The sequence below is a fragment of the Schistocerca gregaria genome, unplaced genomic scaffold (assembly GCF_023897955.1).
Source record: "Schistocerca gregaria isolate iqSchGreg1 unplaced genomic scaffold, iqSchGreg1.2 ptg000256l, whole genome shotgun sequence".
NCBI lineage: Eukaryota > Metazoa > Arthropoda > Insecta > Orthoptera > Acrididae > Schistocerca > Schistocerca gregaria.
In genome coordinates, this window is record NW_026061762.1 from 4545333 (window position 1) to 4617421 (window position 72089).

Consider the following 72089-nt stretch of genomic DNA (forward strand, 5'->3'; position numbering starts at 1 on the left):
GATCATGTGGTGTTATTGACAGAGAGCGAAAGAAGTATGACTGAAATGTTAAAAGAATTGAACAAGAGTCGTGAGTAAATTGGAATGAGAAATAATAAGAAAAACGCAAAATGTCCGGTGATAGGTGCAAGAAAATCAAGAACAACTATAATGTTAGGCAGGAAGACACACAACAATTTAGTATTTTTAGATAACTGCGACGTGCTATTATGGACGACATTGGAAGTAATAAGGAGGTGAAAATACGTATAGCAATTGCCAACGAGACGTTTCATAACAGGAGGCTTTTATGTGGGTGCGTTGATAGGTGATAAAATAGGCAAGCACAGTGAGAAATGAGGTGGTGTTGAGTGGGAGAACAGAGAGAAATTTTAAAGGTAGCAGGATGAGCAAACACAATTGGCATGGACACTGAATGAGAAGAGATTGTTTATTGATGGTATGGAGGAAATGGTGAATGCAATAAGAAGAAGAAGAAGAAGAAGAAGAAGAAGAAGACTCAGAACATACCAGGTGGTGGACAGCGTAAGAACAGAAAATAGTTGTGAGAAAATAAGAGGGTAACAAATGATGGGACTGCATGGAGAGCTACATGTGAAGACCTGCCCTAGGGCAGAACACTCATGGTGGTGGTGTTGATGAAGAGGAGACTTATGTAGGATATTTTGCAAAACGCCCATTTTCTTGTAATCCAAATTTAAACAAAACATAGGCAGCTTATAATTTGTAGTCTATAAACGACCGTGAATTGCGTGACAGATGGAACTTGCCAGTATACCAGTTATTAGGACTTATTCCCACTCCACTGACGTATGGAGCGTGCGTACTGTGGCTGCTTAAAAGCCTCTGTGCGTGCTGTGCTTAGTCTCTTCTGGTCATCACGCTTCCTACAGTTACAATACGTAGGCGGTTTCAGTATATTCCATTCCTACATTCATCATGTAACGTCAGTTCTAGAAACTTTCTAATTAGGTCTCCTCGCGATACTTTGCTCTTCCACGGAATAGTCTGTGTCTACCATGAACTGTCCGTTAGTCAGTAAGTGGAATAACTGGTTTTCCGACACATGTCGCCATGTAACTGTCGCTCTGTCTCCACGTCAGAGAGACGGAAATTCTGTGTGCCACATTTGAAGATGAGTCTGTAAAGGTTACAAAACTAGTTAATGGAATTACAAATAGTTCAAAAAGTGAGTTTTTGCAGTTTTCCGTATTTAAATTCAATGCACTAGTCACAGGCTCTAGGCGATCCTTAGGGGATATGCTTCATCGGTTGGGAGCGTGATGTGTCCCTCCGAGATTAATTTCACCTGGGCTTTAAGCGACTCACCGGTCAGCATTTACAGAGCTGCCAACTACATCTCACACCGGGAATATTACCAGGATTAGTTTGCATCGCAGCCTACGGAAGAGAACGCAAATCGAACGAGCATTCACAGTCATTCCCTCCATTGACTACCATTCGCCTATATTCAACAGTTAAGGATTCCTCCGGAAATATTCCAAGTAGACTTACTCTGGATATTGTACGTTTGTTTCCAAGCGCCTGCCTGTTCAATTTGAGCAGAAACTGCGTGACATTCTCCAACGGGTCAAAAAACCTGTGACCATTCGTGCCGCCCTTCTCTGTATACATTCAGTTTCGCCTGGCAGTTGTATCTGATTAGGATCCAAGAATCTCGACCAATATTGGGGGATAAGTCGCAAGCGTGATTTGTAAGCAATTTCTTTTGTACACTGATTGTATTTTCCTAGAATTCTACCAACGAATTGCAGCCAGCCACCGTATTTCCCTAAGACTGCGACTATGTGACGGTTCCATTTCAAATCTCTAGAAATTTTTACACCCAGGTATTCATGTGGGTTGAGCGATTGCGAATTTGACTCGCTGCACTATACTCGTAGGATAAGGTTATATCGTTTTGTGAACCGAACAATTCTACATTTCGGGAACATTTAAACTAAGTTGTCATGCTTTGCACTACACTGAAATCTTATGAGGGCGTGGCTTCTTTCAAACAGAACTTTATTACAGGCAACTGCATCATTTACGGAAACACTGAAGTTTCAAATAGACCGCGTAAGCACCCCCCCTTCTCCCCTCCAAATTGCTGTCTGAAAACTGGAAGTCCCATATGTAAACCACCTTCAGAAGTTCGTTCACTTTCCGTATCAGTTAATGTGTTAAAAACTTGACCTGAAGAAACATGACCCTTTGCAGTTGAAGACGCTCTGTTGTAAGAGAAGCTAGTTTTTTGACAAGTCTCAATATTTATGTACTGAACTAGGTGTTGTACAATTCTATAATTTTCAGGTACATTCGGCGACGTATGTGGATACTGTCTGACAAATGTGTTGCGAATAAAGTGAGTAGTAAAGAAGTAATAAAGTGAAACATCAAGCCTGATGCTGACACCTTACTACACGAACAGCGAAAATGTAGAAGTGATAAAAGTCTTTTTCCTTTCATCATTCTGCCAGGGATGTCAGAGGGAAAAAAAGTTTCGAAATTATGTGTGAAGTTTGTTGGAAGTCGCCACGTGCTGCCTTTCACAAATGCTCGGTGAATATAGTCTCGATAATTTGCGCGCCATGAAATTATGCTGCCTTAGACGAGTACGCAGTTTTTAACTTTTAACGCCCGACTTATTGCGTAAACCTATGCCTTTAAATGAAGGACGGAAGGAGGATTGCATTTAATGTGCTATCGATGTTGAGGTCATTAGAAACGGAGCAGGAGTTGGCACTGCGTCAGGGAAGGGTAAAAGTAGTCCGCCGTTCCCTTTCAAAGGAACCATCCCAGCATTTGCTTGGAGCGATTCAGAAAAGTTACGGAATACGTATCAGGATGGCCGGATGCGGATTTAAACGTCATCCTCCCGAATGCGAGTCTAGTGTACTAGTTGACAGCTCGTCGTGTAGCAAGCGTTGCTGGTGATGGGATTCCGGGTTCGATTCACGGCTGGGTTGCTTTCTCCGCCCGGGAAGTAGGTGTCTGTGGTGTCATCATTTCTTCATCATTCGTGATGGTGGCGAAACTGGACTGTGTAAAGGTTGGGGCTTTGTACAGGCGCTGATAACCGTGCAGTTGAGCGCCCCACAAACCAAACATCATCATCATCATCATCATCATCATCATCATCATCATCATCATACCATGTACTAACCACTGCGGCAGCTCGCTTGGTATACATTTAAATGAGCAGATTAAGTCAGCATTTTTAGTATTTACATTGACTTCGTTCTTCATAAATGAAAGCAGGAACTACGACAAGACCAAGGAATTGGGATAACGAATGAGAAATACCTGATTGTGCTTCTGTTTGTAGATGACATGATTCAAGTTCACGAAATGACCTCCAAAGATCTATATACCACCTGAACGAAATATGCAATGAATACAACTTTAAAATTTCTAGTAATAAAACGAAAATAAGTGCACTCCGAGGAAAATACTCAGTCAGTTTAAAACTAGTTTTGGATAATCCTGCTTTAGAACTGGTCTCTTAATCTTTCATTTAGGCTACGCTGTAAGATCTGATTTTTACTCTGATACTTAAAATAAATTACACAAATTCTAAGCTGTCTGTGACACTATTATCTGAACATTGGGCAATAAAGTACAAAAAGGTTGTCCCGAAATTCTATAACGTGGTCGCGGTTCCTGTATTATGCTATGAAAGCGAAAACATGGTTAAAAAAAACGAAAAATAAATCACACGGCAGAGATGAGGTTCCTAAGAAATTCGAAGAGCTGCACAACAAGAAATGATTAGGAATGAAGATACTAGAGAAAAATTAAGTATTTTCAACAGAAACTAAAAAATTCAAAAATATCGTGAAGACTGGTGAGAATGCTACGTCCCAGACTTCCCCAAAATATTCTGAACTACAAGCGGAATGGAAGACGTGATATTGAAAGGCCTCGGACGTGGGAGCTATTTCGTTTGTAGAGACTATCCCGCGCGGCGACTACTGAAGTACTTATACATTATAGAATTCTTAAGTTGTACAAGCAAAATAAGTAAGTTTTAATGTAGTTTACGTTCACTGATGCAAAAAAATTTTTCTTGCTTTTTAAAGTGGGCTATGTTCTTTCTCAGGGTTCAAACTGTCTCCATGCCAAATTTGAACAATATATGTTAAGCGGTTTGCACTCGAAAACGAAACAGACTGTGTTACAAAGTAGAAAAGCAACTGAGAGAAAGAAGCGGCGTCGGTTTCTGCAGAAGGCGGCCATCATTTTGTAGGACAATGTTCGGGCACGCTCGGTTCAAGTCGTGACTGATTTGATCGGTATATGGGGATGGGGAGCGCCGCATCACGCACCACGCCTAAAGGATTTCTTGCTAACCATCTCTTCCGACACCATTAATGAATTAACCCTCTTGTCTGCCCCACTTCTGTTGAAGGTTACACATCAGACAAATACCTTGTTGTTGTTGTTGTTGTTGTTGCTCTTGTCTTCAGTCCACAGACTGGTTTGATGCAGCTCTCCATGCTACTGTATCGTGTGGAAGCTTCATCTCCCAGTACCCATTGCAAACCTATATCCTTGTGAATCTGCTTAGTGTATTCATCTCCTGGTCTCCCACCTCGATTTTTACCCTCCACGCTGCCCTCCAATATTAAATTGGTGATCCCTTAATGCCTCAGAACGTGTCCTACCATCCGACCCCATCTTCTAGTCAAGTTTTGCCACAAAGTTCTCTTCTCCAGTATCCTATTCAATACCTCCACATTAGTTATGTAATCTACCCACTTAATCTTCAGCATTCTTCCGTAGCACCACATTTCGAAAGCTTCTATTCTATTCTTGTTCAAACTATATATTGTCCATTATTCACTTCCATACGTGGCTACACTCCATACAAATACTCGGAGAAAGGACTTCCTGATACCTAAAGCTATACTCGATGTTAACAAATTTTTCTTCTTTAGAAACACTTTTCTTACCATTGACAGTCGACATTTTATATCCTCTCTACTTCGACCGTCATCAGTTATTTTGCTCCCTAAATAGCGAAACTCCTTTACTACTTTAAATGTCTCATTTCCTAATCTAATTCCCTCAGCATCACCCACCTTAATTCGACTACATTCCATTATCCTCGTTTTGCTTTTATTGATGCTGATCTTATATCATCCTTTCAGGACACTTCATTCTGTTCAGCTACTCTTCTAGGTTCTTTGCTGTCTCTGAATTAGAACGTCATCGGCAAACCTCAAGGTTTTAGTTTCTTATCCATGGATTTTAATTTCTACTCAGAATTTTTCTTTTGTATCCTTTACTACTTGCTCAATAAACAGATTGAATAACATTGGGGATAGTCTACAACCCTGTCTCATTCCCTTCCCAACCACTGCTTCCGTTTCATATCCCTCGACTCTTATAACTACCACCTGCTTTCTGTACAAATTGTAAATTGCCTTTCGCTCCCTGTAATTTACCCCTGCCACCTTCAGAATTTGAAAGAGAGTATTCCAGTCAACATTGTCAAAGGATTTCTCTAAGTCTACAAATGTTAGAAACGTAGGTTTGCCTTTTCTTAATCTACTTTATAAGGTAAGTCGTAGGGTCAGTATTGCCTCACATGTCCCAGTATTTCCACGGAATCCAAACTGGTCTTCCCTGAGGTCGGCTTCTACCATTTTTTCCATTCGTCTGTAAAGAATTTGCGTTAGTATTTTGCAGCTGTGACTTATTAAACTGATAGTTAGCTAATTTTCACACCTGTCAACACCTGATTTCTTTGAAATTGGAATTATTTCATTCTTCTTGAAGTCTGACGGTATTTCGGCTGTCTCATGCATCTTGCTCATCAGACGGTCACGTTCTGTCAGAGCTGGGTCTCCCAAGCCTGTCAGTAGTTCTAATGGAATGTTGCCTACTCCCGGAACCTTATTTCCACTAAGGTCTTTCAGTGCCCTGTCAAACTCTTCACGCAGTATGTCATCTCCCATTTCATCTTCATCTACATCCTCTTCCGTTTCCATTATATTGTCCTCAAGTACATTGCCCTTGTATAGATCCTCTATATACACCTTCCACCTTTCTGCAATATCTTCTTTGCTGATAACAGGGTTTCCATCTGAGCTCTTGATATGCATACAAGTGAATCTCTTTTCTCTAAAAGTCTCTTTAGTTTTTCTTTAGGCACTATCTATCATGCCCCTAGTGATAAGCGCATCTATATACTTACGTTTGTCCTCTAGATATCCCTGCTTAGCCATTTTGCACTTCCTGTCGATCTCATTTTTGAGACGTTTGTATTTCTTTTTGTCGGGTTAATTTACTGCATTTTTGTATTTTCTCCTTTCATAAATTAAATTCAATATATCTTCTGTTACCCTCTTTCTTTGCGCATGTCAAGTTCCGTAGGCCCAAATTGAGGAGCAAATCTTCTAGGTCATGGAACGTGCCAGTATCTACATCTACATCCGTACTCCGCAAGCCACCTGACGGTGTGTGGCGGAGGGTACCCTGAGTACCTCTATCGGTTCTCCCTTCTATTCCAGTCTCGTATTGTACGTGGAAAGAAGGATTCTCGGTATGCTTCTGTGTGGGCTCTAATCTCTCTAATTTTATCCTCGTGGTCTCTTCGCGAAATATAAGTAGGAGGGAGCAATACACTGTTTGACTCTTCGGTGAAGGTATGTTCTCGAAACTTCAACAAAAGCCCATACAGAGCTACGGAGCGTCTCTCCTGCAGAGTCTTCCACTGGAGGTTATCTATCATCTCCGTAACGCTTTCGCGATTACTAAATGATCCTGCAACGAAGCGCGCTGCTCTTTGTTGGATCTTCTCTATCTCTTCTATCAACCCTATCTGGTGCGGATCCCACACTGCTGAGCAGTATTCAAGCAGTGGGCGAACAAGCGTACTGTAACCTACTTCCTTCGTTGTCGGATTGCATTTCCTTAGGATTCTTCCAATGAATCTCAGTCTGGCATCTGCTTTACCAACGATCAACTTTATACGATCATTCCATTTTAAATCACTCCTAACGCGTACTCCCAGATAATTTATGGATTTAACTGCTTCCATTTGCTGACCTGCTATTTTGTAGCTAAATGATAAGGACCTATGAGTCTATGTATTCGCATCCCATTACACTTGTCTACATTGAGATTCTATTGCCATTCCGTGCACCATGCGTCAATTCGCTGCAGATCCTCCTGCATTTCAGTACAATTTTCCATTGTTGCAACCTCTCGATACACCACAGCATCATCTGCAAAAAGCCTCAGAGACTTTCCGATGTCACCCACCAGGTCATTTATGAATACTGTGAATAGCAACGGTCCTATGACACTCCCTTGCGGCACACCTGAAATCACTCTTACTTCGGAAGACTTCTCTCCATTGAGAATGACATGCTGCGTTCTGTTATCTAGGAACTCCTCGATCCAAGCACACAACTGATCTGATAGTCCGTATGCTCTTACTTTGATCATTAAACGACTGTGGGGAACTGTGTCAAACGCCTTGCGGAAGTCAAGAAACACGGCTTCTACCTGTGAACCCGTGTCTAAGGCCCTCTGAGTCTCGTGGACGAATAGCGCGAGCTGGGTTTCACACGGCCGTCTTTTTCGAAACCCATGCTGATTCCTACAGAGTAGATTTCTAGTCTCCAGAAAATTCATTATACTCGAACATAATACGTGTTCCAAAACTCTACAACTGATTGACGTTAGAGATATAGGTCTATAGTTCTGCACATCTGTTCGACGTCCCTTCTTGAAAACGGGGATGACCTGTGCCCTTTTCCAATCCTTTGGAACGCTTCGCTCTTCTAGAGACCTACGGTACACCGCTGCAAGAAGGGGGGCAAGTTCCTTCGCGTACTCTGTGTAAAATCGAACTGGTATCCCATCAGTACCAGAGGCCTTTCCTCTATTGAGCGATTTTAATTGTTTCTCTATCCCTCTGTCGTCTATTTCGATATCTACCATTTTGTCAACTGTGCGACTTCAAGAGAAGGAAGCACAGTGCAGTCTTACTCTGTGAAACAGCTTTGGAAGAAGACATTTAGTATTTCGGCCTTTAGTCTGTCATACTCTGTTTCAGTACCATTTTGGTCACAGAGTGTCTGGACATTTTGTTTTGATCCACCTACCGCTTTGACATAGGACCAAAATTTCTTACGATTTTCTGCCAAGTCAGTACATAGAACTTTACTTTCGAATTCATTGAAAGCCTCTCGCATAGACCACCTCACACTACATTTCGCTTCGCGTAATTTTTGTTTGTCTGCAAGGCTTTGGTTATGTTTATGTTGGCTGTGAAGTTCCCTTTGCTTCCGCAGCAGTTTTCTAACTCGGTTGTTGTACCACGGTGGCTCTTTTCCATTTCTTACGATCTTGCTTGGCACATACTCATCTAACGCATATTGTACGATGGTTTTGAAATTTGTCCACTGATTCTCAACACTATCTGTACTTGAGACATAACTTTTGTGTTGAGCCGTCAGGTACTCTGTAATCTGCTTTTTGTCACTTTTGCTAAACAGAAAAATCTTATTACCTCTATTAATATTTCTATTTACGGCTGAAATCGTAGATGCAGTAACCGCTTTATGATCGCTGATTCCCTGTTCTGCATTAACTGATTCTAATAGTTCGGGTCTGTTTGTCACCAGAAGGTCTAATATATTATCGCCACGAGTCGGTTCTCTGTTTAACTGCTCAAGGTAGTTTTCAGATAAAGCACTTAAAAATATTTCACTGGATTCTTTGTCCCTGCCACCCGTTATGAACGTTTGAGTCTCCCAGTCTATATCCAGCAAATTAAAATCTCCACCCAGAACTATAACATGGTGGGGAAATCTACTCGAAATATTTTCCAAATTATTCTTCTGGTGCAGAGCCACAACCGCTGCTGAGCCTGGGGGCCTATAGAGACATCCAATTACCATGTCTGAGCCTGCTTTAACCGTGACCTTCACCCAAATCATTTCACAATTAGAATCTCCGTCAATTTCCTTCGATACTATTGCACTTATTATCGCTATAAACACGCCTCCCCCTTTACTGTCCAGCCTTTGTCTGCGAACTATATGGGCGTTGTGACCGTTTATTAATGAGAGCAGTTCTGGGACCTTTCTATAGACGCTCCTGCAGTTTACTATTAGCACATTAATATTGTTATTCCCTGTTGCATTTTGCCTACTCCTGCCTTGCCGCGTCTCAGGAGGCGTCTTGTCGGGTCTAGGGAGGGAATTCTCTAACCTAAAAAAAAAAAAAAGAACCATGTGCACTCCACACGTACTCCGCTACCCTCGTAGCCGCTTCCGGCGTGTAGTGCACGACTGACATATTCAGGGGACCCTACATTTCTCCACCCCATTGCGGAGGTCGAGAAATTTGCACCCCAGCTCTCCGCAGAATCGTCTGAGCCTCTGGTTTAAGCCTTCCACTCGGATCCAAACCAGAGGACCGCGATCGGTTCTGGGAACGATACTACAAATAGTTAGGTCTGATTCCACCCCGCGAGCGAGGCTTTCCGCCTTCACCAACTCCGACAACCGCTTAACGAACTGAGGATGACCTCTGAATCCACACGGCAGGAGTCATTGGTGCCGACATCAGCAACAATTTGCAGTCGGGTGCACCCAGTGCTCTCTATCACCGCCGGTAGGGCCGCCTCCACATCTCGGATGAGACCCCCCGGCAAGCAGACAGAGTGAACACTGGCCTTCTTCCCCGACCTTTCCACTATTTCCCTAAGGGGCTCCATCACCAGCTTAACGTTGGAGCTCCCAATAACTAATAAACCCCTCCCCCCGTGTGCCTGCTCGGACCTTGCTGAATGAGCAGCCACATGTCCATTCACAGGCAGAGCGGACGATGCCACACGGCCAGCCTCCACATTGACCCTCTGCCTCGTGCGCCGCGAACGCCGCTGAACCCGCCACTCCCCTTGGGGAGAGGGTGGCCCGACCGCGCCCGGTACCCGCGAAAATGTCTCGACAGCAGGGACAGTGGGTGAAGCATCTAACACCTGGGGTGCACCATGCGACGCACCAGACTCCACACTGCCGCTACCCTCCGAGGCAGCAGCCTGAAGACGGCTGACCGCGGCCATCAACACGCTCAGCTGTTCGCGAAGAGTGGCCAGCGTCCGTACACAGCAGTCACACATCCTATCCATCCTAAGGAATCAATATACTGAAGAGACTTAATCAACTTTTAAGTAGACTGCTAATTCACTAAAGGCGGCTGATTACTGACTAAACTGTGATTGCTAACCACTTCTTGTAGAAAACAATGAAAATAGCACTACCTGTCTCTGGACTGTATTGAAAACAAACACTAGCACTACTAGCACTATGGCTGACTAAAAGGACTCTATCTGACTGTATTCAAAACAAACATGAAATCTATTTAACTCTATTACTAGCACTCGACAATTAAAGCTTCCTAAAAGCAAAAACACACGGAAGAAGTAGTGACAAGTAAGAAAACTACAGTTAATACTTCAATCAAGGTAGCTCGCTGCACAGCAGACGTGAAGCAGACGGCGGTTTGGGCGACACATGAACTTACAACATAAAAGTAATAACAGATAAAAATACATGTTCATGAACCAGAGAGAAAATCAGTCCATAAGTTTAAGCAAACGCTATCAGCAGTACAATGAGAATCAGCTTAATTTTTCAATTAACTCCTCGACAGAATAGAAGGAGTGACCCATGAGGAAACACTCCAGTTTCGATTTGAAAGCGCGTGGATTACTGCTAAGATTTTTGAATTCGAGTAGCAGCTTATTGAAAATGGATGTAGCAGTATACTGCACACATTTTTGCACAAGAGTTAAGGAAGTCCGATCCAAATGGAGGTTTGATTTCTCCCGAGTATTAACCGAGTGAAAGCTGCTTATTGTTGGAAATAAACTAATATTGGTAACAAGAAACGACTATAAGGAATATACATATTGAGAGGCCAATGTCAAAATACCCAGACTCCCTGAACAGAGGTCGACAAGAGGTCCGTGAACTCACACCACTTTTTGCCCGAACCTCCCGTTTCTGAGCCAAAAATATCCTTCTAGAATGGGAAGAGTTATCCAAAAACATAATACCATACGACATAAGTGAATGGAAATAAGCAAAGTAGACTAATTTACTTGGCGAAGTATCACTCACTTTCGGTACCGTTCGAATAGTGAAAATGGCAGTATTAAGTCTTTGAACAAGATCCTGAATGTGGGCTTTCCATGACACCTTACTATTTATTTGAACACCTAGGAATTTGAGCCACTCAGCTTCACCAATCATTTGCCCATGCTGTGAGATTAAAACGTCAGGTTTTGTTGAATTGTGTGTTAGAAACTGTAAAAACTGAATCTTACTGTGATTTAACGTTAGTTTATTTTCTACAAGCCATTGACTGAGGTCATGTACTGCACTACTTGAAACGGAGTCAATGTTGCACACAACATCCTTTACTACCAAGCTAGTGTCATCAGCAATCAGAAATATTTTAGAGTTACCCATAATACTTGAGGGCATATCATTTATATAAATAAGGAACTAGAGCGGCCACAACACTGATCCCTGAGGAACCCCCTCCCCCTTGACAGTATACCACTCAGATCCCCCATCACACTGTATTACTTTGCCCCATTCCTGTAGATCGTTCCCTAATGCACTTCCTGAAACACTCTACAACTTCTGATTCTGTCAGTTCTTTCAGGTCCCATATCCTTAAATTCCCACGTTTTTCCAGTTTCTTCAGTTTTTATCTACAGTTCATAATCAATATATTGTTATCAGAGACCACATTTGCCCCTGGAAATGTCATACAATTTAAAATCTGGTTCCTAAATCTCTGTCTTACCATTATATAATCTATATGAAATATTGCAGTATCTCCAGGTCTCTTCCACGTATACAACCTTCTTTCATGATTTTTGAACCAAGTGTTAGCTATGATTAAATTATGCTCTGGGCAAAAACCTACCAGGCGGCTTCCTCTTTCATTTTTTACCCACATTCCATATTCACCTACTGCGTTTCCTTTTATTCCATTTCCTACCGTCGAATTCCAGTCACCCACTAATATTAAATTTTCATCTCCCATCACTATCTGAATGATTTCTTTTATCTCATCACACATTCCATCAATTTCTTCATCATCTGCGGACTACTTTTACGACTGTGGTAGGCGTGGGATTCGTGGCTATATTGGCCACAACAATGCTTTCACTATGCTGTTTGTAGTGGCTTACCCGCATTCCTATTTTTATTAATTATTAGACCTACTCATGCATTAGCTTCATATTAGCCTTCCTAATACTTAAATCTATATTCGATGTTAACAATGACGCCGGTGGATGGACTATCACGAAATTACTGACCGTCGAGAAAGTCACAAATATAACCGACAAGCTAATGGGCCCTTCACAGGAAAAGGTTTTTCGCCGGAAAACGGGGAAAACTGAAACCCAGTCAATGAGTAAAAAAATGTATATTCACTGACAAAAAAAAGTGTACGCACACAACTTACACAACAATAGTCTGGGATTACTCTATTACGTAACAGTTTTTGTGATTGTATCTTGCAGCTTTAGTTATTTTTAATTAAAAGAGGCTTTAAAAGGACAGAAAGAACGTGTTGGACTACGCTACAGATCGTTCTGTTAGCAAAGTCCTCACTTTGTAATCACTTTCGTTGACTTCGGCAACTCTCAACAGAAATCTCCAACCTAACCGAGACAATGTGCTACGATACAGCCGAGATCATGACAAGAGAATGGGCTACATCACACTCGAAGTAAATTTATATAGGTAAGGATCCCCATGACCTGTGTACGTCTATTATAAAAAATCTCCAAGCCACTCTCCTCAAATAGATCGCCATCTTCTCTTGACCTTCAACTGTTACTATTTCAGAATTAAAAACCAGATTCAAAGAAAATTTGGCTACCAGCCAAAAACTAGAAAAATAAAAATAATAAAAGTGAGAACGTGAAACATGTTAGAATTAACCATAAACAGGAGATTTTACAGAAAATAAAATTGAGAAAGGAAATCATTAATATTATCGACCGTTTAGGAACTCTAGGCTACGAAAGGGATGAAACAACATATCGAATAACTGGTGGAAGAGTTAGTGTGTTTTAAGATTATATCCAAACAAGAATTAGAGAAAAACATATCGAAGCAAGGCCTCTATTACGAAAAATAGCTAAATCTCGAGACAAATTGTGTCCTTTTGTATTAGATTAAATGTTTTGGCCCCTAGTACGGATGAAACAGTATCTGCAGTATCAACAGGAACTTCGGACATGTGTTTCATATTTCATCCAAGCCTGCAGTCTATAAATATTTAAACAAAATACTGAAACAAAATACCACTACCGGGGAATTACTTACGAAGCAGTTCTTGGTAAAGAAACACAGGACACAATTACGTATGTAGGCTTAATACGAACTACAACTGTGTTCATAAATCGCTATAGTTGCCTTGGACTAACGACGAGCGAATATCAATATAACCTGTACGCTTTTCAAAGCTGTTATCCATGAAAAAGCTAAACGACGTATCGTGAACAAAATACAATTTAACACCGAAACAATGACATTAGTTGACAATGGGCACAGACTTTAGTCAATGGGCACTGTTGAAAATTTGTGCCAGACCAGGATTAGCACCCGAGTCCCCTGGTTACTAGGGAGAGGCAATGATCACTGTGTCCGAATTACACAGTGGTCAACAGAATAGCACGAACTGCCCGAGCATGCCGTTCGTTAGATCGAAATTCTCAATTTCTCCATAGACTGCTAATACACTGCTCCTTGAACATAATCCTCCTCCCCTTAATTATACAGTACATGGCCAAAAAAACAGACACCGAATATATGCAAACTTGGCCTTACGAACATTGCAGACGTCGTCTATGTAACACACGTCAAACTTCAAAGAATTTACCAATTCGTTGCATTGTTTACTATAGACCACAAATCAAGTAACGTAAAAAAAGCACTGCGTCTATTGAGATCATGATTCAGAGCTTAAAAAAAAAAAAAAACTAATAAGTCGCCTACATATTACAGTTGCTGCCGAAAGAGGAGAACCATTATTTTCCCACAAAAGGAAATATAGTTAAAATTACGCTTCTATTTCGGTTAGTTTCGGCGGTTACTAAAATTTGCAGTGAAAGTTACATAGTGGACTCTACCCTCCCCCCACCAGAAACGTAGTTATCGTGGCTGTTGTGAGACTTTTGTACACAGTTAGAGAAAGTGTGTTAAATGTGGCGCGGACGGAAACACTAGGCTACGCTACAGGGCAATCTGCTCGCACAACGTTTAGTCGGCATTCATAATCGTTGGCGTAAACAACTCTCAATCAAATTACCACCTTCCAACCTAACTTAGATCTCGGGCTACACTACCAATCGGCCTGTCATCACAACCAAAAATTCATTGAGGGGGGTGGGGGGATTTCCTGTATCTCTCTCTAATGTATCTCTAGGCCCAACTGCCAGTTTTGTCAGACTCAGCAGCAAGATTTACCAATGGTAAACACTTTTGAGACGGCTAGTAATTTTAGAATAGTCTTCTTCGTCTTACTTGGCATAAATTGTTCGCTTGCGTCCCAGCAGCTAGCTCCCTCAGTGTCTGCTTCTGCCATCGCACCACGCCAGTCTGCTGTTGTCCTAGCATACCGAACGCACCGCACATCCGACACCTTCGGAACCACTCACTGGCCAGTTAGCAATTGAGCGGAACACTGTTTACATCGTGAAAGGAAAACTATGCAAAGATGTACACTTAAATGGCACGACTGAGTAGCACACACACAGTAATATCTGAGGAATGTCCTTCGACACGCGCAGAACGAAAGTCTTCTCGCGATCGTACAGCGTCTCTGAAAAAAAAAATCTCGTGACTATATTCCGGCGTTACGGCCAGGTTCTCATACAAATGAGCAACAAAGGGTACATTTGAAATTTTTTTTTTTTGAGACAATGACAATACATTCGAAGGATGTGTTTGGGAATTACGAGTGATAATACTATGAGCTTAATTTTAGATTTTCAATAAAAAATGGCGCCCGTAATTATGATTTGATCAAGGGCCTGCGAGACTGGAGTACGCAGAGTGCGTGCAGTGTGGCACCACAGATGTTACCTGAATTCAAAAATGGGTAACATCAGTTGATACTACATTATTCCTCTGAAATTGAAAATGGATAACATCAGTCGATAAAACATAAAATTTATGCGAGCGCATACCTAACCGCAATGAAACAACCTTAAATTTAACGATACAGTGCTAATTCGAACTTTGAGTTCGATTTTTGGGGGTTTGTTTCACTCCTTATGCCTACACAAAAATTAGTTAATATTAACAAATGTCATATTATAGCTATAAGTTCCTAAGAAAAGTGTTTACTTTTAGGGGTCAGAGGTAGAAGTTAAGAGATCGAACCACTTTCAATTTATGCTGCATGCCGTTCTGAGAAAATAGTTACCCGAAAAAAATGTGTTCAATGTTTAGGGAAAACATTTAGTTATATTATTACTTCGATTTGCATGAACTGAGTGTTACATATATATTTTTAATGTCGCTGAAAACGAATCTGAAGTCAGATTTTCAATATTCAAAACAGCTAATCCAATACGGAGGGCAAACGATTATGTTTTGACCAATTTTTACCAAAATTGTATTTTCGTTATTTACGTTTAGTCTGCAATTCAAGGAGTATTTATCAACCCTTCCTCTACCTCTGATTGTTCCTAGACAGCAACTTCCTGTTCTTCTTGGCAGGAAAAGCCGATCTGTCTAAGCTGGATTTGCAGCACTCGGCAGCCTGCACTTGATAATCGTCCTTATTTTCGGTGAGTATGTTTGCATGCATTGTGCAGTATAAATCATTTTGAGCACGTGCGACACGGGACGAGTTATCATCTACATCTATATGGATACCCTGCAAAACACATTTAAGTGCCTGGCAAATGGTTCATCGAATCACCTTCACAACTGATAATTAATTGAAACCCTCAGCTGCCGACAGGTGTTGTTGATATACTTCGATGGGGACAGCTGAAAAGTGTGCCCCTACTGGGACTCGAACCCACGATCTCCTGCTTACATGGCAGACGCTCAATCCATCTGAGCCATCGAGGGCACAAATGAACAGCACGACTGCAGGAATTTATCCCTTGCACGCTTCCCGTGAGACACATCCCCAACCGTCCACAATCCGCATACGTAATGTACGTAATAGGTATTTGCCTATCCACTCATTACTGGCTCACACTAATGTGACGATTCCCGTAAGAGTTCGGGCAACCTGTGCGCATTCGCACAGACGAAGGTCAATGGCTGGGTAACGTTTAACCATAGATATGAAGTAACTGTTCTCGAAAGAACAGGCGCCACTGACGACCGTGCAGCACTTCTAGAATACATGATAGACCGGCCGATGTGGCCGAGCGGTTCTAGGCACTTCAGTCGGGAGCCACGCGACCGCTACGGTCGCAGGTTCAAATCCTGCCTCGAGCATGGATGTGTGTGATGTCCTTAGGTTAGTTAGGTTTAAGTCGTTCTAAGTTCTAGGAAACTGATGACCTCAGATCTTAAGTCCCAAAGTGCTCATAGCCATTTGAACCATCAGTCCGTATGTTTGCACACTACTTACAGTAACTTATGCTAAGGACAACACACACACAACCATGCCCGAAGGAGGACTCGAACCTCCAACGGGGGGAGCCGCGCGAACCCTGACAAGGCGTTGGAGACATGGCGGGTACCCCGCGCGGCTCATGGCAGCCGTGACACTGCTTCAAACACTGGGCTGTAGAAACTTTTGTAAAGCACGGATTTAAAAAAAAACCTTTCCGTTCCAGGAGTCTAGACAAGTACACCTTTAGAAAATGCAACTACAAAGAAATTAAATTTTTCGAACGGGGCAGGGCTTAAAACTATGAAGAGTTAAATTTTAATGGCCGTTCTCTTGTATGCAAATAGTTTCACAGTAGAAATTTCTCTAGTTTTATTTATTTATTTATTTTTTGCTGTAGGTAAAGAAGGATAGGATTGTGAGGAGGGGGAAAGGGGGGGGGGGGGAGGAATCTTGCATCTCCAACCTTGGAATTCTTAGTACACAATTTTTATTCATTACGAGATTCTCAGCCACTTGCAGAAGTGATTTCGCGTGATTCTGCAAAACTTTTCCTTTAGCCAATCGTAGCAACTATAGGATTCCGTTCCTGCTGCATGACATGTCTCGGAACTTAAACTGACCAACTTATTTGCATAAAGAGCTAGCTTATCATCCGCTTCTTTACTTACTTAGACCGTTCATGGTCTGCAAAGCATTTTTTTCTTTAATCGTTTTTTTATGTCTTTTATAAACTGCAACACTTTCTAAACTTTTCTAAACTTAATGCCGTTGAAGCATGGTCTTTTGCTGAATGACCAAAAAGCAATGCTGACAGCTGGAGTCCAAGGTTTTTGTTAATCAAGCCGTTTGTATTCTTGTGGTGATATCTCCGCAGAGTCTTTCATTCCCTAACGCATATTTCTTTATATCTAATTGAGAAGTGAAATACCGGTTATCGTAGATGCAGATTTAAAATATTTTAATATAACGCAATAAATATTTCATTAAAATTCTCATCCCCTTATGCTCGAAGTTAAAAACCAGTGAAACACGTAGTTTTTAAAAATTGTAACAGATTAGCCGAATACGAATTGTCAGATATGCTTTCATAATGCTTTCATAATGAACCATTTTCAGAAACGTGGAGCCAGATCTGGGGGTGAATTTCCTTCTCTCCGAGACACCCGGCTTCTTCTTCGACTTAGCCGGCAAACAGGCCGAGGACGACGGGTGGGGACCGAATAGGCAGCAGTTGGTGGATGGCGACGTCGTCACTGGCTGTTGCCTTCGTGCGGGCCTCTTGTGTAAAGGGGGAGCCAACCGTGGCCAAGTGAAGGTCTGTATTCCACAGGAACGAGTTAGCATGGCACTCAGATATTTCCACGATTTGGCGGACGGGGGTCATTTGGGGTTCTTCAAGACCTTGAACCGAGTTCGGGAATACATGTTTTGGCCCAACCTATATCGCGATGGCAGGCGATTTCTTGGCAACTGTGTCCAGTGTAAGCGCGGTAAGCCCGATGTGGGGCCGCACAGAGAACTACTACAGTCACTTAGGAACAGTGTCCTCTGGACTGCGACTCAAAGACCGAAACAACGGTCGACGGAAACTGGCACCAGAAACGCACCAGCTCACTCTATTTCATCCCCTTAGGGGTTGAACTTCCAAAAACACCGAAACACGTATTTTCTTATTTGTAGCCTTGAAGTCAAATACCAATTTTCTTAGATGTAGCCTTAAAAATACTTTCATAGTTCTTCCATAATTATTTATCTCAAAATAAAATGTTCATCCACTATTTCACTTCATAGAGGTTAAATTCCCAATGATACTGGAACACATATTTCTTTATTTCTGACCTAGAAACCAGATACAAATGTTCGTATGCCTAGCTTCAAAATTACCTTAATAGCTACATGATTCAGAAATCCTTTCATGTCCTGCGTCTCCCCCTTAGAGGTGGAATTTCGAAATATGCAGTATAAGCTGTATAAGATCAACACCCTTTCCAAATGTCAAGGTTTATTTTCCTTGGCGGTCTGGACTGTGTGAGTTTCATAGTAATAGTCCTACACACACACAAACACACACACACACACACACACACACACACACACCACTACCAATGCCACCACCACCTCCTGGGGAAATTTCTGCAGACGCCCTTGTTCCACTACAGTCATATTTTGCCGACGACCTACATTTAGCAGCGTGGGAGGGATAGTGTCGTGCAACAGACAGTATACTCAGTAGACAACGAACAGTTCGTTGTGAAATCAGTGACTTCGGTGATCTCACGTGAACCGATGCAACCTCCGCGGCAAGGCCGTTGCCGCAGATATTTCAGAGTAGTTGCTTACGTTTCATAATTATCTAGTTTACGTGGAAAATGTAAAAAAGGCGATTGTCACCGAAGCTACAACTAATCTGAATTTCTGGTTAGTTATCAAGTGGTCTTGTGTGCGAGCCTGAATTTTTCATCCTTTGCGGTGAGAATGATTCAAACCCGTCATGTTCTTCTTATGAAGAGTTCTATTTATTTTGCACACAATGATCGTTTGTAGTTGTCTTGAGTTACTACGTTGATAAATTTTTGTTTGGCGCACGTATCATAACTGAGATTTGCGCTGAATGGCTGAAGGTGAATTAGCGTAATGAGTAGTAGCGAATGTTACAGTAACATGTTTGTAAATTATTTCACGTAAATTACGTTAGTCGTGTAATATAATCCGTATACCAGTACAGTATATGGGCCAATTACGTTAGTCATGGAATACTATCCGTATAAGACTATGTCACCTTGGTGTCCCGGAATTTGCTTCAATTTTGGAATCCACGAAAGAACTGGAAATTTTCCTTTACACAGCTTTCCATATAATTTCTATTACAGTGATTCAGTCTTGTCTGTCACTCGACTTTTCTGACTGTGAAATAAATTCTATCGCTCAGGTGCTTATTACCTCTTCGTGTTTCCATTTGCCGATATTGCGCATAAACACATATCTCAAAGTTGCTATGGACATTGATGGAGCGACACACTTTTCTATGGCGACACTGCAGTTTAGAGATAGAAAAACCGATCAGTTAAAACGATATGGGTATTTTAGTTCTGAATAACCGATGTCTTTCGGTATTTGTTTGCTCTCGGTTATAACAAGTACCTTTTTATTTTTTTCTGATAACCACCTAAAAACAGATATATCAATTAGCCACAGAAGTGGTAGTAAAATTTTTTGTTTTCAAATAAACCTTTTTTAAAAAAGACGAGTTATTTTTATTCGTAAGATTTCCATAGCACTGAAACACGGCGTTATTACAGAAAAAAATGGGAAAAGTTATGTATGCCACTTTAATAACACTGCTGATAGAAACGAGCAACAAATGGATTGGTCCAACATTGCCGAGACAATATTGTCCCTGTTACACAAGCAGTGCGCGAGACTGGACACAGTTTCTCGCTGTTGTCGAACGTCAGTTGTAACATAGAATGGCACCATCTGGAAGTCTGGAAGTATTTTACGATATGCGGTACGAGTGAAGAACAAAGTTAGATTTGGTCGACTTGCGACATCATACAAGGAAAGAAGTTAAAATTTAACAAATCATTCATAGTTCGGGATAAAAGTAGAAAGTGCCTCATCTGCTGCTGTGTCTACGTAGTATGCCGTTATCTGCTTTTAGCCCTTAAAAACAGAGAAATTAAAACGAAAAAGAGAGTTCTCCTGCCGCAGTTTTCACTCTTTATCGCTGGACTATACGTAATGCCCGCATAGTGCTGTGATAACCGATTTCAATATAATTTTTGAGCAGAGTTCTAAAAACTAAAATCAGTAGGATAATACTGGCAGTTTTCTGTAGTATAGAAGCACTCGCTATATTTTGAGAGAAGCAGCGAACATCGGACAAAGTTTTATTGGACTATTTAATTGAAAGAAATTAGAATTATATTAATACCGTCAGTTGCTCGCGGGCGTTGATAAATATCAACGTGGACAAGTGAAAATGTGTGCCGCGACCGGGACTCGAACCCGGGATCTCTTGCTAAAATGACAGACGCTCTATCCATCTGAGGCACAGAGGACACAGTGTATGGTTCGACTGCAGGGACTATCTCGCGCACGCCTCCTGCGAGACTCACATTCTCACCTTGAATGTCCATACACTACAGTCGTAGAGTCCCACTCCAACACACTCATTCCTCGTGGAAGACATGTCCATATCCATATAAGTATATGGTTCTGGCAATACCAGCCATGACCTTCTTCTGTGAAGATGCACACGTATTCCGCGAACTGTTACGGGACTTGGTAAGAATGTGTTCCACGAGTAATGAGTGTGTCGGTGTGGGACACTACGAATGTAGTGTGTGGACGTGCAAGGTGAGAATGTGAGTCTCGCGGGAGGCGGGCGCGAGATAATACCTGCAGTCACACTATCGTCTGTGCCCTCGGTGGCTCAGATGGGCAGAGCACCTGCCATGTAAGCAGGAGATCCCGGGTTCGAGTCCCAGACGTGCACACATTGTCACCTGTCCCCGTTGATATATATCGACACCCGTGAGCAGCTGACGGTATTAGTATAATTCTAATTTCGTTCTGAACGGCTGCAGGTCATCATAAGGGTATTTAATTTGACATTTTGATTACATTTATCAAGAAACTGAGAAAGTAAAAATTGTTTAATATTTGTTTGATTTCTACGTTTACAAGAGGAAATAATGTAAATAAAAGACTGAAAATGGGTTATTACAAGAACTGGTATTGTGACGGGTTTTAACAATTAGCTTAAAGAAGGGTTGGGAAACTGATAAGAGCAGAAAACCAGTTGTTTCAGCGATAACCAACATTCCCACTGGTGTTCTGAGTGGTAAGATTGACGCACAAGGACATCAAGAACAGTTTCTCAGAAAGGTTACTGCAGCTCTGATGTTCTCAAAATGAACGGGCCAGCCATTGGCGTCCGCGAGGGGGAAGGGGAGGGGGAGGGGAGGGGGAGGGGGAGAGGATGGGGAGGGGAGGAGGTGGGGAGGGGAGGATAGGCAAAAGGGCACTTTCACCCATCGCCCCCAACCCTCCCTGGAATCTGGAGTAAAGAGTTTTTATTCGTTACAGTATACTCTTCCAGATAAGAATTCTCCACAATACTGATAAACCTTTGCTTTGACCAGTTGTAGCGCTCATAGAGTTAGGGTCTTGTAGCTTGATGCACCTCGTAACTGACCAGCTGATTTGTACACAGAGTGCCAGTTTCAGAATCATGCACTCCAGCCCCGACGCGCCTTCCCCCCTCCCCACCACTGGAAATATTTCTGCAGACTCCAGTCTGCCACTGTGCATATATTTTGATAACATCCTGGTTTTAATAGCATCGAAGTAACAGAATTGTGCAGTAAAGGGTAGACCTAGCACAGAACACACCATTCCCAATGAAACGCATCACTTGGTAGATGGTGAAGTACTCTGAAGCTAGCCAGATAGAAACAGAACCTCCTGGCACTGCATCTAACCCAAATTCTAATCTTACACTAATCTCTTGTATGTACCTACCACGCCCTCAAAGAGCCAACGATTTACTATTATCAGAAGTTCCGAAAAATGAGGAAGAAATTGACCCACACTTTTTTCCGTTGTTTATTATTTCGATTACCCCATAAAGGGAATGGACTTGTAGCCACAGGTTACACAAGCGATAGATGGTTTAAAATACATAAAAAGAGATGACAATAAGAAACGATTTTTAAAAACACAATGATGCACGGCTTTTACGATTTTTACAGGAAAAAAATGGATGACAAAATGAAGGTTTTTCAAAAATACGCTGGTAGACAATATTGGGGATTTTTTATCTTTATAGATGACTAGCGGAAAAGCTTGGTGTTGACCAGGCATTTATTTACAGCTGTGCGTCCACGTCCGTACTATGCAGCGTCTGGCCTTGTCCTGAGTTTTTATGACGTATCTCCTGAAACATGTGTCGTACAATGATATAATTTTATAGGTACATTCAGCGTCATAAGCGGATACTGTCTGCAAAATTTATTGCGAATATAGTAGCAAAGAAGTAACAAACTTAAATGTCACGAATGCTGTGATGCCCACACACTTGGGTGTAACTAATGTACACGGGATGCTTGGCACGATCATTATGGCTACCATCACCTGTGGTCGTAATTGGTCCAGCTGTGTCGACGTAGTGAAAATATAAATGTGCATAACATGGTAAACGTCCATTCTTTCCAGCCATCAGACCTGAACTACGATCAAAAATATCATGTAAAAGTGGTAGGGGCAATGGCCTTGCCGCAGTGTATACACCGGTTCCCGTCAGATCACTGAAGTTTAGCACTTTCGGGCGTGGTCGGCACTTGGATGGGTGACCATATGGGCCGCTATGCGCTGTTGGCATTTTTCGGGTTGCACTCAGCCTTAATGGCGGATAAATTTTTTGTTAATCGCGGCAAATTAACTTTACCCTAATGACACACAAGGTCAATGACGTACTATCACGTAAAGTATTCTCAGATCGAAATGTTTTGCATTACAAAATCTCCAATGTAGATTCATAATACCACAATTATAATTCACAAAATAATTTGGAGCTACGTTCAATGCATATTTAAATGCATCTTTCAAAACAATAACAGAATTCTCATTAGATCATCATTATCAATGGCTAGAGTATTCTACCAAAAACCGCGTCTCACTATGGCTTCTTCAGTACGCTGTTTTGTTTTCCACTGTTGATAATAGAAACGATCTGGCAGATGTGACATTGTAGATGCCCAGTATGCGTGTCTTAATGCAATTAAACCGTCTGGAACATTTACCCTTGAACGTCCCTAGAATGGGATTTCATGGAACGTTATTACTTTCCTGTGTCCATTTCCATCACACCAGCTGATCGCCACGACTGGGGAAGGGGAGGAGGGGGTGGGCTGAAAGTTGGCAGCAGTGGCAGAAAAACCAAAGAAAACCTCACGTTTTCGTCATTTGTTTTCATAATGACAATTCGTCACATCGCACGCTTTTCTCTAGGAAACGGTAAAATTCATCGTCTGGATATCAATCTCGCCTGCTGAGGTATGCAGTCGCACCACTCTGTACGAAATAGGTTCTAAGCTGATGCAGTCGACAAGTAACATCGAAATATATCGTCACCAGGAAATACATCGACACCTTGAAATAAATCCACACCTCGAAATAAATCTCCACCTCGAAATAAATCGCAACCTCGAAATAAATCGCAACCTCGAAATAAATCGACACCGTGAAATAATTCGAAACCTCGAAATAAATCACCTCCAAAAAACCGCTACATCGAAATGAGTCGATATCCCGAAATATATCGACATCTAGACGCATTTCGGCTTACCATATAGACCGAAATCTCGATGTTAGTCGACATATCGAGATAAATCGAGGTATAGAATTATATCGATATCTCGAAATATATTGGTACCACGTAATATAAAGATATCTCTAAAAATAGCGATATCTAGAAATTTATGGATTACTAGAGATATAGAGGTACCTTGAAATATATCGATATCTCGAGAAGAATCGATATCTGTAGTACACCAATACATGGAAATATATCGATACTTTGAAATATATAGACAACCTGTATTGTGTCAGTATATCAAAATAAATCGTTATCTCGATATAATCGGATACTCGAAATCAATCGATACCTCGAAATAAATAGACTCCTCAATATAGGTAGATATCTCGAAATAAATCGATATCATGATATAATGTGTGCATCTACGTATGTCGATATATCGAATTGAATCGATAATGGGAAAAGTATGGACGTCTCAAAATAAATGTGTACCCCTAAGAAAACGAATATCGAAATAAATAGATATAACGAAATATATCGCTATCTTGATAAATACCGTTATCTAGTGGTCGGATAAATGTTTCAAGATGACATGACATAACAGTATAGTCTACATACATGAAAATACTTTGGATTTTCAATATATCGATAGATTTGTAGACCTCGGGAAAAAAATCTTTGATCCGACCTCGGGGCAAAAATGCAGACCTCGGGAAAAAACGCCGAACTCGGGGAAAAACGCCGACCTCGGGGAAAAACGCCGACCTCGGGGCAAAAACACCGACCTCGGGGAAAAACGCCGATCTCGGGGAAAAACGCCGACCTGGGGGAAAAACGACGACATCGTGGAAAAACGCCGACATCGGGGAAAAACGCCGACATCGGGGAAAAACGCCGCTGTTGGGAAAAAACGCCGACCTCGGGGAAAAACGCAGACCTCGGGGAAAAACGCAGACCTCGGGGAAAAACGCAGACCTCGGGGAAAAACGCCGACCTCGGGGAAAAACGCCGACCTCGGGGAAAACGCCAACCTCGGGGAAAACGCCAACCTCGGGGAAAAACGCCGACCTCGGGGAAAAACGCCGACCTCGGGGAAAAACGCCGACCTCGGGGAAAAACGCCGACCTCGGGGAAAAACGCCGACCTTGGGAAAAACGACGACCTCGGGAAAAACGACGACCTTCGGAAAACTGCTGACCTCAGGAAAAATCCAGTTCCATTAATTTACATAGACAATCATGACAGTTACCATTAGGTTCTCAAAATGCAATCAAATTCCTGGTATTTATCACCTCACACAAAAAGTGGTCATGACAGAAAAGTCTCGTTCTTTAGAAAGTTTAGAATGAGATGTTCTAAATATTACAGATAATCCATTTACAATAATCTACAAGCACTGCACAATGAGAAGAGACTGTCAACCAGAGCACTTTGAAATAGTGCACTGCCAGGAAGACAGAGGTATCATTGCTGTTTATAATGCTCTGGTGCTTGAGATTCAGAATCCAGGATTGCCTCGAATGAGAACAGCAGGAATGAATGTCCTGCACCAGTATAGAACTTACTCTGGAACTCCACAGAAAATCACAAGTCACAATTATATCACATCATTTTCACCAAACTACAGAAGCCTCTAATGGACATAACAACGTCGTCACCTCCTTCACTAGTGAAAGATCTTAGTAGCTATTGAGTCAAGAGTAGGTGGCCAATTAATAATTTGTTGTTCAAAGCTAACTTCAGTGTATATGGGAATACTCAGTGGACATCTTTAACCATCATATTTTACTGTCTAAGATATGTCAACTTCCCAGACTATAAGTATAAGCAGAGCTTGGTCTTTACCAATCCGAGATTGTTTAGAATAGGTATCAAGGGAATCAGATCCACTGGGCATTTAGAGCAACCTGCTTTAAACAATATGAGCAGGCAATAGACACAGACACAGAGTTTGAAATATCTCTGTGAAGCGGTTACCTTCATCATCAGCAAACTTATGTTGTGTGCTGCGGTATGCGGAGGCACTAATAGCAACACAGTAAAACACAGAAGAAGCTTATAAGTTGATGTAATCATCCAGTAAGAAGCAGTAAAATTCAAGTTTTAGTAATCGATTATTGACTTATTATCCGGCTTTGGTGCCTCAGACATGTCCGACGACCTTAAGATTTGGCATGAAACGAAGTCTGGAAGACACGTTACACGAGAGAATTGGAAAAGTGTTCATGTGTTGTAAAAACCTAAGAAATCGTCCCGTTTTCGTCAATTGCCGTCGAATCGACGTAATGACAGATCGTCACATTGGATGCTTTTCTGTATAAAACAGTTACATTTATCGTCTGGAAACTTATGTCGCGGGCTGCGGCATGCGGAGGCACTAATAGCAACACCAGAGAACACAGAAGAAGCTTCTAAGTTATTGGTTCAAATGGCTCTGAGCACTATGGGACTTAACATCTGTTGTCATCAGTCCCCTAGAGCGTAGAACTCCTTAAACCTAACTAACCTAAGGACATCAAACACATCCATGCCCGAGGCAGGATTCCAACCTGCGAGCATAGCAGCCCCGCGGTTCCGGACTGAGTGCCAGAACTTCTAGACCACCGCGGCCGGCTCTAAGTTTATGTAATCGGCCAGTAAGAAGCAGTACAATTCAAGTTTTACTATCGATTATGGACTTACTAGCCGCCTTTGGCGCCAGGGATGTGACTGACGACGTTACGATTTTGCATGAAACGAGGTCTGGGAACCACGTTACACGAGAATATGTGAAAACTGATCATATGTAGTAAAAACTTAAGAAATCCGCCCGTTTTCGGCATCTGCTATCGGATCGACGAAATACCAGATCGCCACAATGGCCGCTTTTCTCTCTGAAACGATAAAATTTATCGTCTGCAAACTTACGTCGCTTGCTGCGGTATGCGGAAGCACTAATTACAACATAGCAGAACACAGAAGAAGCTTGTAAGTTGATGTAATCGACCAGTAAGGAACAGTACAATTCAAGTTTAGTTATCGATTATTGACTTTTTAGCCGGCTTTGGTGCCTTGGACATGAGCTACGACCTTACGATTTGGCATGAAGGGAGGTCTAGCAGCCACGTTGAACGGGAGAATGTGAAAAGTGTTAAAATGTAGTTAAAACCTAAGAAATCCGCCCGTTTTCGTCATTTACTATCAAATCGACTTAATGCCAGATCGTCCCATTCGCCGCTCTTCTCTCTGAAACGGTTACATTTATCGTGTGCTACGATATGCGGAGACACTAAAAGCACCATAGTAGAACACAGAAGAAGCTTTTAATTTGACATAACAGCCAGTAATAAGCAGTATAATTTAAGATTTAGTTATCGATTATTGACTTTTCAGCCGGCGTTGGTGACTTGGACATGAGCTAGGACCTAAAGATTTTGCATGCAGGGAGGACTATCAGCCACGTTGCACGGGAGAATGTGAAAAGTGTACATATGTAGTAAAAACCTAACAAATCCGCCCGTTTTCGTCATTTGCTATCAAATCGACTTAATGTCAGATCGTCACATTGGCCGCTCTTCTCTCTGAAACGGTTACATTTATCGTGGGCAAAGCTATGTCGCGTGCTCTGATATGCGGAGATACTAAACGTACTATAATTGAACACAGAAGAAGATTCTAAGTTGATTTAATAGATAGTAAGAAGCAGTACAATTCATGTTTAGTTATCGTTGTTGATTTTTTAGCCGGCTTTGATGCCTTGGACATGAGCTAGGACCTTAAGATTTTGCATGCTGGGAGGACCAGCAGCCACGTTGCACGGGAGGATGTGAAAAGTGTTCATATGTAGTAAAAACCTAAGAAGTCCGCCAGATTTCGTCATTAGCTATGGAATCAACTTAATGTCAGATCGTCACATTGGCCGCTCTTCTCTCTGAAACGGTTACATTTATCGTTTGCAAAGCTATATCGCGTGCTGCGATGTGCTGAGACATTAAAAGCACCATAGTAGAACACAGAAGAAGCTTCTAAGTTGTTGTAATATCCAGTAAGAAGCAGTACAACTCAAGTTTAGTTATCGATTTTTGACTTCTTAGCCGTCTTTGGTGCTTGGACATGAGCTAGGACCTTAAGATTTTGCATGCAGGGAGGTCTACCAGCCACGTTGCACGGGAGAATGTGAAAAATGTTCATATTTAGTAAAAACCAAAGAAATCCTCCTGTTCTCGTCATTTGCTATCGAATCGAGTTAGTGTCAGATCGTCACATTGGCCACTTTTCTCTCTGAAACGGTTTCATTTATCGAGTGCAAAGAATATGTCGCATGCTGCGATATGCGGGGATACTACATGCACCATAGTAGAAACAGAAGAAGCTTCTGAGTTGCTGTAATAGCCAGTAAGAATCAGTACAATTCTAGTTTTAGATATAGATTTTGACTTTTTAGCAAGCTTTGGTGTCTTGGACATGAGCTTGGACCTTAAGATTTTGCACGATTGGTGGTCTCCAACGGTGCAGGAGAGGATGTGAAAATTGTTGATATGTAGTAAAAACCTAAGACTTCCAGCAGTTTTCGTCATTTGCTTTCGAACCGACTCAATGTCAGATGGTCAAATTGGCCGCTCTTCTCTCTGAAACGGTACATTTATCGTGTGAAAAGCAATGTCGCGTGCTGCGGAATGCGGAGAAACTAAAGGCCCCTTAGTAGAACGCAGAAGAAGCTTCTATGTTGATGTAATGGACAGTAAGAAGCAGTTCAATTCAAGTTTAGTTATCGATTTTTGGCTGTTTAGCCGGCTTTGGTGCATTGGACATGAGCTAGGAACTTAAGATTTTGCATGCAGGGAGGAGTAGCATCCACGTTGCACAGGAGTATATGAAAAGTGTTCATATGTAGTAACAACCTAAGAAATCCGCCCGTTTTCGTCATTTGCTATCGAATCGACTTAATGTCAGGTGGTCACATTGGCCGCTGTTCTCTCTGAAACGGTTGTATTTATTGTGTGCAAAGCTATGGCGGGTGCTGCGGAATGCGGAGACACTGAAAGCACTATAGTAGAGCACAGAAGAAACTTCTAAGTTGATGTAATAGCCAGTAAGAAACATTACAATTCAAGTTTAGTTCTCGATTTTTGACTTTTTAGCCGGATTTGGTGCGTTGGAGATGAGCTAGGACCTTAAGATTTAGCATGAAGAGAGGACTTGCACCAACGTTGCACGGCAGGAAGTGAAAAGTGCTCATATGTAGTTAAAAGCTAACAAATCCGCCCGTTTTCGTCATTTTCTATTGAATCAACTTAAATATCAGATCGTAATATTGTACGCTCTTCTCTCTGAAACGGTTACATTTATCGTGTGCAAAGCGATGTCGCGTGCTGCGGAATGCGGAGATACTAAAAGCGCCATAGTTGAACACAGAAGAAGCTTCTAAGTATGTAATAGCCAGTATGAAGCCGTACAATTCTAGTTTAGATATCGATTTTTTCTTTTTAGCCAGCTTTTTTTGCCTTGGACATGAGCTAGGACCTTACGATTTTGCATGAGGGGAAGACTAGCAGCCACGTTGTACGGGAAATGGTGAAAACTTTTCATTTGTAGTATAAACCTAAGAAATCCGCCCGTTTTCGTCATTTGCTATCGAATCGACTTTTTGTCAGATCATCACATTGGCAGTTATTGTCTTTGAAACGGTTACATTTATCGTGTGCAAAGCTATGTCGCGTGCTGCGGAATGCGGAGACATTAAAAGTCCCTCAGCAGAACACAGAAAAAGCTTCTAAGTTGATGTAATAGCCAGTAAGAAGCAGTACAATTCAAGTTTAGTTATCGATTTTTGGCATTTTAGCCGGCTTCGGTGCCTTGGACATGAGCTAGGACCTTAAGATTTTGCATGAAGGGAGGACTAGCAGCCACGTTGCACGGGGGAATGTGAATAGTGTTCATATGTAGTACCAACCTATGAAATCCGGCCGTTTTCTTCATTTGCTATCGAATGGACTTAATGTCAGATGGTATCATTTGGCGCTAATCTCGCTGAAACGGTTACATTTATCTTGTGCGAAGCAATGTCGCGTGCAGCTGAATGCGGAGACACAAAAAGCCCCTCAGTAGAACGCAGAAGAAGCTTCTATGGTGACGTAATGGACAGTAAGAAGCAGTTCAATTCAAGTTTAGTTATCGATTTTTGGCTTTTTAGCCGGCTTTGGTGCCTTGGACATGAGCTAGGAGCTTAAGATTTTGCATGCAGGTAGGACTAGCATCCACGTTGCACGGGAGTGTGTGAAAAGTGTTCATATGTAGTAAAAACCTAAGAAATCCGCCCGTTTTCGTCATTTGCTATCGAATCGACTTTTTGTCAGATCGTCACATTGGTCGCTCTACATTCTGAAACGCTTACATTTATTGTGTCCAAAGCTAGGTCACGTGCTGCGGAATGCGGATACACTAAAAGCCCCATAGTAGAACACAGAAGAAGCTTCTAAGTTGATGTAATAGCCAGTAAGAAGCAGTACAATTCAAGTTTAGTTATCGATTTTTTGCTCTTTAGCTGGCTTTTACTCCTTGGACGTGAACTAGGACCTTAAGATTTTGCAAGAAGGGTGGACTAGCACAAGCGTTGCACGGGAGAAAGTGAAAAGTGTTCATATGTGGTAAAAACCTAAGAAATCCGCCAGTTTTCGTCATTTGCTGTCGAATCGACTTGATGTCAGATCGTCACATTGGCCGCTCTTCTCTCTCAAACGGTTACATTCATTTTGTGCCAAGCTATGTCGCGTGCTGCGGAATGCGGAGACACTAAAAGCACCATAGCAGAACACAGAAGAAGCTTCTAAGTTGATGTAATAGCCAGTAAGAAACATTACATTTCAAGTTTAGTTATCGAATTTTGACTTTATAACCGCGTTTGGTGCCTTGGAGATGAGCTAGGACCTTAAGATTTTGCAGGAAGGGAGGACTAGGAGCCAAGTTGGGCGGGAGAATGTGAAACGTGTCCATATGTAGTAAAAACCTAAGAAATCTGACCGTCTGCGTCATTTGCTATCGAATCGACTTAATGTCAGATCGTCACATTGCCCGCTCTTCTCCCTGAAACCGTTACATTTATCGTGTGCAAAGCTATGTCGGGAGCTGCGGAATGCGGAGACACTAAAAGCACCATAGTAGAACACAGAAGAACCTTCTAAGTTGATGTAATAGCCAGTAAGAAACATTACAATTCAAGTTTAGTTATCGATTTTGGACGTTTTAGCAGGGTTTGGTGCCTTGGACGTGAGCTAGGACCTTAAGATTTTGCAAGAAGGGAGGACTAGCAGCTACGTTGGCTCCGAGAAAAATAACATAGACGCAAACTTTGAGAAAATTTTTACATTTTTTATCGACTTATACAACATGATAATTGCTTTGCAGTTTTGTGAGATTAAAGATGACTTTGCATTTCGTTTCTTTGATAGCTACACGATTATATCACGACGCTACTAATGTGTGACACAACTTACATTGTGCTTTTATTGTGTATCTGTTTTATATCTGCACAGTTTTTCTGAATTCTTCTGGAAAGGAAAACATGTTTTAGTAGTAACTTTGTGGTATAGCTACAATGAGACAGCCTTTCCTTTAGCACAACAATACGCTACAGTACAGTACTTACTTCATCACGGCAATAAGCGTAGTAACTACGATATCTACACGCAAAGCATTTCACTTTTGTTTATCATGAGGTAAGTACATTGACTTATGCAAAACGTAGCTTTCGGAGGACGATAACTACGACACTTCCACAGAGATTATCTTACAACAAGACGCACATTTTAGCGCTACAGTACACGTATTTGAGTGATTAATTTTGTACTTAAAACATTTATTTTTAAAGATATTTGAAGTACAATGATACAAAGGTTTTCCGTGATACATTTCATTCCTTTGCTGTAATCTGTAACACCTGAGGATATAATTACATTAATCCTCAGGGGGCTACACGCTTACTTTGTGTACCATGTGTATGGCAAGCTCAAGGAGGCCTAGCTAATATAGTATTTGCTTATACAACTTTACACATCGGTACCATATTTCTCTAGCACATTAATTACACAGCTATCTGATGATTTAACTGAGAGACAAACATATTTTTACTACATCAGTGACAAATGTTTACGTAATTATACGGGTGGATTACTTCACACTTATGAAATTGTATTTTGTCTGTACTTTGTGAACAGTTCATATTTTTTCGGAACTATTGTGACACTATGAGCGCTTTGAATGATATATTTGGTATGGGATCATGATTTTTAAAGTACGTTTGAGGTAGATGACACTTTTGTCGTGAGCAGAGAATTTTTTTTAGGCTTTGAAATTATTGCAGAAAGCTATGACATTTTTGAGATTTGACTGAGGTGTTACAATGTTATTATTACGACGACGATGTGAATTATGCTGCTGAGGTATGTTTAAGCTGATGCTATATGAGTTATTTGGTTATGCTACGTATCTGTTATGATGAAATATTGAAGAAGTGTAGACGAATAAGGTAAGGAATAATGAGTAGTGGTTAGGGACTCTGGTTTGTGAAAAATGTTGTTGGAAACCAGGAATCGTACTTTAAGTGTTATGAAAACTATGTATATGCGTGAATGTATCACTATGCTGTCGAAAATTTTTGAACACTATTATTTTTAAAAGATTTTATTTCTACAGATTTGTAACGCAAATTCTTCATCTGTGAATTTTTTTTATATGAGACTGCCACTGTAGGGGAAACTGGTGTCGTAAATATTTCGATAAGACAGTTAAGTGACCACCTGCACGTAATGTGTCGTGGGCACCCAGCTGCGCGACAACCACCTGACAAAAGAAAGCCATTAGTGTGTGCCTTTCAGAGGCACAGGTAAAAAAAAAGGGAGGCCATTATCTTCGCTATTGACATTCCTTTGTAGAAAGCACCGCAAATACGACACGCTCATTACTGAGAAAGATACTTACATCTGACACCTGATTATAACAAACGTCTTTCTACTAGAGTTGAGAGAATTCTACTAACTTATGAAATGTCACATGACTATTGAATGATATTTTTATGCTTTGTCCATAGTTGCTTATTTCATTTGATATCTGTTTTCCAGCTGTGTTGCATCACTGATTTTATAAAATAAAATTAAATGCATTTGCTAATATGAAAACTTTCTGCCAACAGACCTATTAAATAATAATTTTATGATCCATATTATTCGAAAAAGGAGCACTTTGAATAGAAAGAACAATATGAAGGGATTAATCACAGTAACTGAATACAAAATTTTCTTTTCAAGTACACTGTAATATTTTTTTACAATAAGTTTTCGTGGTGCACCACTTTAATTACATAGACTATAAGAAGTGAATGGACATTGTCCATATCTGCATTGTTGTCTTTAGTGTACATTTTTTTCTGCTTGAGCTTTGTCATGTTTAGGTATAAGTTATAGCATTTTCTGCGGCTGTTTGCCATTCATAGTGCTACTGAATGTCACTTTGTGTTACTAGGTTAAGCCAATTTTATTACTGATTTATTTTTCTTGTTTGGTGCGCATTGCCTTATATAGTTGTAATATTGCTGCCTTTTTTGGCAATTTCCATTTTTTTATCATTGCTGTTCGTGTAAATTGTTTTGTGCTGCTGCATTGCCTCGTCCCTTAGTTAAGCATCTGAGCTCAGTAGGTTGAAGTTAGCTTAAGAGGGGGTAGACTTTATAAGAAACTAACTATGATGAATTGGAAGAAAAGCATTGAGAAGCTATAAGAAAATGGTTTGGCCAAAAAAGTAGTGTACAGTGGAGAAAAACTATTTTTGAAAGAGGATGTGAACAGAAAACAGAAAGCATGCTTGGATAGGATTTTTTTTGGCTGGAGCAAATGTTGAAATAAGAGGGACGATCTATGGAATGAAGTTTTGGGTTGCACTGCAATACCAAATGTTACATTGAATAAAAACCCTGTCCTTTCCTTTTGTGTTATCCCACTATGTGTTTGTGTACCCTTGTGTATTTGTTTTCTTCCTGTCTCTATGTACTGTTTCATAGAATTTTTTCTCTTCTAATACTAAGCTACATTCACTATGATGAGGAATACCGTTATCCTCAAATATAATTTGCATTAATAACATGTTATTTACTTCGTAAAGATGTTTACACATTATTTATTCTGTTTTATTCTAATGCTCATGTGTGAAGTTGATGTTTCAAAAGTTATTCTGATCTTTTATGTATGTACTTATGTCATAATTTTTGTAACTCTGATGTGCATGTTTATTTCTATTCTTTTGTAATGTCTGTTTTACTACAAATGTTATCTGTATTATTACGTTTTAATGATGTATTTTGTACCTTTGTTATTGTATTCTTATGTTATAAAATTGTAATTGACACCAGTTCATCAAATTAAGTAACTTGTAAGTTACATTTCACTGCACACGTTTCTGTTGGCCATAGTATACAGACAATATGTGAGAAGCAGGGACTGATAGTGTTTGCACGTGTGTTAATGATTCAGCAAGGGACTGGTTAACAGCATTGTTGGTTCTAAGGAAAATTGGTTGATGGATTTGCTATATTCTCCGCAAGACTCTTCGATGGTGATTGTGCACCTGCACAGTCGCAACAGTTGCCTGCTAGCCATCTCTACAAGGACTACAGTGGGTCTACACCGTTGATGACTCACCAATACCATTATCTGTACAAGGACTGCAGTGGGTCTGCACCTCTGGTGGCCCACCAATACCATAATCTCTACTAGGACTATAGTAGGTCTGCTCTGTGATGACCAACCTTCCAATATTCTTCAAAACTTCGACTGACTCTGCTGTGGGTTTGCTCCGTTGTGGCCCATTACCTGTCAGCATGTCTTTCCGTTGGAAGGACACCACTACTTCTTGAAGACTGCATGGAAATACACTACTTGCATGTGCATTTTCTTTTACTGCTCCGACTTTGAGAAAAAAAAAATTCTGCAATTTTACTGTGATGAATGATCAGGACTGTCATTATGGACAGTGAGAAAATTTTAGCTTTTGACCAACATTGTAGTGATAAGTGTGTGCATTTCATTTCTTTGTTATTGTAATTATGAAAAATTTTTTTCAAATCTGTATTGGCCACTGCCCAAAATAATTTGTAAAATTTTTTGTGGTGAGCATGGGGGCTATGTAAGTAGGCTGTTTAGATTTTTTTATTGGTAACGCCACATAGCGCTCTGTATGAAAAATCACTGGCTGTGCTGTGTGCAGTCAGTGGCAGGTTGGCATTGTTGTAATACTCGCCATTGTAGTGTTGGGCGGCTGGATGTTAACAGCGCGTAGCGTTGTGCAGTTGGAGGTGAGCCACCAGCAGTGGTGGATGTGCGGAGAGAGATGGCGGAGTTTTGAAATTTGTAAGAATTGGTGTCATGAACTGATATATATATATATATATATATATATAATGACTCTTAAGGTAAATACATTGTTTGTTCTCAATTAAAATCTTTCATTTGCTAACTATGCCTGCCTATCAGTAGTTAGTGACTTCCGTAGTTTGAATCTTTTATTTAGCTGGCAGTAGTGGTGCTCGCTGTATTGCAGTAGTTCGAGTAACGAAGATTTTTGGTGAGGTAAGTGATTTGTGAAAGGTATAGGTTAATGTTAGTCAGGGCCATTCTTTTGTAGGGATTATTGAAAGTCAGATTGCGTTGCGTTAAAAAATATTGTGTGTCAGTTTAAGCACAGTCTAGTATAATTGTTCCTAGGGGACGTTTCAACTGTAATTACATTTCTCCTCTTACGACATAGGATACTCAGTGACACACAGCCGTCTCCATTTTGGTCATATTCTCCCTGCACCGAATACCACTAATCCATTTTCTATACTCCCGCAACCTCAGGAAATCTCTTGCAGTCGCGTTTCTTTTGACACTCGCGGAGTCACAAACAGGGCGCGCAAAATCTCGGACACCCCTGTATGATGTCAATTGGCGGAAACACCGGCCAGTGCCCCTCGCGGCAGGTAGTCCCTAAGAAAGGGACAACCAGTCTGCCACCCTACTCCAGGCTGCTCAGCGAGCTTTTAGCAGCTCACTGCAACATTCAGTCTTTACCTGCGCATTACGAAGAACTTAGCCTCCTCTTCAACCAACTAAACTACCACGTAATCCTCTTATCCGAAACGTGGTTGAAACCACACGTATCCTCTGCATCTATCCATCTCCCAGGGAACAAATTTCTTAGGGGAGACAGATCAAAAAAGCGAGGTGGCGGGGTCGGCGCAAATATACGAACAGATCTCAAAGCGAAAGTTTTAAGTACGTCAAATCCTGCTGAAGAAAAAGAGGCTGAATTCATGTTCATTGAGATAAATATACAAAATCGGAGATTCTTGACTGGCGTCGTGTACAATGCGCCAAAAGTAAGCTCAATGAGTTCCTTCCAGTCGGAATTACATTCACTTCAGTGTCAATACGAACATGTCATCGTAATGGGTGATTTGAACATAGACCTGCTAAGAGACACTTCCTCCGCAATAAACCTAAGAAGATTGTTTAGTTGCAATAGCATGAACATTCTTCCATTACAACCTACACACCATATGGCGCACAGTCATACTCTTATAGACGTGATCGCAACGAAACAGACAAAGTAAGAGATGTTGGTCAATCAGCAGCCCCTGGCCTCTCAGCACATTATGTAATATTCCTGGCCTACTCTGTGCAGCCCCCAAGGATCAAATCGCGTTACATAACTTGTAGGAACATGAAACGTATTGACCTTGACGCTCTAACAGCCGATTGCTCAGAAATCTCATGGCATCAAATAATCAGAGAACCTACAAGCGACGGCAAAATTAATGAACTTGGTGATAAACTCACTGCCCTCTTTGACAAACATGCACCTGTGCGCACAGTCCGTGTAAGAAAATCTCCTGCTCCATCGCTGACAGCTGAATTACGTCAAAGGATGACTAATAGGGATGCTGCCCACAGGCGTTTCAAGGCAGATCCGAAAACCGAGAGTTTCGAAGAATATAGAAAGCTACGGAACAGAGTGAAACAATGCATTCGCAATGCCAAAATCAGGCACGCTCGCTCCCTTGTATGCAGCGATCTGACACCCACGACTCTATGGAAGAATCTCCGTAGCTTGGGGGTCGGAAAGGCAAAATCGGAAACTACTTTTCATGTGTCAGCTAACGAATTAAATGAATTCTTCTCTGCACCTCTGATTACCAGCACGGCTGATAATTACCGTCCACAAGAATCCCCAAACAGGATAACTAACAACGATACCTTCCATCTAAAACATGTAACAACAAATACGGCAAGAAAAGCAATAATGAGAATCTCTTCTGATGCAATAGGCAACGACATTATCGGTATAACCATGATTAAGAATGTTGCCGATATCTTAGTACCTGTCTTAACTGACATATTTAATTTTTCCCTCGTGAACGGAATATACCCCACTGCATGGAAAAGAAGCATAATTCGACCCATCCCTAAGATCGAAACCCGCAACTGCCTAGTGATTACCGACCAATTAGCATACAGCCAGCTGTTTCCAAAGCCCTTGAATATATTGTTCATGACCAAATCACTGAACACTTGCATGAATTCAGTCTATATGACAAATTTCAATCTGGTTTCCATAAACATCACAGCACAAACACTGCTCTAATTAAAGTAACTGATGACCTGAAATATGCCATCGACAATCGAAAGGCAACAATATTGACGGTACTGGACTTTAGCAAAGCTTTTGATATTGTTAACTTTGACATATTACTCAGAAAAATGCAACAGCTTAATTTCTCTGATAGTGCAATGAGATGGTTTGAAAGTTACTTAAAAGACAGACAGCAATGTGTTGTCTGCGCAAATGAAAAATCTTCCTTGAAACATATTTCTTCGGGAGTGCCACAAGGATCAGTCTTAGGACCACTGTTGTTTTCTTTATATGTCAACGATATTTCGTCGGTTTTGTCCTCCTGTAAACATATGCCGACGACCTCCAGCTCTACCTAAGCGTCAGACCTGAAGACGTAAACACTGCAATCGCTCTGATGAATGATGATCTGTCTTCAGTAGTGACATGGGCGAAAAACCAGGGGCTTAAATTAAACGCAAAAAAGACGCAAGTAATCTTAATAGCCCATCAGAAATTAATAAGTTCAGATTTCCGCGAACGGCTACCTCCTATTCTGCTCGAAGGTACTCCAATACCATATCAGAAAACAGTGAAGAACTTGGGTGTAACTTTGGACGAGCATCTCAACTGGGCGGAGAATACAGTCGCAGTGTGCCGAAAGACGTCTGCTTGTCTCTATGCTCTCAAAAAGTTTCGGAACATATTCCCACAGAACTTGAAACGCCAGCTCGTGCAAGCACTCGTTCTACCGAACCTCCACTATTGTGATGTGATTCAACAAGGCATGAGTAGTGAAAACAAAAGACGGCTAGAGCTAACCATGAATGCCTGTGTGCGTTACACCTGCAACATTCGCCGATATGATCATGTTAGTGCTTCATACTCCGAGCTAGGGTGGCTGCCGCCGGACAAACTGCGTGACTACCACACTATATGTCTACTTCACCGACTCCTCGTCGCGCAAGCACCCCAGTACCTAGCTTCAGAGATTAAAGACGTGTAATGCCATCATAATCGAAACACGAGGTCGCTCTTATCTGGTATCCTAGCTGTGCCCACTCACAAAACAAAAACTTTTGCAAACTCCTTCTCAGTTGCCGCTGTCCGCCTCTGGAACAAACTGCCCCTTACCTTGAGGAAAATTCAATCTCCTGTTGATTTTAAGAAGAAGTTGAAGCATTTCCTACTATCATCCGCATAAAATTCTCCACAAAATTAATGTGCAAGGCCAATCCTCTCATATGTCAAACAGCAAAGCTAGCGTCTCCTATCTTGCTTCTGAGATGCCTTCTTCTTCATCTATCTCTATTAGCCACGCAGTCTTATTTTCCTTTATATTTTCCTTAATTATGTTTCATCATGTCCCTCTATTCTTCTCCTCCCTTCACCATGATTTCCCCCCACACTCCCTGCTGCCAGCACTCCTATCTGAAATCTTTCTCTTCAATAATGTATTTTTGGAGGTGTACCTTTCTAATTGTTTATCTCACTTTTTGTATTAGATGTAGTTTAACATGCCTACTACAACATATGACTGTAAAATAAGTAGAATGCCTGGTTAGATGTAAGAGAGGGACTGATGGCCCTAATCTTGTCAGGTTAAATAAATAAATAAATAAATAAATAAATTTGCTATCGAATCGACTTAAAGTCAGATAGTCACATTGGCCGCTCTTCGCTCTGAAACGGTTACATTTATCTTGTGCAAAGCTATGTCGCGAACTGCGAAATGCGGAGACACTAAAAGAACCATAGTAGAACAGAGAAGAAGCTTCTAAGTTGAAGTAATAGCCAGTATAAAGCAGTACAATTAAAGTTTAGTTTTCGATTTTTGACTTTTTAGCCGGCTTCGGTGCCTTGGACATGAGCTAGGACCTTACGATTTTGCATGAAGGGAGGACTAGCAGCCACGTAGCACAGCAGAATGTGAAAAGTGTTCATATGTAGGAAAAACCTGAGAAATCTGCCCGTTTTCGTCATTTGCTATCGAATCGACTTAATGTCAGATCGTCAAAATGGCCGCTTTTCTCTCTGAAACAGTTACAATTATCGTGTGCAAATCTTTGTCGCGTGCTTCGGAATGCGGAGACACTAAAAGCACCATAGTAGAACACAGAAGAAGCTTCTAAGTTGATGTAATAGCCAGTAAGAAGCAGTACCATTCAAGTTTACTTACCGATATTTGACTTTTTAGCCGGCTTTGGTGCGTTGGACTTGAGCAAGGGCCTTAAGATTTTGCATGAAGGGAGGACTAGCAGCCACGTTGCACGGGAGAATCTGAAAAGAGTTCAGATGTAGTAAAAACCTAAGAAATCAGCCCGTTATCGTCATTTGCTATCGAGTCGACTTAATGTCAGATCGTCACATTGACCGCTCTTCTCTCTGAAACGGTTACATTTAACGTGTGCAAAGTTATGTCGCGTGCTGCGAAATGCGGAGACACTAAAAGCACCATAGTAGAACACAGAAGAATCTTCTAAGTTAATGTAATAGACAGTAAGAAGCAGTACAATTCAAGTTTAAGTTACAGGTTATAGAATATTTAGCCGGGTTCGGTGCCTTGGACATGAGCTAGGACCTTAAGATATTGCATAAACGGAGGACTAGCGAACCCCGTTGCACGGGAGTATTTGAAAGGTGTGCATACGTAGTAATAACCTAAGAAATCAGCCCGTTTTCGTCATTTGCTATCTATTCGGCTTCATGTTAGATGGTCACATTGGACCCTAATCTCTGAAACGGTCGCGTGCTGCGGAATGCGGAGACACTAAATTCACAAAAGTAGAACACAAATGAAGCTTCTAAGTTGATGTAACAGTCAGTAAGAAGCAGTACAATTCAAGGTTAGTTATCGATTATTGACTTTTTAGTTTGCTTTGGTGCCTTGGACATGAGCTAGGACCTTAAGATTTTGCATGAGGGAGGACTAGCACCAACGTTGCACGGGAGAATGTGAAAAGTGTTCATATGTAGTAAAATCCTAAGAAATCCGCCCGTTTGCGTCATCTGCTATCGAATCGACTTAATGTCAGATGGTCACATTGGAGGCTCTTCACTCTGAAACGGTTACATTTATCGTGTGCAAAGCTATGTTGCGTGCTGCGATATGCGGAGACACTAAAAGCACCATAGTAGAACACAGAAGCCGCTTCAATGTTGATGTTATACCCAGTAAGAAGCAGTACAATTCAGGTTTAGTTATCGATTTTTGAATTTTTAGCTGGATTTGGTGCCTTGCACACGAGCTAGGACCTTAAGATATGCATGAAGGGAGGACTAGAAGCCACGTTGCACGGGAGAATGTGAAAAGTGATCGAATGTAGAAAAAACCTAAGAAATCCGCTCGTTTTCGTCATTTGCTATCGAATCGACTTAATGTCAGATCGTCACATTGGCCGTTATTACCAATGAAACGGTTACATTTATCGTTTGCAAAACTATGTGTCGTGCTGCGGAATGCGCAGACACTAAAAGTACCATACTAGAACACAGAAGTAGCTTCTAAGTTGACGTAATAACCATTAAGAAGAAGTAAAATAATAGTTTTAGCTATCGTTTATTGACTTTTTGGCCGCCTTGGGTGCCTTGGACATGAGCTAGGACCTTAATAATTTGTATGAAGGGAGGACTAGCAGCCACGTTGCACGGGAGAATGTGAAGAGAGTTCATATGTAGTAAAAACCTAAGAAATCCCCCCGTTTTCGTCATTTGGTATCGATTCGACTTTATATCAGATCGTCACATTGGCCGTTCTTCTCTCTGAAACGGTTACATTTATCGTGTGCAAAGCTATGTTGCGTGCTGCGATATGCGGAGACACTAAAAGCACCATAGTAGAACACAGAAAAAAGCTTCTAATTTGAAGCAACAGCCAGTAAGAAGCAGTAGAACTAAAATTTAGTTATCGATTTTTGAATTATTAGCCGGCTTTGGTGCCTTGGACATGAGGTAGGACCTTAAGAATTTGCATGAAGGGTGGACTAGCAGCCACGTTGCACGGGAGAATGTGAAAAGTGATCGAATGTAGTAAAAACCTAAGAAATCCGCTCGTTTTCGTCATTTGCTATCGAATCGACTTAATGTCAGATCGTCACATCGGCCGCTCTTCTCTATGAAACGGTGACATTTATCGTGTGCAAAACTATGTGCCGTGCTGCGGAATGCGCGGACACTATAAGCACCATAGTAGAACACAAAAGGAGCTTCTAAGTTGATCTAATAACCAGTAAGATCCATACAATACAATACAAGTTTTAGTTATCGATTGTTTACTTTATAGGCGGCTTTGGTGCCTTGGACATGAGCTAGGACCTTACGATCTTGCATGAAGGGAGGACCAGCAGCCACCTTGCACGGAAGAATGTTAAAAGTGTTCATAGGTAGCAATAACCTGAGAAATTCGTCCGTTTTCGTCATTTGCTATAGAATTCACTTATTGTCAGATCGTCACATTGGCCGCTCTTCTCTCTGAAACGGTTACATTTATGGTGTGCAAAGCTATGTCGCGTGCTGCGATATGCGGAGACACTAAAAGCACCACAGTAGAACATAGAAGAAGCTTCTAAGTTGATGTAATAGCCAGTAAACAGCAGTACAATTCAAGTTTACTTATCGATTTTTGACATGTTAGACGGCTTTGGTGCCTTGGACATGAGCTAGGACCTTACGATTTTGCATGAAGGGAGTACTAGCTGCCACGTTGCACGGGATAATGTGAAATGAGTTCATATGTAGTAGAAACCTAAGAAACCCGCCCGTATTCGTCATTTGCTATCGAACCGACTTAATTTCAGATCGTCACACTGGCCGCTCTTCTCTCTGAAACGGTTACATTTATCGTGTTCAAAGCTATGTTGCGTGCTGTGAAATTCGGAGACACTAAAAGCACCATAGCAGAATACAGAAGGAGCTTCTAAGTTGATGTAATATCCAGTAAGAAGCAGTACAATACAAGTTTTAGTTATCGATTGTTGACTTTATAGGCGGCTTTGGTGCCTTGGACATGAGCTAGGACCTTACGATCTTGCATGAAGGGAGGACTAGCAGCCACCTTCCACGGAAGAATGTGAAAAGTGTTCATATGTACCAAAAACCTGAGAAATTTGTCCGTTTTCACCATTTGCTATCGAATTGACTTATTGTCAGATCGTCACATTGGCCGCTCTTCTCTCTGAAACGTTTACATTTATGGTGTGCAAAGCTACGTCACGTGCTGCGATATGCGGAGACACTAAAAGTCCCATAGTAGAACACAGAAGTAGATTCTAAGTTGATGTAAAAAACACTAAGAGGCATAACAATTCAAGTTTTAGTTATCGATTTTTGACTTTTTAGCCGGCTTTGGTGCCTTGGACATGAGCTAGGACCTTAAGAATTTGTATGAAGGGAGGACTAGCAGCCACGTTGCACGGGAGAATGTGAAATGTGTTCAAATGTAGTTAAAATCTAAGAAATCCGCTAGTTTTCGTCATTTGCTGTTGAATTGACTTAATATCAAATCGTCACATTGGCTGCTCTTCTCTATGAAATGTTTACATTTATCTATGCAAAGCTATGTCGCGTGCTGCGATATGCGGATACACTAAAAGCGCCGCAGTAGAACACAGATGAAACTTCTAAGTTGATGTAATAGCCAGTAAGAAGCAGTACAATTCAAGTTTAGTAATCGATTTTTGACATTTTAGACAGCTTTGGTGCCTTGGACATGAGCTAGGACCTTACGATTTTGCATGAAGGGAGGACTAGCAGCCACCTTGCACGGAAGAATGTGAAAAGTGTTCATATGTACCAAAAATTTGAGAAATTTGTCCGTTTTCGCCATTTGCTATTGAATTGACTTATTGTCAGATCGTCACATTGGCCGCTCTGCTCTCTGAAACGTTTACATTTATGGTGTGCAAAGCTACGTCACGTGCTGCGATATGCGGAGACACTAAAAGTCCCATAGTAGAACACAGAAGTAGCTTCTAAGTTGATGTAAAAAACACTAAGAGGCATAACAATTCAAGTTTTAGTTATCGATTTTTGACATGTTATACGGCTTTGGTGCCTTGGACATGAGCTAGGACCTTACGATTTTACATGAAGGGAAGACTAGCAGCCACGTTGCACGGGAGAATGTGAAAAGAGTTCATATGTAGTAAAAACCAAAGAAACCGGCCCGTTTTTTTCGTCATTTGCTGTCAAATCGACATAATGTCAGGTCGTCACATTGGCCGCACTTCTCTCTGTAATGGATAAATTTATAGTGTGCAAAGTTATGTCGCGTGCTGAGGAATGCGGAGACGCCAAAAGCCCCATAGTAGAACACAGAAGACGCTTCTAAGTTGGTGTAATAGCCAGTAAGGAGCAGTACAATTGAAGTTTTAGTGATAGATTTTTAAATTTTTAGGCGGCTTTGGTGCCTTGTACATCAGCTAGGACCTTACGATTTTGCATGAAGGGAAGACTAGCAGCCACGTTGCACAAGAGAATGTGAAATGTGTTCATATGTAGTAAAAACCTAAGAAATCCGCCCGTTTGCGTCATTTGCTATCGATGCGACTTTATATCAGATCGTCACATTGGCCGCTTTTCACTCTGAAACAGTTACATTTATCGTGTGGAAAGCTATGTTGCGTGCTGGGAAATTTGGAGACACTAAAAGCACCACAGTAGAACACAGAAGGAGCTTCTAAGTTGAAGTAATAACCAGTAAGAAGCAGTACAATTTAAGGTTTAGTGATCGATTTTTAAATTTTTAGCCGGCTTTGGTGCCTTGGACATGAGCTAGGACCTTACGATTTTGCATAAATGGAGGACTAGCAGTTACGTTGCACGGGAGAAAGTGAAAAGTGTTCATATGTAGTAAAAACATGAGATATTCGTCCGTTTTCGTCATTTGTATCCAATTGACTTATTGTCAGATCGTCACATTGGCCGCTCTTCTCTCTGAAACGGTTTCATTTATGGTGTGCAAAGCTATGTCACGTGCTGCGATATGCGGAGACTCTAAAAGCACCACATTAGAACACAGAAGAAGCTTCTAAGTTGATGTAATAGCCAGTAACCAGCAGTACAATTCAAGTTTAGTTCTTGATTTTTGACATGTTATACGGGTTTGGTGCCTTGGACATGAGCCAGGACCTTACGATTGTGCATGAAGGGAGGAATAGCAGCCACGTTGCGCGGGAGAATGTAAAATGAGTTCATATGTAGTAGAAACCTAAGAAACCCGCCTGTTTTCGTCATTTGCTATCGAATCGACATAATGTCAGGTCGTCACATCGGCCGCACTTCTCTCTGAAATTGATAAATTTATCGTGTGCAAAGCTATGTCGCGTGCTGAGGAATGCGGAGACACCAAAAGCCCCATAGTACAACACAGAAGACGCTTCTAAGTTGATGTAATTGCCAGTAAGAAGCAGTACAATTTAAGTTTTAGTGATTGATTTTTAAATTTTTAGGCGGCTTTGGTGCCTTGTGCATTAGCTAGGACCTTACGATTTTGCATGAAGGGAAGACTAGCAGCCACGTTGCACGTGAGAATGTGGAAAGTGATCGAATGTATTAAAAGCCTAAGAAATCCACTCGTTTTCGTCATTTGCTATCGAATCGACTTCATATCAGATCGTCACACTGGCCGCTCTTCTCTTTGAAACGGTTACATTTATCGTGTGCAAAACTATGTCGCGTGCTGCGGAATCGGAGACACTAAAAGTACCATAGTAGAACACAGAAGTAGCTTGTAAGTTGATGTAAAAAACACTAAGAGGCATAACAATTCAAGTTTTAGTTATCGATTTTTGACTTTTAGCTGGCTTTGGTGCCTTGGACATGATCTAGGACCTTAAGAATTTGTATGACATAATGTCAGGTCGTCACATTGGCCGCACTTCTCTCTGTAATGGATAAATTTATAGTGTGCAAAGTTATGTCGCGTGCTGAGGAATGCGGAGACGCCAAAAGCCCCATAGTAGAACACAGAAGACGCTTCTAAGTTGGTGTAATAGCCAGTAAGGAGCAGTGCAATTGAAGTTTTAGTGATAGATTTTTAAATTTTTAGGCGGCTTTGGTGCCTTGTACATCAGCTAGGACCTTACGATTTTGCATGAAGGGAAGACTAGCAGCCACGTTGCACGGGAGAATGTGAAATGTGTTCATATGTAGTAAAAACCTAAGAAATCCGCCCGATTTCGTCGTTTGCTATCGATTCGACTTTATAAGAGGCACACTAAGAGGCATAACAATTCAAGTTTTAGTTATCGATTTTTGACTTTTTAGCCGGCTTTGGTGCCTTGGACATGAGCTAGGACCTTAAGAATTTGTATGAAGGGAGGACTAGCAGCCACGTTGCACGGGAGAATGTGAAATGTGTTCAAATGTAGATAAAATCTAAGAAATCCGCTAGTTTTCGTCATTTGCTGTTGAATTGACTTAATATCAAATCGTCACATTGGCTGCTCTTCTCTATGAAATGTTTACATTTATCTATGCAAAGCTATGTCGCGTGCTGCGATATGCGGATACACTAAAAGCGCCGCAGTAGAACACAGATGAAACTTCTAAGATGATGTAATAGCCAGTAAGAAGCAGTACAATTCAAGTTTAGTTATCGATTTTTGACATTTTAGACAGCTTTGGTGCCTTGGACATGAGCTAGGACCTTACGATTTTGCATGAAGGGAGGACTAGCAGCCACGTTGCACGGGAGAATGTGAAAAGTGATCGAATGTATTAAAAACCTAAGAAATCCGCTCGTCTTCGTCGTTTGCTATCGAATCGACTTAATGTCAGATCGTCACATTGGCCGCTCTTCTCTATGAAACGGTGACATTTATCGTGTGCAAAACTATGTGGCGTGCTGCGGAATGCGCAGAAACTGAAAGTACCATAGTAGAACACAGAAGTAGCTTCTAATTTGATGTAATAAAGAGTAAGAAGCATAACAATTCAAGTTTTATTTATCGACTTTTGACTTTTTGGCCGGCTTTGGTGCCTTGGACATGAGCTAGGACCTTAAGAATTTGTATGAAGGGAGGACTAGCAGCCACGTTGCACGGGAGAATGTGAAAAGTGTTCATATGTAGTAAAAACCTAAGAAATCCGTCCGTTTGCGTCATTTGCTATCGATGCGACTTTATATCAGATCGTCACATTGGCCGCTCTTCACTCTGAAACAGTTACATTTATCGTGTGGAAAGCTATGTTGCGTGCTGCGAAATTTGGAGACACTAAAAGCACCATAGTAGAACACAGAAGGAGCTTCTAAGTTGATGTAATAACCAGTAAGAAGCAGTACAATTTAAGGTTTAGTGATCGATTTTTAAATTTTTAGCCGGCTTTGGTGCCTTGGACATGAGCTAGGACCTTACGATTTTGCATAAAGGGTGGACTAGCAGTCACGTTGCACGGGAGAAAGTGAAAAGTGTTCATATGTAGTAAAAACATGAGATATTCGTCCGTTTTCGTCCTTTGTATCCAATTGACTTATTGTCTGATCGTCACATTGGCCGCTCTTCTCTCCGAAACGGTTTCATTTATGGTGTGCAAAGCTATGTCACGTGCTGCGATATGCGGAGACTCTAAAAGCACCACATTAGAACACAGAAGAAGCTTCTAAGTTGATGTAATAGCCAGTAACCAGCAGTACAATTCAAGTTTAGTTTTTGATTTTTGACATTTTATACGGGTTTGGTGCCTTGGACATGAGCCAGGACCTTACGATTGTGCATGAAGGGAGGACTAGCAGCCACGTTGCACGGGAGAATGTGAAATGTGTTCAAATGTAGTTAAAATCTAAGAAATCCGCGAGTTTTCGTCATTTGCTGTTGAATTGACTTAATATCAAATCGTCACATTGGCTGCTCGTCTCTCTGAAATGGTTACATTTATCTATGCAAAGCTATGTCGCGTGCTGCGATATGCGGAGACACTAAAAGCGCCGCAGTAGAACACAGATAAAACTTCTAAGTTGATGTAATAGCCAGTAAGAAGCAGTACAATTCAAGTTTAGTTATCGATTTTTGACATTTTAGACAGCTTTGGTGCCTTGGACATGAGCTAGGACCTTAAGAATTTGTATGAATGGAGGACTAGCAGCCACGTTGCACGGGAGAATGTGAAAAGAGTTCATATGTAGTAAAAACCTAAGAAATCCATCCGTTTGCGTCATTTGCTATCGATGCGACTTTATATCAGATCGTCATATTGGCCGCTCTTCTCTCTGAAATGGTTACATTTATCGTGTGCAAAGCCATGTTGCGTGCTGCGATATGCGGAGACACTAAAAGCACCATAGTAGAACACAGAAGAAGCTTCTATGTTGATGTTATAGCCAGTAAGAAGCAGTAGAACTCAAATTTAGCTATCGATTTTTGAATTTTTAGCCGGATTTGGTGCCTTGAACATGAGGTAGGACCTTAATATTTTGCATGAAGGGAGGACTAACAGTCACGTTGCACGGGAGAATGTGAAAAGAGTTCGAATGTAGTAAAAACCTAAGAAATCCTCTCGTTTTCGTCATTTGCTATCGAATTGACTTATTGTCAGATCGTCACATTGGCCGCTCTTCTCTCTGAAACGGTTACATTTATGGTGTGCAAAGCTATGTCGCGTGCTGTGGAATGCGGAGAGACTAAAAGCACCATAGTAGACCACAGAAGAAGCTTCTATGTTGATGTAATAGCCAATAAGAAGCAGTACAATTGAAGTTTTAGTTAACGATTTTAACTTTTTAGCCGGCTTAGGTGCCTTGGACATGAGCTAGGACCTTAAGATTTTGCATGGAAGACTAGCAGCCCCGCTGCACGGGAGAATGTGAAAAGTGTTCATATGTAAAAAAAATCCTAAGAAATCTGCCCGTTTTCGTCATTTGCTATCGAATCGACTTAATGTCAGATCGTCACATTGGCCGCTCTTTCTTCTGAAACGGTGACATTTATCATGTGCAAAGCTATGTCGCCTGCTGCGGATGCGGAGGCACTGAAATCCCCATAAAAGAACACAGAAGAAGTATTTAATTTGATGTAAATGTCAGTAAGAAGCAGTAAAATTTAAGTTTAGTTATCGATTTTTGACTTTTTATCCGGCTTTGGTGCACGGGACAGAGCTAGGACCTTCAGATTTTGCATGAAGGGTGGACTATCAGCCACGTTGCACGGGAGAACGTAAAAAGTGATCGGATGTAGTAAAAACCTAAAAAATCCGCTCGTTTTCGTCATTTGCTATCGAATCGACTTAATGTCAGATCGTCACATTGGCCGCTCTTCTTTATGAAACGGTTACATTTACCGTGTGCAAAACTATGTGGCGTGCTGCGGTATGCGCAGACACTAAAAGCACCATACTAGACCCCAGAAGAAGCTTCTAAGTTGATGTAATAGCCAATAAGAAGCAGTACAAATCAAGCCTTAGTTAATGTCAGATGGGCACGTTGGCCGCTCTTATCAATGAAACGGTTACATTTATCGTGCGCAAAGCTATGTTGCGTGCTGCGGAATGCAGAGACACTAAAAGCACCATAGTAGACCACAGAAGAAGCTTCTAAGTTGATGTAATAGCCAATAAGAAGCAGTACAATTCAAGTTTCAGTTAACGATTTTTGACTTTTTAGCCGGATTTTGTGCCTTGGACATGAGCGAGAACCTTAAGATTTTGCATGAAGGGAGGACTAGCAGCCACGTTGCACGGGAGAATGTGAAAAGTTTTCATATGTAAAAAAAAACCTAAGAAATTCGCCCGTTTTCCTCATTTGCTATCGAATCGACTCAATGTCATATGGTCACGTTGTCCGCTCTTCTCTCTGAAACGGTTACATTAATCGTGTGCAAAGCTATGTCGCGTGCTGCGTAATGCGGAGAAACTAAAAGCACCATAAAAGAACACAGAAGAAGATACTAAGTTGATGTAATAGCCAGTAAGAAGCACTACAATTCAAGTTTAGTTATCGATTTTTGACGTTTTAGCCGGCTTCTTGTGATTTGGACATTTTGCTAGGACCTTAAGATTTTGCAAGAAGTAAGGACTAGCAGCCACGTTGCACGGGAGAATGTGAAAAGTGTTCATATGTAGTAAAAACCTAGGAATCCGCCCGTTTTCGTCATTTGCTGTCGAATCGACTTAATGTCAGATCGTCACATTGGCCGCTCTTCTCTCTGAAACGGTTATATTTGTCGTGTGCAAAGCTATGTCGCGTGCTGCGATATGCGGAAACACTAAAAGCACCATAGTAGAACACAGATGAAGCTTCTAAGTTCATGGAATAGCCAGTATGAAGCAGTAAAATAATAGCTTAGCTATCGATTATAAACTTCTTAGCCGGCTTTCGCGCCTTGGACATGAGCTACGAACTTAAGAATTTGTATGAAGGGAGGACTAGCATCCACGTTACACGGGAGAATGTGAAAAGTGTTCATATGTAGTAAAAACCTAGGAAATTCGCCCGTTTTCGTCATTTGCTATCGAATCGACTTAATGTCAGATCGTCACATTGGCCGCTCTTCTCTCTGAAACGGTTATATTTAACGTGTGAAAAGCTATGTCACGTGCTGCGGAATGCGGAGACACTAAAAGCACCATAGAAGACCACAGAAGAAGCTTCTAAGTTGATGTAATAGCCAATAGGAAGCAGTACAATTCAAGTTTTAGTTAACGATTTTTGACTTTTTAGCCGGATTTGGTGCCTTGGACATGAGCTAGGACCTTAAGATTTTGCATGAAGGGAGGACTACTAGCTACATTGCACTGGATAATGTGAAAAGTGTTCATATGTAGCAAAAACCTAAGAAATCCTAGCGTTTTCGTCACTTGCTATCGAATCGTTTTAATGTCAGATGGCCACGTTGGCCGCTCTTATGTCTGAAACGGTTACATTTATCGGGTGCAAAGCTATGTTGCGTGCTGCGAATTGCGGAGACACTAAAAGCACCATAGTAGAAAACAGAAGAAGATTATAAGTTGATGTAATAGCCAGTAAGAAGTAGTAAAATAATAGTTTTAGCTATCGATTATTAACTTTTTAGGCGGCTTGGTGCCTTGCACATGAGCTAGGACCTTAAGATTTTTCATGATGGGAGGACTAGGAGCCATGTTGCACGAAAGAATGTGAAATCTGTTCATATATAGTAAAAACCTAATAGATCCGCCCGTCTTCGTCATTTTGCTATCGAATCGACTTAATGGCAGATTTTCACATTGGCCGCTATTCTCTCTAAAACGGTTACATTTAACGTGTGCGAAGCTATGGTGCGTGCTGCGGAATGCGGAGACACTAAAAGCACCATAGAAGACCACAGAAGAAGCTTCTAAGTTGATGTAATAGCCAATAAGAAGCAGTACAATTCAAGTTTTAGTTAACGATTTTTGACTTTTTAGCCGGATTTGGTGCCTTGGACATGAGCTAGGACCTTAAGATTTTGCATGAAGGGAGGACTAGCAGCCACGTTGCACGGGAGAATGTGAAAACTGTTCATATGTAAAAAAAAAACCTAAGAAATTCGCCCGTTTTCGTCATTTGCTATCGAATCAACTTAATGTCAGATCGTCACATTGGCCGCTCTTCTCTATTAAACGGTTACATTTATCGTGTGCAAAACTATTTGGGGTGCTGCGGAATGCGCAGACACTAAAAATACCATAGTAGAACACAGAAGTAGCTTCTAAGTTGATGTAAAAAACACTGAGAGGCATAACAATTCAGGTTTTAGTTATCGATTTTTGACATTTTAGACGGCTTTGGTGCCTTGGACTGAGCTAGGACCTTAAGAATTTTTATGAAGGAGGGACTAGCAGCCACTTTGCAAGGGAGAATGTGAAATGTGTTCAAATGTAGTAAAAATCTAAGAAATCCGCTAGTTTTCGTCATTTGCTGTCGAAGTGACTTAATATCAAATCGTCACATTGGCCGCTCTACTCCCTGAAACGGTTACATTTATCGTGTGCAAAGCTATGTCGCGTGCTGCGGAATGCGTAGACACTACAAGCACCATAGTAGAACACAGAAGAAGCTTCTAAGTTGACGTAATAGCCAGTAAGAAGACGTAAAATAATAGTTTAGCTATCGATTATTCACTTTTTAGCCGGCTTTGGTGCCTTGGATATGAGCTAGGACCTTAACAATTTGTATGAAGGAAGGACTAGCAGCGACGTCGTACGGGAGAATATGAAACGTGTTCATATGTAGTAAAAACCTAAGAAATCCGCCCATTTTCGTCTTTTGCTACCGACTCGACTTGATGTCAGACCGTCACATTGGCCGCTCGTCTATCTGAAAAGGTTACATATATCGTGTGCAAAGCTACGTCGCGTGCTGCGACATGTGGAGACACTACAAGCACCATAGTAGAACACAGAAGAAGCTTCTAAGTTGATGTAACAGCCAGTAACCAGCAGTACAATTAAAGTTTAGTTACCGATTTTTGATTTTTTAGCCGGCTTTGGTGACTTGGACATGAGCTAGGAACTTAAGAATTTCTATAAAGGGAGGACAAGCAACCACGTTGCACGGGAGAATGTGAAAAGTGATCGAATGTAGTAAAAAACTAAGTAATCCGCTCGTTTTCGTCATTTGCTATCGATTCGACTTTATATCAGATCGTCACATTGGCCGCTCCTCTCTCTGAAACGGTTACATTTATCGTGTGCAAAGCTATGTTGCGTGCTGCGATATGCGGAGACACTAAAAGCACCATAGTAGAACACAGAAGAAGCTTCTACGTTGATGTAATAGCCAGTAAGGAGCAGTAGAACTCAAATTTAGCTATCGTTTTTTGATTTTTTAGCAGGCTTTGGTGACTTGGACATGAGGTAGGACCTTAATATTTTGCATGAAGGGAGGGCTAACAGCCACGTTGCACTTGAGAATGTGAAAAGAGATCGAATGTAGTAAAAACCTAAGAAATCCGCTCGTTTTCGTCATTTGCTATCGAATCGACTTAATGTCAGATCGTCACACTGGCCACTCTTCTCTCTGAAACAGTTACATTTATCGTGTGCAAAGCTATGTTGCGTGCTGCGAAATTCGGAGACACTAAAATTACCATAGTAGAACACAGAAGGAGCTTCTAAGTTGATGTAATAACCAGTAAGAAGCAGTACAACACAAGTTTTAGTTATCGATTGTTGACTTTATAGGCGGCTGTGGTGCCTTGGACATGAGCTAGGACCTTACGATTTTGCATGAAGGGAGGACTATTAGCCATGTTGCACGGGAGCATGTGAAAAATGTTCATATGTAGCAAAAACGTAAGAAATCCGCCCGTTTTCGTCATTTCCTATCGAATTAAATTCAGATGGTCACATTGGCCGCTCTTCTGTCTGAAACGGTTAAATTTATCATGTGCAAAGCTATGTTGAGTGCTGCGGAATGCAGAGACACAAAAGCACCATAAAAGAACAGAGAAGAAGTTTCTAATTTGATGTAAATGCCAGTAAGAAGCAGTACAATTTAAGTATAGTTATCGATTTTTGACTTTTGAGCTGGCTCTGGTGCCTTGGACATGAGCTAGGACGTTAAGATTTTGCATGAAGGGACGCCTACCTGCCACGTTGCACGGGAGAATGTAAAAAGTGTTCACATGTAGTAAAAACCTAAGATATCCGCCTGTTTTCGTCATCTGCTATCGAATCGACTCAATATCATATCGTCACGTTGACCGCTCTTCTCTCTGAAACGGTTACGTTTATCGTGTGCAAAGATATGTAGCGTGCTGCGGAATGCGGAGAATCTAAAAGCACCATAGTAGAAAACAGAAGAAGCTTCTAAGTTGATGTAATAGGCAGTAAGAAGCAGTAAAGTAATAGTTTTAGCTATCGGTTATTGACTTTTTAGCCGCCTTTGGTTACTTGGACATAAGCTAGGACCTTAAGACTTTCTATGAAGGGAGGACTAGCAGCCACGTTAAACGGGCGAATGTGAAAAGTTTTCGTAAGTAGTAACAACCTAATAAATCCGCCCCTCTTTGGTTATTTGCTATTGAATCGACTTAATGTCAGATGGTCACATTGGCCGCTCTTTTCTCTGAACTGTTACATTCAACGTGTGCAAAGCTATGTCGGGTGCTGTGGAATGCGGAGACACTAAAAGCACCATAGTAGAACACAGAAGGAGCTTCTGAGTTGATGTAATAACCAGTAAGAAACAGTACAATTCAAGTTTTATTTATCTATTTTTGACTTTTAAGCTGGCTTTGGTGCCTTTGAAATGAGCTAGTACCTTACTATTTTGTATGAAGGGAGGACTAGCAGCCACGATGCACGGGAGAACGTGAAAGTTGTTCATATGTAGTAAAAACCTAAGAAATCCGCCCGTTTTCGTCATTTGCTATCGAATCGACTTAATGTCAGATCGTCACACTGGCCGCTCTTCTGTCTGAAACGGTTAAATTTATCTTGTGCAAAGCTATGTCTCGTGCTGCGGAATGCGGAGACTGTACAAGCACCATAGTAGAACACAGAAGAAGCTTCTAAGTTGATGTAATAGCCAATAAGAAGCAGAACAATTCAAGTTATAGTTAACGATTTTTGACTTTTTAGCCGGCTTTGGTGCCTTGGACATGAGCTAGGACCTTAAGATTTTGCATGAAGCGAGGACTAGCAGCCACGTTGCACGGGAGAATGTGAAAAGTGATCATATGTAAAAAAAAACCTAAGAAATTCGCCCGTTTTCGTCATTTGGTATCGAATCAACTTAATGTCAGATCTGACTAGCAGCCACGTTGTACGGGAGAATGTGGAAAGTGTTCATATGTACGAAAACCATAAGAAATCCGCCCTCTTTCGTCATTTGCTATCGAATCGACTTAATGTCATATGGTCACGTTGTCCGCTCTTATCTCTGAAACGGTTACATTAATCGTGTGCAAAGCTATGTCGCGTGCTGCGTAATGCGGAGAAACTAAAAGCACCATAAAAGAACACAGAAGAAGATACTAAGTTGATGTAATAGCCAGTAAGAAGCACTACAATTTAAGTTAAGTTATCGATTTTTGACGTTTTAGCCGGCTTCTTGTGATTTGGACATTTTGCTAGGACCTTAAGATTTTGCAAGAAGTAAGGACTAGCAGCCACGTTGCACGGGAGAATGTGAAAAGTGTTCATATGTAGTAAAAACCTAGGAATCCGCCCGTTTTCGTCATTTGCTGTCGAATCGACTTAATGTCAGATCGTCACATTGGCCGCTCTTCTCTCTGAAATGGTTATATTTGTCGTGTGCAAAGCTATGTCGCGTGCTGCGATATGCGGAAACACTAAAAGCACCATAGTAGAACACAGATGAAGCTTCTAAGTTCATGGAATAGCCAGTATGAAGCAGTAAAATAATAGTTTTAGCTATCGATTATAAACTTCTTAGCCGGCTTTCGCGCCTTGGACATGAGCTACGACCTTAAGAATTTGTATGAAGGGAGGACTAGCATCCACGTTACACGGGAGAATGTGAAAAGTGTTCATATGTAGTAAAAACCTAGGAAATTCGCCCGTTTTCGTCATTTGCTATCGAATCTACTTAATGTCAGATCGTCACATTGGCCGCTCTTCTCTCTGAAACGGTTATATTTAACGTGTGAAAAGCTATGTCACGTGCTGCGGAACGGGGAGACACTAAACGCACCATACTAGACCACAGATGAAGCTTCTAAGTTGATGTAATAGCCAATAAGAAGCAGTACAATTCAAACTTTAGTTAACGATTTTTGACTTTTTAGTCAGCTTTGTTGCCTTGGACATAAGCTAGGACCTTAAGATTTTGCATGAAGGGAGGACTACTAGCTACATTGCACTGGATAATGTGAAAAGTGTTCATATGTAGCAAAAACCTAAGAAATCCTAGCGTTTTCGTCACTTGCTATCGAATCGTTTTAATGTCAGATGGCCACGTTGGCCGCTCTTATGTCTGAAACGGTTACATTTATCGGGTGCAAAGCTATGTTGCGTGCTGCGAATTGCGGAGACACTAAAAGCACCATAGTAGAAAACAGAAGAAGATTATAAGTTGATGTAATAGCCAGTAAGAAGCAGTAAAATAATAGTTTTAGCTATCGATTATTGACTTTTTAGGCGGCTTTGGTGCCTTGCACATGAGCTAGGACCTTAAGATTTTTCATGATGGGAGGACTAGGAGCCATGTTGCACGAAAGAATGTGTAATCTGTTCATATATAGTAAAAACCTAATAGATCCGCCCGTTTTCGTCATTTTGCTATCGAATCGACTTAATGGCAGATTTTCACATTGGCCGCTATTCTCTCTAAAACGGTTACATTTAACGTGTGCGAAGCTATGTTGCGTGCTGCGGAATGCGGAGACACTAAAAGCACCATAGAAGACCACAGAAGAAGCTTCTAAGTTGATGTAATAGCCAATAAGAAGCAGTACAATTCAAGTTTTAGTTAACGATTTTTGACTTTTTAGCCGGATTTGGTGCCTTGGACATGAGCTAGGACCTTAAGATTTTGCATGAAGGGAGGACTAGCAGCCACGTTGCACGGGAGAATGTGAAAAGTGTTCATATGTAAAAAAAAACCTAAGAAATTCGCCCGTTTTCGTCATTTGCTATCGAATCAACTTAATGTCAGGTCGTCACATTGGCCGCTCTTCTCTATTAAACGGTTACATTTATCGTGTGCAAAACTATTTGGGGTGCTGCGGAATGCGCAGACACTAAAAATACCATAGTAGAACACAGAAGTAGCTTCTAAGTTGATGTAAAAAACACTAAGAGGCATAACAATTCAGGTTTTAGTTATCGATTTTTGACATTTTAGACGGCTTTGGTGCCTTGGACTGAGCTAGGACCTTAAGAATTTTTATGAAGGGGGGACTAGCAGCCACTTTGCAAGGGAGAATGTGAAATGTGTTCAAATGTAGTAAAAATCTAAGAAATCCGCTAGTTTTCGTCATTTGCTGTCGAAGTGACTTAATATCAAATCGTCACATTGGCCGCTCTACTCCCTGAAACGGTTACATTTATTGTGTGCAAAGCTATGTCGCGTGCTGCGGAATGCGTAGACACTACAAGCACCATAGTAGAACACAGAAGAAGCTTCTAAGTTGACGTAATAGCCAGTAAGAAGACGTAAAATAATAGTTTAGCTATCGATTATTCACTTTTTAGCCGGCTTTGGTGCCTTGGATATGAGCTAGGACCTTAACAATTTGTATGAAGGAAGGACTAGCAGCGACGTTGTACGGGAGAATATGAAACGTGTTCATATGTAGTAAAAACCTAAGAAATCCGCCCGTTTTCGTCTTTTGCTATCGACTCGACTTGATGTCAGACCGTCACATTGGCCGCTCGTCTATCTGAAAAGGTTACATATATCGTGTGCAAAGCTACGTCGCGTGCTGCGACATGTGGAGACACTACAAGCACCATAGTAGAACACAGAAGAAGCTTCTAAGTTGATGTAACAGCCAGTAACCAGCAGTACAATTAAAGTTTAGTTATCGATTTTTGATTTTTTAGCCGGCTTTGGTGCCTTGGACATGAGCTAGGACCTTAAGAATTTGCATGAAGGGAGGACTAGCAGCCACGTTGCACGGGAGAATGTGAAACGTGTCCATATGTAGTAAAAACCTAAGAAATCCGAACGCTTTCCTCATTTGCTATCGAATCGACTTAATGTCAGATGGTCACATTGGAGGCTCTTCTATCTGAAACGGTTACATTTATCGTGTGCAAAGCTACGTCGCGTGCTGTGATATGCGGAGACACTACAAGCACCATAGTAGAACACAGAAGAAGCTTCCAAGTTGACGTAATAGCCAGTAAGAAGCCGTAAAATAATCGTTTTAGTTATCGATTATTAACTTTTTAGCCGGCTTTGGTGACTTGGACATGAGCTAGGAACTTAAGAATTTCTATAAAGTGAGGACAAGCAACCACGTTGCACGGGAGAATGTGAAAAGTGATCGAATGTAGTAAAAAACTAAGTAATCCGCTCGTTTTCGTCATTTGCTATCGATTCGACTTTATATCAGATCGTCACATTGGCCGCTCCTCTCTCTGAAACGGTTACATTTATCGTGTGCAAAGCTATGTTGCGTGCTGCGATATGCGGAGACACTAAAAGCACCATAGTAGAACACAGAAGAAGCTTCTACGTTGATGTAATAGCCAGTAAGAAGCAGTAGAACTCAAATTTAGCTATCGATTTTTGATTTTTTAGCAGGCTTTGGTGACTTGGACATGAGGTAGGACCTTAATATTTTGCATGAAGGGAGGGCTAACAGCCACGTTGCACTTGAGAATGTGAAAAGAGATCGAATGTAGTAAAAACCTAAGAAATCCGCTCGTTTTCGTCATTTGCTATCGAATCGACTTAATGTCAGATCGTCACACTGGCCACTCTTCTCTCTGAAACAGTTACATTTATCGTGTGCAAAGCTATGTTGCGTGCTGCGAAATTCGGAGACACTAAAATTACCATAGTAGAACACAGAAGGAGCTTCTAAGTTGATGTAATAACCAGTAAGAAGCAGTACAACACAAGTTTTAGTTATCGATTGTTGACTTTATAGGCGGCTGTGGTGCCTTGGACATGAGCTAGGACCTTACGATTTTGCATGAAGGGAGGACTATTAGCCATGTTGCACGGGAGCATGTGAAAAGTGTTCATATGTAGCAAAAACGTAAGAAATCCGCCCGTTTTCGTCATTTCCTATCGAATTAAATTCAGATGGTCACATTGGCCGCTCTTCTGTCTGAAACGGTTAAATTTATCATGTGCAAAGCTATGTTGAGTGCTGCGGAATGCAGAGACACAAAAGCACCATAAAAGAACAGAGAAGAAGTTTCTAATTTGATGTAAATGCCAGTAAGAAGCAGTACAATTTAAGTATAGTTATCGATTTTTGACTTTTGAGCTGGCTCTGGTGCCTTGGACATGAGCTAGGACGTTAAGATTTTGCATGAAGGGACGCCTACCTGCCACGTTGCACGGGAGAATGTAAAAAGTGTTCACATGTAGTAAAAACCTAAGATATCCGCCTGTTTTCGTCATCTGCTATCGAATCGACTCAATATCATATCGTCACGTTGACCGCTCTTCTCTCTGAAACGGTTACGTTTATCGTGTGCAAAGATATGTAGCGTGCTGCGGAATGCGGAGAATCTAAAAGCACCATAGTAGAACACAGAAGGAGCTTCTAAGTTGATGTAATAACCAGTTAGAAACAGTACAATTCAAGTTTTATTTATCTATTTTTGACTGTTAAGCTGGCATTGGTGCCTTGGAAATGAGCTAGTACCTTACTATTTTGTATGAAGGGAGGACTAGCAGCCACGATGCACGGGAGAACGTGAAAGGTGTTCATATGTAGTAAAAACCTAAGAAATCCGCCCGTTTTCGTCATTTGCTATCGAATCGTCTTAATGTCAGATCGTCACATTGGCCGCTCTTCCCTCTGAAACGGTGACATTTATCGTGTGCAAAGCAATGTCGCGTGATGCGGAATTCGGGGACACTAAAAGCACCATAGTAGAACACAGAAGGAGCTTCTGAGTTGATGTAATAACCAGTAAGAAACAGTACAATTCAAGTTTTATTTATCTATTTTTGACTTTTAAGCTGGCTTTGGAGCCTTTGAAATGAGCTAGTACCTTACTATTTTGTATGAAGGGAGGACTAGCAGCCACGATGCACGGGAGAACGTGAAAGTTGTTCATATGTAGTAAAAACCTAAGAAATCCGACCGTTTTCGTCATTTGCTATCGAATCGACTTAATGTCAGATCGTCACACTGGCCGCTCTTCTGTCTGAAACGGTTAAATTTATCTTGTGCAAAGCTATGTCTCGTGCTGCGGAATGCGGAGACTGTACAAGCACCATAGTAGAACACAGAAGAAGCTTCTAAGTTGATGTAATAGCCAATAAGAAGCAGTACAATTCAAGTTATAGTTAACGATTTTTGACTTTTTAGCCGGCTTTGGTGCCTTGGACATGAGCTGGGAACTTACGATTTTGCATGGAGAACTAGCAGCCACGTTGTACGGGAGAATGTGAAAAGTGTTCATATGTAAAAAAAACCTAAGATATCCGAGCGTTTTCGTCATTTGCTATCGAATCGAATTAATGTCAGATCGTCACATTGGCCGCTCTTCTCTATGAAACGGTTACATTTATCGTGTGTACAACTATGTGGCGTGCTGCGGAATGCGCAGACACTAAATGTACCGTAGTAGAACACAGAAGTAGCTTCTAAGTTGATGTAAAAATACACTAAGAGGCATAACAATTCTAGTTTTAGTTATCGATTTTTGACTTTTTAAACGGCTTTTGTGCCTTGGACTGAGCTAGTACCTTAAGAATTTGCATGAAGGAAGGACTAGCAGCCACGTTGCACGGGAGAATGTGAATAGTGTTCATATGTAGTAAAAACCTACCAATCCGCCCGTTTTCGTCATTTGATGTCGAATCGACTTAATGTCAGATCGTCACATTGGCCGCTCTTCTCTCTGAAACGGTTACATTTGTCGTGTGCAAAGCTATGTCGCGTGCTGCTATATGCGGAAACACTAAAAGCCCCATAGTAGATCACAGATGAAGCTTCTAAGTTGATGGAATAGCCAGTATGAAGCAGTAAAATAATAGTTTTAGCTATCGATTATAAACTTATTAGCCGGCTGTAGTGCCTTGGACATGAGCTAGGCCCTTACGAATTTCTATGAAGGGAGGACTAGCAGCCACGTTGTACGGGAGAATGTGAAAAGTGTTCATATGTACGAAAACCATAAGAAATCCGCCCTCTTTCGTCATTTGCTATCGAATCGACTTAATGTCAGATCGTCACATTGGCCGCTCTTCTCTCTGAAACGGTTACATTTATTGTGTGCAAATCTATGTCGCGTGCTACGGAACGCAGAGACACTAAAAGCACAATAGTAGAACACAGAAGAAGCTTCTAAGTTGATGTAATAGCCAGTAAGAAGCAGTACAATTCAAGTTTATTTATCGATTTTTGACTTTTTAGCGGGCTTTGGTGCCTTGGACTAAACTAGGACCTTAAGATTTTGCATGAAGGGAGGACTAGCTGCCACGTTGCACGTGAGGATGTGAAAAGTGATCGAATGTAGTATAAATCTAAGAAATCCGCTCGTTTTCGTCATTTGCTATCGAATCGACTTAATGTCAGATCGTCACATTGGCCGCTCTTCTCTATGAAACGGTTACATTTATCGTGTGCAAAACTATGTGGCGTGCTGCGGAATGCGCAGACACTAAAAGTACCATAGTAGAACACAGAAGTAGCTTCTAAGTTGTTGTAAAAAACACTAAGAGGCATAACAATTCAAGTTTTAGTTATCGATTTTTGAGTTTTTAGACGGCTTTGGTGCCTTGGACTGAGCTAGGACCTTAAGAATTTGTATGAAGGGAGGACTATCAGCCACGTTGCACGGGAGAATGTGAAGAGTGTTCAAATGTAGTAAAAATCTAAGAGATCCGCCCGTATTCGTCATTTGCTATCGAATCGACTTAATGTCAGATCGTCACATTGGCCGTTCTTCTCTCTGAAACGGTTACATTTATCGTGTGCAAAGCTATGTTGCGTGCTGCGATATGCGGAGACACTTAAAGCACCATAGTAGAACAAAGAAGAAGTTTCTAAGTTGATGTAATAGCTAGTAAGAAGCAGTAGAATTCAAGTTTATTTATCGATTTTTGACTGTTTAGCGGGCTTTGGTGCCTTGGAGTGAGCTAGGACCTTAAGATTTTGCATGAAGGGAGGACTACAAGCCACGTTGCACGTGAGAAAGTGGAAAGTGATCGAATGTAGTATAAACCTAAGAAATTCGCACGTTTTCGTCATTTGCTATCGAGTCGACATAATGTCAGATCGTCACATTGGCCACTCTTCTCTATGAAATGGTTACATTTATCGTGTGCAAAACTATGTGGCGTACAGCGGAATGCTGAGACACTAAAAGTACCATAGTAGAACACAGGAGTAGCTTCTAAGTTGATGTAAAAAACACTAAGAGGCATAACAATTTAAGTTTTAGTTATCGATTATTGACTTTTCAGACGGATTTGGTGCCTTGGACTGAGCTAGGACCTTAAGAATTTGTATGAAGGGAGGACTAGCAGCCACGTTGCACGGGAGAATGTAAAATTTGTTCAAATGTAGTAAAAACCAAAGAAATCCGAGCGTTTTCGTCATTTGCTATCGAATCGACTTAATGTCAGATCGTCACATTGGCCGCTCTTCTCTCTGAAACGGTTACATTTATCGTGTGCAAAGCTATGTTGCGTGCTGCGGAAATCGGAGACACTAAAAGCACCATAGTAGACCACAGAAGAAGTTTCTAATTTGATGTAAATGTCAGTAAGAAGCAGTACAATTCAAGTTTAGTTATCGATTTTTGACTTTTGAGCTGGCTTTGGTGCCTTGGAAATGAGCTAGGATCTTAAGATTTTGCATGAAGGGAGGACTAGCAGCCACGTTGCACGGGAGAATGTGAAAAGTTTTCATATGTAAAAAAAAACCTAAGAAATCCGCCCGTTTTCCTCATTTGCTATCGAATCGACTCAATGCCATATGGTCACGTTGTCCGCTCTTCTCTCTGAAACGGTTACATTTATCGTGTGCAAAGCTATGTCGCGTGCTGCGTAATGCGGAGAAACAAAAAGCTTCATAAAGAACACAGAAGAAGTTACTAAGTTGATGTCATAGCCAGTAAGAAGCACTACAATTCAAGTTTAGTTATCGATTTTTGACTTTTTAGCCGGCTTTATTGCTTTGGACATTTCGCAAGGACCTTAAGATTTTGCAAGAAGTAAGGACTAGCAGCCACGTTGCACGGGAGAATGTGAAAAGAGTTCATATGTAGTAAAAACCTAGGAATCCGCCCGTTTTCGTCATTTGCTGTCGAATCGACTTAATGTCAGATCATCACATTGGCCGCTCTTCTCTCTGAAACGGTTACATTTGTCGTGTGCAAAGCTATGTCGCGTGCTGCGATATGGGGAAACACTAAAAGCACCATAGTAGAACACAGATGAAGCTTCTAAGTTGATGGAATAGCCAGTATGAAGCAGTAAAACAATAATTTTAGCTATCGATTGTAAACTTCTTAGCTGGCTTTGGTGCCTTGGACATGACCTAGGACCTTACGATTTTGCATGAAGGGACGCCTAGCAGCCACGTTGCACGGGAGAATGTGTAAAGTGATCGAATGTAGTAAAAACCTAAGAAATCCGCTCGTTTTCGTCATTTGCTATCGAATCGACTTAATGTCAGATCGTCGCATTGGCCGCTCTTCTCAATGAAACTGGTACATTTTTCGTGTGCAAAACTATGTGGCGTGCTGCGAAATGCGCAGACACTAAAAGTACCATAGTAGAACACAGAAGTAGCTTCTAAGTTGAAGTAATAAACAGTAAGAAGCATAGCAATTCAAGTTTTAGTTATCGAATTTTGAATTTTTAGACGGCTTTGGTGCATCGGACTGAGCTAGGACCTTACAATTTTGTATGAAGGTAGGACTAGCAGCCACCTCTCACGGGAGAATGTGAAAAGTGTACATATGTAGTAAAAACCTGAGAAATTCGTCCGTTTTCGTCATTTGCTGTCGAATTTTCTTAATGTCAGATCGTCACATTGGCCGCTCTTCTCTCTGAAACGGTTACATTTATGGTGTGCAAAGCTATGTTGCGTGCTGCGATATGCGGAGGCACTAAAAGCACCACAGTAGAACACAGAAGAAGCTTCTATGTTGATGTAATAGCCAGTAACCAGCAGTACAATTCAAGTATAGTTATCTATTTTTGACTTTTTAGCCAGCTTCGGTGCCTTGGACTTGAGCTAGGTCCTTACGATTTTGCATGAAGGGAGGACTAGCAGCCACGTTGCACGGGAGAATGTGAAAAGTGTTCATATGTAAAAAAAACCTAAGAAATCCGCCCGTTTTCGTCATTTGCTATCGAATCGACTTAATGTCAGATCGTCACATTGGCCGCTCTTCCCTGTGTTTACTTCGTAGATTCTTATTTAAATTGCGTGTGAGTTTCGTATAGGAGGTGCAATTTCGAGTTTTAGTTACTGTAATCGTAAAATCAGCAGATTGTAGCGCAGTCGTTAGGCATTTGTACAGGTTAGTTGATACATTCTTTGCGTGTTCCGCTTGCGTTATCTAGGCAAGGACTTGTGTTGTTAAACATCGATTAGAATGGACAGGGACTGCGATTGCTGTGTTCGGATGAGGGCTGACTTGGCATCCCTTCCCTCACAGCTGCAATCGGCGCTGACTTCGGTCGCGCAGCTTGAGGTTGTTTCCAATGGGCACCACTGTGGGGAGCCGGACTCGGGTATCACGGGGATGTCAACCTCGTCCCGTCTGTCCCCAGATCGGTCTGCCGCTGTGGTTGCCCCGGTTGCTGCCCGCAATGGGGCTGAGCCCTCGCCTGTGGTTGATTGGGAGGTCGTTCCAAGGCGTGGCAGGCAGCGAAAGGCGTCCCCGGAGGCTGAACAGAAAGCCTCCCTGGTGCGTCTGACAAACCGGTTTCACGCACTGTCTCTGGCTGAGCCAGATGCAGCTGCCTGCCCTGTTTCAGAGGATCATTCTCAGCCTTCAAGGTCCAGGCAATCGCAGAGGGTGGGCTTACTGGTAGTTGGGAGCTCCAATGTTAGGCGCGTAATGGGGCCCCTTAGGGATACGGCGGCTAAGGAGGGGAAGAAATCCAGTGTGCACTCCGTGTGCATTCCGGGAGGAGTCATTCCTGATGTGGAAAGGGTCCTTCCGGATGCTATGGAGAGCACAGGGTGCAGCCTGCTGCAGGTGGTGGCACATGTCGGCACTAATGAATTGAGTCGCTTTGGATCTGAGGAAATTCTCTCTGGATTCCAGCGGCTATCTGATTTGGTGAAGGCTGCCGGTCTTGCTTACGAGATGAAGGCAGAGCTCACCATCTTCAGCATCGTTGACAGAACCGACTGTAGATCTTTGGTGCAGAGCCGGGTGGAGGGTCTGAATCAGAGGCTCAGACGGTTTTGCGACTGTATTGGCTTCAGATTCCTAGACTTGCGCCATAGGGTGGTTCGGTTTCGGGTTCCGCTGAATAGGTCGGGAGTTCACTACACTCAGCTGGCGGCTACACGGGTAGCGGAGGCTGTGTGGCGTGGACTGGGCGGTTTTTTAGGTTAGAAGGCCTCGGGAAAGTGCGGGATGGGCTGAAATGTCAAAGGGTGCTTGGCAATTACAGGACGTGCTTGGATCAAGGAACAGTCGGAATTTTAGTTGTAAATTGTTGTAGTTGCGCTGGAAAAGTCCCTGAGCTTCAAGCGCTAATAGAAAGCACAGAAGCTGATATAGTTATAGGTACAGAAAGCTGGCTAAAGCCTGAAATAAGTTCTGCAGAAATTTTTACGAAGTCTCAGACGGTGTTCAGGAAAGATAGATTAGGCAGAATTGGTGGTGGAGTGTTTGTGTCTGTCAGTAGTGGTTTATCTTGTAGTGAAGTCGAAGTAGATACTCCGTGCGAATTGGTGTGGGTGGAGGTTATACTTAACAGCCGAATTAAGTTAATAATTGGCTCCTTCTACCGACCCCCAGACTCCGATGATATAGTTGCGGAACAGTTCAGAGAAAGTTTGAGTCTCGTAACAAATAAATACCCCACTCATACAGTTATAGTTGGTGGGGACTCAACCTACCCTCGGTATGTTGGCAAAAATACTTGTTCAAAACCGGTGGTAGGCAGAAAACGTCTTCCGAGATTGTCCTAAATGCATTCTCCGAAAATTATTTCGAGCAGTTAGTCCACGAACCCACGCGAATTGTAAATGGTTGCGAAAACACACTTGACCTCTTGGCCACAAACAATCCAGAGCTGATAGAGAGCATCATGACTGATACAGGAATTAGTGATCACAAGGTCATTGTAGCTAGGCTCAATACCATTTCTTCCAAATCCATCAGAAACAAACGCAAAGTAATTTTATTTAAAAAAGCGGATAAAGTGCCACTAGAAGCCTTCCTAAAAGACAATTTCCATTTCTTCCGAACTGACTATGCGAATGTAGACGAGATGTGGCTCAAATTCAAAGATATAGTAGCAACAGCAATTGAGATATTCATACCTCATAAATTGGTAAGAGATGGAACGGATCCCCCGTGGTACTCAAAAAAAGGTCCGAACGCTGTTGAAGAGGCAACGGAAAAAGCATGCGAAGTTCAGAAGAACGCGAAATCCTGAAGATGGGCTAAAATTTACAGACGCGCGAAATTTGGCACGTACTTCGATGCGAGATGCCTTTAATAGGTTCCACAACGAAACATTGTCTCGAAATTTGGTAGAAAATCCGAAGAAATTCTGGTCGTATGTAAAGTACACAAGCGGCAAGACGCAGTCAATACCTTCGCTGCGCAGTGCCGATGGTACTGTTATCGACGACTGTGCCGCTAAAGCGGAGTTATTGAACGCAGTTTTCCGAAATTCCATCAGCAGGGAAGACGAATGGAATATTCCAGAATTTGAAACACGAACATCTGCTAGCATGAGTTTCTTAGAAGTAGATACCTTAGGGGTTGCGAAGCAACTCAAATCGCTTGATGCGGGCAAGTCTTCAGGTCCAGATTGTATACCGATTAGGTTCCTTTCAGATTACGCTGATACTATAGCTCCCTACTTAGCACTCATATACAACCGCTCGCTCACCGATAGATCTGTACCTACAGATTGGAAAATTGCGCAGGTCGCACCAGTGTTCAAGAAGAGTAGTAGGAGTAATCCATTTAACTACAGACCTATACCATTGACGTCGGTTTGCAGTAGGGTGTTGGAGCATATACTGTATTCAAACATTATGAATCACCTCGAAGGGAACGATCTATTGACACGTAATCAGTATGGCTTCAGAAAACATCGCTCTTGTGCAACGCAGCTAGCTCTTTATTCGCACGAAGTAATTGCCGCTATCGACAGGGGATCTCAAGTTGATTCCGTATTTCTAGATTTCCGGAAAGCTTTTGACACCGTTCCTCACAAGCGACTTCTAATCAAGCTGCGGAGCTATGGGGTATCGTCTCAGTTGTGCGACTGGATTCGTGATTTCCTGTCACGAAGGTCGCAGTTCGTAGTAATAGACGGCAAATCATCGAGTAAAACTGAAGTGATATCAGGTGTTCCCCAGGGAAGCGTCCTGGGACCTCTACTGTTCCTGATCTATATAAATGACCTGGGTGACAATCTGAGCAGTTCTCTTGGACTGTTCGCAGATGATGCTGTAATTTACCGTCTAGTAGGGTCATCCGAAGACCAGTATCAGCTGCAAAGCGATTTAGAAAAGATTGCTGTATGGTGTGTCAGGTGGCAGTTGACGCTAAATAAAAAAAGTGTGACATGATCCACTTAAGTTCCAAAAGAAATCCGTTGGAATTCGATTACTCGATAAATGGTACAATTCTCAAGGCTGTCAATTCAACTAAGTACCTGGGTGTTAAAATTACGAACAACTTCAGTTGGAAGGACCACATAGATAATATTGTCGGGAAGGCGAGCCAAAGGTTGCGTTTCATTGGCAGGACACTTAGAAGATGCAACAAGTCCACTAAAGAGACAGCTTACACTACACTCGTTCGTCCTCTATTAGAATATTGCTGCGCGGTGTGGGATCCTTACCAGGTGGGATTGACGGAGGACATCGTGAGGGTACAAAGAAAGGCAGCTCGTTTTGTATTATCGCGTTATAGGGGAGAGAGTGTGGCAGATATGATACACGAGTTGGGATGGAAGTCATTACAGCATAGACGTTTTTCGTCGCGGCGAGACCTTTTTACGAAATTTCAGTCACCAACTTACTCTTCCGAATGCGAAAATATTTTGTTGAGCCCAACCTACATAGGTAGGAATGATCATCAAAATAAAATAAGAGAAATCAGAGCTCGAACAGAAAGGTTTAGGTGTTCGTTTTTCCCGCTCGCTGTTCGAGAGTGGAATAGTAGAGAGATAGTATGATTGTTGTTCGATGAACCCTCTGCCAAGCACTTAAATGTGAATTGCAGAGTAGTCATGTAGATGTAGATGTAGATGTAGAACAGTGACATTTATCATGTGCAAAGCTATGTCGCCTGCTGCGGATGCGGAGACACTAAAATCCCCATAAAAGAACACAGAAGAAGTTTCTAATTTCATGTAAATGCCAGTAAGAAGCAGTACAATTCAAGTTTAGTTATCGATTTTTGACTTTTGAGCTGGCTTTGGTGCCATGGACATGAGCTAGGACCTTAAGATTTTGCATGAAGGGACGCCTAGCTGCCACGTTGCACGTGAAAATATAAAAAGTGTTCATATGTAGTAAAAACCTAAGAAATCCGCCTGTTTTCGTCATCTGCAATCGAATCGACTCAGTGTCATATGGTCACGTTGACCGCTCTTCTCCTGAAACGGTTACATTTATCGCGTGCAAAGCTATGTCGCGTGCTGCGGAATGCGGAGACACTAAAAGCACCATATTAGAACACAGAATAAGCTTCTAAGTTAATGTAATAGCCAGTAAGTAGCAGTACAATTCAAGTTTAGTTATCGATTTTTGACTTTTTAGCCGCCTTTGATGCCTTGGTCATGAGCTAGGACCTTTTTAATTTTGCATGAAGGGAGGAATATCAGCCACGTTGCTCGGGAGAATGATAAAAGTGTTCATATGTAGTAAAAAGCTAAGAAATCCGCCCCTTTTCTTCACTTGCTATCGAATCGACCTTATGTCAGTTGGTCACACTGGCCGCTCTTCTCTCTGAAACGGTTACATTTATTGTGTGTAAAACGATGTCGCGCGGTGCGGAATGCGGAGACACTAAAAGCACCATAGTAGAACACAGAAGAAGCTTCTAAGTTGATGTAATAGCCAGTAAGAAGCAGTAAAATTCAAGTTTTAGTTATCGATTACTGACGTTTTTCCCTTCGTCGGTGCCTTGGAAATGAGCTAAGACCTTAAGATTTTGCATGAAGGGAGGACTAGCAGCCGCGTTGCACGGGTGAATGCAAAATGTCTTCATATGTAGTAAAACCCTCAGAAATCCTCCCGTTTTCGTCATTTGCTATCGAATCGACTTATTGAACGATCGAATCATTGGAGGCTTATATCTCTGAAACGGTTTCATTTATCGTCTTCCAAACTATGTAGCGTTTTGAAGAGTGCGGTGACACTAAAAGCTTCATAGTCGAACACAGAAAAAGCTTCTAAGTTGTTATAGTCGGGTAGTAAGGAGTACTACAATTCTAGTTTTAGTTACCGTTTATTGACTCACTAGCCTGGTTTGGTGACTTGGACATGAGTTCGTAATTTAAGATTTTGCATGAAAGGAGGTCTAGCAGCCGCGTTGCACGGGAGAATGTGAAAAGTTTTCATATGTAGTAAAAACCTGAGAAATCCTCCCGTTTTCGTTATTTGTTATCGAATCGACTTAATGTCAGATCGTCTCATTGGCCGCTCTTCTCACTGAAACGGTTACATTTAGCGTGTGCAAAGCTGTGCCGCGTGCTGCGGTGAAAGGAGACACTAAAAGCACCATAGTAGAACACAGAAGAAGCTTCTAAGTTGATGTATTAGCCAGTAAGATGCAGTACAATTCAAGTTTTAGTTATCGATTATTGACTTATTAGCTAGTTTTGGTGCCTTGTCCATGAGCTGGGACGTTAAGATTTTGCATGAAAGGAGGTCTAGCAGCCGCGTTGCACTGGACAATGTGGAAAGTGTTCATATGTAGTAAAAACCAGAGAAATCCGTTCGTTTTCGTCATTTGCTATCGAATCTACTTTATGCCAGATCGTCACATTGGCTGCTCTTCTCTCTGAAACGGTTACATTTATCGTGTGCAAAGCTATGTCGCGTTCTGAGGTATGCGGAGACACTAAAGGCACCATAGTAGAACACAGAAGAAGCTTCTAAGTTGATGTAGTAGCCAGCAAGAAGCAATACAATTCAAGTTTTAATTACCGATAATTGAATTTTTTGCCGACTTTGGTGCCTTGTACATGAGTTAGTACCTTAAGATTTTGCATGAGGGGAGGTCTAGCAGACGCGTTGCATATGAAAATGTGAAAAGTGTTCATATGTAGTAAAAACCTGAGAAATACCCCCGTTTGCGTCATTTGCTATCGAATCGACTTAATGGCAGATCGCCACATTGGCCGCTCTTCTCTCTGAAACGGTTACATTCATCGTCTGCAAAGATAGGTCGCTTGCCGCGGTATGTGGCGACACAAAAGCAACATAGTATAATACAGAAGCACATTCTAAGAAGATGTAATCGCCAATAAGAAGCAGTACTATTCAAGATTTAGTAGTCGGTTATTCACTTATTTTCCGCCTTTGGTACATTGGACATGTCCGACGACCTAAAGTTTTGCATGAAACGACGTCTGGAAACCACTTTGCACGGGGGAGTGTGGAAACTGTTCATATGTAGTAAAAACTACAGAAAACCGCCAGCTTTCGTCATTTGCTACCGAATCTATTTTATTGCCAGATCTTCACATTGGCCGCTTTTATCTCTGACACAATTACATTTATCGTCTGAAAATTTATGTCGCGTATTGCAATATGAGGAAAAAACTGAAAAAATCATATTAGATCACAAAAAAGCTTCTAAGAAGATGTAATCGAAAGTACCAAGCAGAAATATACTATTGACTTATTTGCCGGCTTTGGTGCAATGGGCATGAGCTAGGACCTTAAGATTTTTCATAATATTACGTCCGTACGCATCGTTGCACGCGAGAATGTCGAAAGTGTTCATATGTAGTAAAAACCTCAGAAATCCGCCCGCTTTCGTCATTTGCTATCGAATCTAATTAATTGCCAGATTTTCACATTGGCCGCTTTTCTTTCTGAAACGGTAACATTTATCGTCTGGAAATTTGTGCCACGTGTTTGCAATATGCGGAAAAATCTGAAAACCTCATGATAGAACACAGAAAAAGCTTCTAAGAAGATGTAATCGAAAGTAGGAAGCAGTACTATTCACGTTTTAGCTATTGGTTATTTACTAATTTGCCGGCTTTGGTGCATTGGACATGAGCTAGGACCTTAAGATTTTGCATAAAAGTACGTCCGTACGCCACGTTGCACGGGAGAATGTGGAAAGTGTTCATATGTATTAAAAACCTCAGAAATCCGCCCGCTTTCGTCATTTGCTATCGAATCGAATGTATTGCCAAATCTTCACATTGGCCGCTTTTCTCTTTGAAACAGTTACATTTATCGTCTGGAAATTTATGTCGCGTATTGCAATATGCGGAAAAAACTGAAAACATCATATCAGAACACAAAAAAGCTTCTAAGAAGACGTAATCGAAAGTAGGAAGCAGTACTATTCAAGTTTTTGCTATCGGTTATTCACTTATTTGCAAGCTTTGGTGCATTGGACGTGAGCTATAACATTAAGATTTTGCATGAAAGTACGTCTGTACGCCACGTTGCACGGGAGAATGAGAAAGGTGTACATAATAGTAACAACATGAGAAATCCGCCAGTTTTCGTCATTTGCGTTCGAATCGACTTAATGCCAGATCGTAACATTGGCCGCTTTTCTCTCTGAAACGGTTACATTTATCGTATGCAAAATTATGTCGCGTGTAGCGGTATGCGGAAAAAACTGAAAACATTATATTAGAATACAGAAAAAGCTTCAAAAAAGATGTATTTGCCAGTAAGAAGCAGTACTATTCAAGTTTCAGTTATCGGTTTATTCACTTATTTTCCGGCTTTTGTGCATTGGACATGAGCTAGGACCTTAGGATTTTGCAAGAAAGTACGTCTGTACGAAACGTTGCACGGGAGAATGTGGAAAGTGTTCATATGTAGTAAAAACCTGAGAAACCCGATCGCTTTCGTCATTTGCTATCGAGTCGAATGTATTGCCAGATCGTCCCATTGGCCGCTTTTCTCTCTGAACAGGTTACATCCATCGTCGACAAAATTATGTCGCGTGTTGCGGTATGGAAAAAAACTGAAAACATTATATTAGAACACAGAAAAAGCTTCGAAGAAGATGTAATCGCCAATAAGAAGCAGTACTATTCAAGATTTAGCTATCGGTAATTCACTTATTTGCCGGCTTTGGTATATTGGACATGACCGACGACCTATAGATTTCGCATGAAACGACGTCTGGAAATCACATTGCGCGGGGGAATGTGAAAACTGTTCATATGTAGTAAAAATTTGAGAGATCCACTCGCTTTCGTCATTTGCCATCGAATCGACTTGATGCCAGATCGTCACACTGGCCGCTTTTCTCTCTGAAACAGTTACATTTATCGTCTGGAAATGTATGTCGCGTATTGCAATATGCGGAAGAAACTGAAAACATCATATTAGAACACAAAAAAAGCTTCTAAGAAGATGTAATCGAAAGCAGCAAGCAGAACTAAACTATTGACTTATTTGCCGGCTTTGGTGCATTGAACATCAGTTCAAATGGCTCTGAGCACAATGGGACTCAACTGCTGAGGTCGTTAGTCCCCTAGAACTTAGAACTACTTAAACCTAACTCACCCAAGGAGATGACACACATCCATGCCCCATTCAGGATTCGA